We start from the raw sequence: 57206 nt of genomic DNA, 5'->3' as shown, positions 1-57206 counted from the left end.
AATGACCAAAATGCCCTTTTTACGCATAAATTCATTTTAAGCATATGTAACCTAAATTTTGACATCTAAACTGATTAGGCAACATTATTAGACATGTTAAGGCATATATTACTTGTCATAGGACTACTTAGGCGGTCCGAACGCATTTTATGCGAACGATGCGTTAAAGTAGCGTAAGCTACCTAAACGGGTCGTAATGGGTCGTAAGCACTTAGGTTAGGTTTCGTTTTAGTATGTAGGCTTTGTTAAACCATACAACATGAGTCCCATACTCATGTGGTTTATGAAACCTCATTCTATCCGATCTTCCGATTTAGGTCCGGTTTATTAACTTAGTTACCTATATTACGTGCCGTTTGATTCCGTGATCCCTCTAGCTTTGCTTGGTTGTTATTCAAGACTTCTAAGCATCCTCAAGTAAGTACATAGTCCCCTCTTTTACTGTTTTCAACTGTTTTGGGGTAAAAAACATGTGCCTACTTGTTACTTTCGTGCTTTACATGTTTTTATATTATATACTTGCTATGTTCATTATTACGTATATAGTACATGATTTCATTATGTTTTGCTATGTATGTTCTCTTAGCATGCTAGCACATTGATTTTATATATTACATTTTGTTGCATATGTTCACTCAGCATATGGACACATTGTTTTGCATTTTGAATCGTCGTAACTGTTGATTTATGTGAACCGTTAGTAACTGTTTGATTATGTGAACCGTTGTAACTGTTTGATTTATGTGAACCATTTGTAACCGTTTGATTTAGGTGAACCGTTTGTAACTGTTTGATTTATGTGAACCGTTTGTAACCGTTTGATTTATGTGAACCGTCTGTAACTGTTTTATTTATATGAACTGTTGAAAACTGTTTGAACCGTTGGGTTAGGGAAGTGATTAGGTAACGGGGCAGGTGTAATGTGTTAAAAGCATGGTAGATACGCCGCTGGTAGTTCCTATATATAAGTGCTTTTAATACATTATATATCGTTGCGTTATCTAGATCACTTGGGCAAGGTTATCAAAACAAAGTTATATTACAAGGTTTTTCTAATGATATAAACCATACAAGTTTTATTAACGAGTTTTTACGAGATGTTTCACAATTTGATTTAATAAAATAAATGTTTTGGGTTAAGAATCATGGCTACAAGATTTTATAAAGAATAACCAACTTAATTTGAGTTGGTTAGTTATGTCGCAATACTATACTTTTCAAAACAAGGTTTTTAATTAGGTATTGCAACATGTAAACTAGCCATGGATCAGACACTCACATAAAACCTATGTACTCGCCAGCATTTTTATGCTGACGGATTTTCACATGTGTTTCAGGTACCATAGTTGGTGATATTTAATGATGATATTGATGCATGCTCACATAGGAATGGACGAAGCCTTAGTGACTTAATAACAATTAAAGTCTATTTATTCATGTTTTGTTTCTAATTTCAATGTAATGTAATACATTTAATTCAATAAAACAAAACTTCAATCCATGTGTTATGAAACAATGATTCTGTTACAACACTCCCCGACGTTTCCGCCACGATTTGTTGTTTTATCGTGGTCGGGGTGTGACAGAAAAGTTGGTATCAGAGCTCATAGTTATAGGGAATTAGGTTATTAGTAATGCTTTGACCTAGTCTATAACCTTCCTAGGACCCTAACATAAGATTCTTGTGTTTAGATCTTAAAACAATACCGTCACTTATCCTTAGGTGACAACCACAACAAAAACACAAATTTCGAATCTGCTTTGAAAACTAATCATCTGTTCTAGGATGATTTATTATAAGGTTTTGAACCTTCAAAGTTTTCAAGATCCCGTCAAAGTTTGGGTCTTATAATGTGAACACGTGCAATCTGGAAGGGTGGACGCCTGTACTCTGAGTTTTCTATCTAAGGCTAGAGTGTTCGTACAAATCCACATAATCGGAACAGTCATTCTTACCTAGGAACTCTTGGAGTGAGTGTCCACTTATAGGCTAAAGCATGTCTTCGCGATACATTAATATGACCCACTTACTTTGATTAGTCACCATCTCATTTTTTTGCCTTAGGTAACAAACAAATGGTCACAATTTTCATGCGTTGTCATTCTCTTTTGATTATCTTTCACTTGTTTCCTCCTATACCTTCCACTATCTTCAAGATGCCTCTTCATCGCAAAAACACTCAAATGTCCGAACCAGGTGCTGCAATTACCCAGCGAATAGGTGACGTGATGTCGTGGTCACAATCAAATTTAATCCAATTACTACTAAAAAGATAGTGGTAAGTAGAGGGGGCAATCATGACCCAAAAGCTAATATATGGGTCAGTTTGGGTTAAAAAAATTAGACAATGGGTTGTTTTGGGTAAAAGAATTTAGACAAGGGGGTCAAAGTGGGTCATTTAAAAATTAAAAACTTTTATCTACGGGTCATATTGGGTCGATGAAATAGGAATAGCGGGTCACCCGGGTCATTAGGGTTTTAACGGGAGAAACCACACGGGTTAAGACTTCAATAGTTCAATTCACCGTGAAGAAGATTGATTCACTGAACATCATCTTCAGTTCTTCATCATCGATGTTGACCTGTGTGCGTGATCACCTTCAACGAATTAACTCCATGGAAATCGAGCAACAATTCGCTTATCAACTTGGTGAATCTGGTACGCTTTAATGTCTAAGTTCACTGTTAATCTTGTAATCTACAAACCCTAAATTATGAGAAAAATTGTTTATATCATCTATGTAACCTGTAAACCCATAAATGGTATTGTGTCTATCTTTATGTTCTCATGTAATTGCCCTCTATTTGATAATATTGGAAGTTGGTACACCAGGTGTTCGACATAATGCTTAAACTAGCTTTACATATTATTAATGTTGCATTCACTTTTGCAGGCTAAATAAGTGAGTGGTTTTGTCGAATTTGCTACTTTTATTAGCTGCTGAAATGGTTATTATTTGCTACTTTTCATTAAACGGTTTCGATCACAATTGATACCCCGAAATCAAAATGTCTGATCACATACCTTTCGACATTCAAGTGGAAATCATCAAAAGGCTTCCTATAAGATCATTGATTCGGGTCAGATCTGTTTCAAAAGCATAGAAATGTGTTATCGAGTCTTCTGATTTCATTGCTGAGTACACCGTCCATAACCATGATCAACCGCAACATTTGCTTATAAAGTACGACAATGTGTACGCTGAGGAAACATATGATTCGATTGTAGATGATGATACGTTCCCCTAAAACAAGGTTTTTCTTGCTGTTCCTTTGTCGGCTGACCTACTTTGGAATTCATTTGTCGTCGGTGCCTCTTGTGGATTGGTTTGCTTGTTCGGTTTTTATCGGTATGAAGATGATGCTGAATATTATCCTGGAGAGGCAACGGCGGTTCTTTGGAATCCTTCGATTAGAAAATCAGTTGCTATCCCTGTACCTAATGTGGGTGGATATGAGGAAATGACTTTTGGTTTTGGGGTTTGCGGCAACTAGTGACCCTAAGATTGTAAAGATTACCGAAAGGAAGATGAAAGATGTAACTTATAGCAGCCGTTGGCAAGTTAAGGTTTTTAGTTTAAGATTGCGAGTTTGTTGTATTGTTATGGTTTGAAAATTGAAACTGATTGATTTTTTTTTATTTGTGTTGTAATGCAGACTCATATGGTTATACAGTTGAATGCTTAGATGTAACATTTTGAGCTTCTGAGTTTAGCGATTTTTTTAATGCTTTAACAGTTGAATATGGTTATACCTTATATGCCAATGCTGATACCTCCCATCCAAGCTTTTCAAAATTCCACCACTATACTCTTGTAGCTTTCTTTAGATTGTCATTTTCCTCTTTTCAATCCAGGGAACAATCGCGGTCTATTTCTTAGTTATTAAATAATGTTTGTATCTTATTCGGTCAACCTCTGTAAAACATCCATTAAAATTCCTAGAATTATATAACATACTCAAATGGTGTTACTTTATTCCAATATCCTTTATGATTATTTATTAACAATATCGGTTTTGCAATTATAACCGGTTATAACACTACCAAATAAATGAATGACTATTACTGACGTACACAAACCGTTGGAAATCTGTGGGTTAAGTTGTAGTTGTTGGTAGTAATCTTGTCAATACTCAAAAGTTGAAGGATTTAAATGGTTTATATTTTTTTGTATTTTGTTTTAATAGGAACATTTAGGATTTATATACATTAGTTTTATATTATTTGGTTTCCTTATATGAGTAGGTTACTTGTTCTCTAAGGAGGTTGTTCACCTTCAACTTTAATCAAAAAGCTTTTCTTCTTAAATATATTGTTTGATTATATTGAAGAAGACCCGATTTCCAACAATTGGTATCAAAGCGGTTCATCAATTTAGGAGGCTAGTTATCATCAAGCAAGTATGGCTCAACCGAGTAATCAGACATAAAATGTGAATTAATGGGAAGGAAAAAAAGGTTGTTGCAATCAAGAAGGTAGGTGCAAGAGGATTTGTTGATTTAACGACAGCAACAGGTTGTAGTGATAGAGGTTATGATTAACAATAGGAAGACCGTAGCAATCAAGGAGTAGTTATTGCAAACTTGATTAAAGAAGAAAACCCAGGTGTAGTGCAGTGTTATATCGGTTCAAGAGCAAACTTCAAAGGTGGTAAAGCAGCGGGTTTGATCAATGTGAAAGAGAAAGGATCTTACCCTGTTTGTGGTTGATGGTTCAAGTGTACGTACAAAATTTGGATGTCATCCTGAAGGAGTCGGAAAAGAGGGGGTACGGTGATCTGTCGGCTGCAACAAAGGTATTGATGCAAAGCAAACACAAGAGACCGAGTATAAGGTAGTAGAACTTCAGGTCTCACTTGGTATTTAAGACTTAGGAGGAACTTGACAAGATTATGGGGGGTGATTGTGGGAACTAATCTTGTCAATACCTAAAAGTGGGCGGATTTAAACGGTTTATTTTTATTTGTATTTTATTTTAGTAGGAAGATTTAGGATTTATACTGGTTTTATATTATTTAGTTTCCTTATACGAGCATGTTGTTCTCCAATGGGGTTGTTTAGTATTAATAGAGATTATATATGTTTAGGGTTTATGCACCTTCAATTTTAATTAAAGAGTTTTTCTTATTAAATCTATTGTTTGATTATATTGAAAAATGCACCTCCAATGGGGAAGTCACCGAACCTAAAAAATTCTATAAAACTGGGGGGTCGAAAACGTATATACCCAAAATTTCTATATGAAAACTACATACTCTCCACTACTGAGCCAAAAGTTCGGGGGGTCGGCCGCCCCCTCCCGCTCCTTAAAAGCTTTGCCCATGCACACAATAAAAATACAAGATTATTAGAAATGAAAAAATAAGTATTTTCTAAAATTGTTTCTTATGGGCTTTCATCTTTTGAAAACGGGCAATTACATCTTTGATCGAAACGGTCGCAAAAAGCAATTTTTATATTACAAATGCAAGAATCATTTGTATAAGCATCACCTATAAGATGACGATTGGGGAAGTTAGTGGCGACAAAGTTCTTTATTGTCGTGAGTTTTACTTGGCTAACAGGAGGGAGTAAACGTTTTTCCATTCTCTCTCTAAGTCACCCAAAGGTCGCCGGTTCCCCTGACCGCCGGTTGGGCTCGACATCGAGTATCACCTCGGGATAGTGGGTAGGGTTTCTCGGCCGTCTTATTTTCGGCTGCCGGTGGTTACCGTTCTCCCTATCTCATCTGATACTTCTTCCATTCGCCTGCTGGGGTCTTGGGTTCCCGTTCTTTGTCTTCTTCTTTGTTTTCGTCGTCTGGTGTCTGTGTGCCAGGTCTTCTTTTTTCCGCTGGTGAGCTCGACGTTGAGTTTTCAGCTCGGAATAGTCGGCTGGGTTCCTCGACTCCCGGCGAGTTGAGTTGGTCAGTCTTGAGGTTACCCTACTTCCTATTTCGTCTGATTCTTCTTCCATTCGCCTACCTGGGTAGTAGTGTTTCTGTTGTTTGGTGTTGTTGCTGTTATGGAAATGATGGATGACGGAGGCCCTTGGGTCGATCATAATGTCAAAGGGACCAGTTCGAGGAGTGGTTTAAACCCGAAGATTTGCAAATTCTTTGTTTCCAACATTCCGAAGGGTTGTAGGCCATGGGACTTGGCTAACGCTTTTAGAGAGTTTGGTGAGATTGTGGGGGCTTTCATTGCAAAAAAGAAGGATAAAGGAGGGAAGACTTTCGGTTTTGTTAGCTTCAAGGGGGTACAAGACGCTGGGGATATGGAAGCAAGGTTGGGTAACTTGAAATGAGGAGGTAATAAGCTCATCGTCAATATTGCTCGGTTTGCCAAAGAAAATGATGCTACCCACCAGTTCCGTGGTGATGGCAACAGAGGAGTTAATGTTCAGGGTTTCTCTAAGAATCTTCATTCTGTTGGTAAAACTAGTCACTCGGGGAAGGTGTATAAGGAGGTCTCAAATGGTAGATCTTTCATGGATATTTTGTTGAACAAAACCTGCCCGGCCCAGGAGGAAGATGTGGTGGAGGTGGACCCCTCTTTGTCCGCCCTCTCCGAGAAGTTTGGAAGTGCTCTGGTTGGAAGAACTCGGGACTTTTCAACTCTCAGGAAGATCAATGTCTCCTTGAAGGAAGCGGGGTTCCGGGATATTATGATTCAATATCTTAGCGGTTTATCGGTGCTGCTCTCCTTTGCTGGGGAGGTGGAGGCAAAAAATTTCGCGGAAGCTGGGGGTACCTGGTCTCGGTGGTTTGTGTATCTTGACCCCTGGGTTGGTCAAGCTATGCCTTTTGAACGTCTTGCATGGATAAATATCTTCGGAGTGCCTCCTCATATTTTCTCCTCGAAGGTATTTAACTTGATTGGTGGTAGGTTCGGGAGACTGGTGCATGAATCTCAGGTGAAAAGTGACGACGGGGATCTTACTTTTGATTGTGTTGGAGTTTTGACGGATAGTTGATGGAGAGTGTGAAACCCGAGTGTTAATGTGCGTATTTTGTGTGAATTATTGTCGTTTAAGTGATAATGTGCTTTGAATATGTTAACTACGTGTGTTTGTAATGTTACAGATTAATCGCGTAATACGGCGAAGTTAGAGAGTTTAGTAATGAAACGAGACAAGCACGAATGATTATTAAAGAGAAACTATGTTAAACGGGAGTTGTTCGGATCAAAAGATAGCTCAAAGGAACAAGGAATGTGAAATCATGAAGTCTAGGGGCTGTTTGTGTCAATTGATGAAAGATATATTGTGAATGAGAACTCGACGTAGGTTACGTAATGAAACCGTAGCTTACGGTTATAACAGGGAATGCAAAAAATGAACAGAAGGTTAGGATCGTAACTTACGTTTAGTTTCGTAGGTTACGGATTGTTATACAAAAAGGCACACACGTACATAAGGAAACAACAACATGCGCAGACTTGGAGGCACATGGGCCACGAGTTCTTTTGGAAAAAGAAAATGCACTTTTTGGAAATTGTTTTTGAAGACATCATGATTCACCTAGTCACGTGAAACGTTGAGAGGGTCAACATGACATCAATCACATTAATTCTTTAGGGGCTGCCACATATGCACGTAAAATGGACTTGTGAAGATCAATTGGGCCGTGCAATATTGGGCTTCTGGTGGACAAGTCTTGAGACATACACACATCTTTTGGGGCGGACATAGTGGAGGTGATTGGAGGAGTTTTTTGGGTTTAATTACGTTGACTTCTGGGTTTTGACGGAGAGAAGTTAAGGGATCCATCATCAATAAACATCATCATCTCACGCATACAGGGGCGGCCGTACATCGTTTTTTTTATCTCTCAAGTCATCACACATCATCACCATTCATTATACATCGGCTGCAACACTGATTCGATCATGCGATCGTCCTTCTACCAAGCTTTTGATCGGACAACTATCATGAGCGGCTAAATCTCTCGTGGTCACTTCGGGTGAATGATTCTTGTGAGACACTTTTAATTCTAGTTTCTGTTTGGTATTGAGATTTGGATTTGTAGTCGGTTGACAACCGATTATTTGCGTGATTATATAATTTGTGTGACAGACAAATCCTGAGTGACAGTCAGAGTTATAATTACGTTTTGAATCCAATTATGCTTTTGTTGATTGAATGATTCCCATGTATGTTTGTTTTAATATTTATCTGATCAATTAATATTAAGATTTTGAACTGCATAGGTAATTGGTAGATGTGACAGATTTACTATTCAATCAATGGTATCCAATAAAATCAGAACTAGGTTATTGGTAATTACAGAATCTGAATCCCAGAGTGATCACCTTTTCTCATCATTGTTTATTACAACTCAATCTTTTTCTTAATTGCAACTTGTTTCATGTGTTTTTAATTTCATATCAAATTTATGATCATCAGTTAGTTTAGTAAAATTTACAAACAAAACGTGTAACACTAACCACATGCTCCTCGTGGATTCGACACCCGACTTACCCTGTCTATAGGTAAAGTTAGGTTATTATTTTTGATTGACTCTGACGACATTCATCAAAATGGCGCCGCTGCCGGGGAATTCGTGCGCTTAGTGTTAGTTTAGTAGTAGTCATTTCTTTTATTGTTTTTGAAAAAATCATAAAAACCCAAAAATATTTCTTTTTGTTTAGTTTTGTCTTGTTCGGTATTACGCTTTGTTTTCTTGTTTACTTGTGTGTAGGTGATCTTTTTGCATGCATACTCGGTTTTCAGGAAGATCTTCTCCGCTCTTGTTTGATCCCGAAATTGAAAAGACCGCACGCCAAAATCTGCTTCTTCGTTCAGCCTTGAAGGGAAAAGCAGTTCAAACCACCATGAATCCTTCAGAAAACCAATCCACCCCACAACAGCAAACACCAAAACAAACATTAACTACTGAATTGCCACCAATGCCACCGCCTCCATTTACATCTGAACCACAACAACAGACCACACCCATTGCACCATCATCAAGCACAACCACCCAACCAACCTCTGCTCCAACTGGAGAATTTCATTTTATTGGTGGACCACTCTATTCTCTAGAAAGCCGATTACCACCACAGCCCGATCCTTTACGAACCGTGAATCAACCAAATCTAGTGCCACACCCGAACCGGTCGGGTGCTATGTTTGAGCAAGTGGATAATAGGGCAAGAACAGAGACATGGGATGATGGATACGGAGACGAGGAATGGGGGATAAACGATGGGTATATGGGGTATCCAACTGGGTACCAAAATCAGCCAGTTAATCGTAATCAACCGATGTATCAGCAACAGAGACAGCCACGGGGAGTAGATGCTTATCAGACCCCGCCACAGGTTCATAGGGCACCGGTTGTACCTCGACAAAGATAAAGAGATCCTCGCTTCCCGGATCCGAATATTCGAGGAGTTGAAAGCCACTTTAGGCCGCACATTGCTGAGCATGCATCCCCGATAGTGATGCCAGTAGCACCGGGTAATGTGGAACGTTCGTTTGAAGCAAAACCATATATTCTGAACATGCTACCTACCTTTCACGGGAAAGGTACTGAGGAGCCATATGCACACATAGCAGATTTTGAGGCAGTTTGTGGTATGATTGCTGGACACGGTTTCACGCTAGATCAGGTTAAGTTGGTATTGTTTCAGTTTTCATTAAAGGATGCTGCGAGGGATTGGTTTACATCGTTGCCATATGCTAGCATTTATACATGGCAAGAGCTGCAGCAACAATTTTTGGATGAGTACTATACTCCGCAAAGAACTAAAACGGGGAAATTAGCAATTAGAGAGTTCCAACAACTACCGGGTGAGCTTCTTTACGAGGCTTGGAAACAGTTCAATCAATTGATCCGTAACTGTCCTCACCACGGTATTCAAAGATGGGAGTTGATTACTGCATTCCACGATGGGATTTCAAATGAGGACAAACGGGATATTAAGGCTATTACTGGAGGTACCTTTTTGAAAAATCATGTGGATGTAGATTGGGATTACTTGGATATTGTTGCAGCAGATTCAAAGAGGCAAGCACAGTCGGATAGGAATAAAAAGTATCCAATTGTGGCACCATCAAGTGCGGGAGCTTCTAATGCAAGGGTTGCTCAGCTAGAGAGAGAAAAGGAGGCATTGGAACGCCAGTTAGCGAAATTTAGAGGTTTGGGCGAACGGGATGCATTGCATGCGGCGCAAACCTTTCCGGTTTGTGATTCATGTGGAGATTTGGGACATACGTTGGATGCATGCCCGGGTCAGTTTGTAGCGGCTGAGAAGGACGTGAACATGGTTTATGGAGAGCAAAGGAATTATGATATGAATTCAAACACATATCATCCAGGTTTGCGTAATCATCCAAACTTTCGGTACAGTAATACTAATCAATTGAATCCTCATTTTCAGGTACCGAATCAAGGAAGCCAGCCGTATCAGAACCGTCAATCGAATTATAATCAGAATTACCCTCAAGGAAATTACAACAAGGGCAACCAAAGAAGTTATCAGCAACAACAGGAGCAGGGCAAGGCAAATACTTCAAACGAGGAGGTTTCCAATCGGGAGATTATGGAAATGTTGAAGCATATGAAAAAAGACCAAGAAGTGCAAGCTAAATCTCATCAAGCACTGGAAAAGCAAGTCGCCCAACTGGCGACCGAGATGGCACAAGGGAGAAAAGATTCGAGTCGATTGCCTAGTGATACCACGAAGAATCCACAGCATCAAGGGAATTCGTCTAACGCCAGAATTAATCAGGTAAGTATTCTTCGTTATGGGAAAGTTTATGATAATCAAGTTGGGACTCCTCCACAGTTGGTTGAAGGTGTTGTGGAGGAAGTTGATGAGGAAAACGAGTCCGATGCAGAGCCGGGGCCTATTAGCCCTAAAAAGAATAAAAAAGAAAATCTCGAAAATAATAGGGTGATAGATACTGAACCGGGTGACAAAAAGGAGAAGGGTATGGAGGGTAATACCGTACCATTTCCTAAGGCTTTAATTAATCCCGAAACAAAAGTTGTTAATAAACGGGGCCCACAACAGGATGAGATGTGGGAAGTTTTTAAACAGGTGAAAATTAATCTTCCGTTACTAGACGCAATCAAGCAGGTTCCGGCATATGCAAAATATTTGAAAGAGCTTTGCACCCAAAAACGGCACAACAAATTTCCGAAAAAGATAGCTTTAACCGAAAAAGTTAGTGCCGTTCTGTCGGGTGATCTTCCACCAAAGCTCCGAGATCCAGGTGCTCCTCTAATCCCCATTCAAGTGGGTGAATTTAAGATGAGTCGAGCCTTGCTGGATTTGGGAGCAAGTGTCAGCATCTTACCGGGAAGTTTATACGATCAATACGACTTCGGACCATTGAAACAAGCCGACACCACCGTGGTGTTGGCCGACTTGACGTTAAAACTACCCCGGGGATCTTGCGTGATGTCATTGTCAAAGTTGACGAGTTTTATTACCCGGTTGACTTTTTGGTTTTAGACTACGTGCAAATTAAAAATACTAAACAACCTAATGTCATACTTGGTAGACCATTTTTAGCAACCGCTAATGCACTAATCGATTGTAGAAATGGTACGGTTGACATCACGTTTGGAAATTGTAAGGTCCGATTAAATGCTTTTGCCCGTGCATCTGATTCTCTGGTCAATGATGAATGCTTCATGGCAGACATTATTGACGGGTGTTATCCTCACGAAAGTGGGGAATGCACTATAGAGACGTGTTTTGTTTGTGACAGGGATTTGGCAGAAATAGAGGTGGAATTGGAATATGCGGAAGAAGAGTTGGAGGTGATGGCTGCTAAGGAATTGAAGCCGACTTGGACACATCAAGTCGAGAATTTACCGGATCATATTGACACTCAATTGAAGCCATCACTTGAGTCACCTCCACAAGTCGAGTTGAAGACATTGCCAAAGCATTTGAAGTATGCTTTTGTGGGTGACAACAACACCCTACCGGTAATTATTGCTTCCAATTTGTCACTTGAACAGGAAAAAGCTTTGATGGAAGTGTTGATAGCCAACCGGGCTGCAATTGGGTGGACAATCGCTGATCTCAAGGGGATTAGTCCATCCATTGTTATGCACAAGATCATCACTGAAGAGGGAGCAAAACCGGCTCGAGATGCTCAACGAAGATTGAACCCAAACATGCGGGAAATTGTGAAAAAGGAAGTTTTAAAGTGGCTGGATGCAGGGATCATCTATCCCATATCGGACAGTACTTGGGTGAGTCCGACACAGACGGTGCCTAAAAAGGCGGGCATCCAGATTGTTACAGGTGAAGACGGTAAGGAAGTGGCCACCCGGCCGGTAACCGGGTGGAGAATTTGCATAGATTATAGAAAGTTGAATGCTGCAACTTCAAAGGATCACTTCCCACTTCCTGTTATTGATCAGATTGTGGAAAAGCTCGCAGGTCAGAAATTTTACTGTTTTCTTGATGGTTATTCAGGTTATAATCAGATTGCTATTCATCCTGATGATCAACAAAAGACTACGTTTACCTGTCCTTACGGTACGTTTGCGTTTAGGCGAATGCCGTTTGGGCTGTGTAATGCCCCGGCCACCTTCCAAAGGTGTATGATGAGTATCTTTTCAGATATGGTCGGGGAGCCTTTGGATATTTTTATGGATGATTTTTCAATCTTTGGCACATCTTTTGAGGCCTGTTTGGACCAGTTGTCACGAGTGCTAAAAAGATGCGTTGAAACAAACCTGGTATTAAGTTGGGAAAAGAGTCATTTTATGGTTCAGGAAGGCATCGTGTTGGCACACGTTGTCTCGAGTAAGGGGATTGAAGTGGACCACGCAAAAATTCAAGTAATTTCGACCTTACCACCACCCACAAGTGTCAAAGGCGTCCGTTCCTTTCTTGGACACGCTGGTTTTTACAGACGGTTCATTAAAAACTTTTCAGTTATCACTAAACCGTTGTGTAATCTTTTGTTAAAAGATGTCCCATTTGTTTTTGACAAGCATTGTAAAAGATCTTTTGAGACACTAAAACAAAAGTTAGTTGAAGCACCCATCCTACAATCCCCTAATTGGTCACTTCCTTTTGAAATAATGTGCGATGCTAGTGACTATGCAGTAGGTGCAGTTTTGGGACAGAGAGTTGACAAGAAACCGGTGGCAATCTATTATGCGAGCAAGACTCTCGCGGATGCTCAGTTGAATTACACAACCACGGAAAAGGAGCTGCTTGTTGTTGTCTATGCTTTAGACAAGTTTAGACCTTATATTTGTGGTAGTAAAGTAATTGTGTTTTCTGATCACTCTGCAATTAGGTATCTTATGGAGAAAAAGGACGCAAAGCCAAGGCTTATCAGATGGATCCTTTTATTGCAAGAATTCGATTTGGAGATACGAGATAAGAAGGGAAGCGAAAACGTGGTGGCAGACCATCTGTCACGAGTGGTGAATGAGATTGAAGGACCTGAACATGACATTCTGGAAACTTTTCCAGATGAGCATTTACTTACTATTGATACTCAACCATGGTTTGCTAACTTTGCTAATTATGCTCATTCAGGTATCATTCCGGACCATTGGTCGAGATCTAGGAAGGCGCACTTTCTTTCACAAGCAAAGCAGTATATATGGGATGAACCGGATCTGTTTAAAGTTGGAGCTGATCAGATTATCTGAAAGTGTGTTGAGGATGAAGAAATTCCATCAGTTTTGTCATTGGTGCACGAGTCCGCATGTGGTGGACATTTCAGTGGACAGAAAACGGCACGAAAAGTGCTATCGTGTGGGCTATATTGGCCTACGGTGTTTAGGGATTTGTTTGAATACGCTAAGAATTGTTTACGATGTCAACAGATGGGTAGCATTTCGAAACGGGATGAGATGCCCATGCAGCCAATCCTCGTTGTCGATATCTTTGACGTATGGGGAATTGACTTTATGGGCCCATTCCCGAATTCGTTTGGAAATCTTTACATCTTGGTGGCAGTGGATTATGTGTCCAAATGGGTTGAGGCCATTGCCACCAAGACTAATGACCATAAGGTTGTTTGCAAGTTCGTTCAATCGAACATTTTTTCGAGATTTGGTGTCCCTCGTGTGATCATAAGTGATGGGGGGTCTCATTTCAAGAATTTCAACTTTGGCAAACTCCTTAAGAGATATGGTGTTGATCATCAAATTGCCACTCCGTATCATCCTCAAACGAGTGGGCAAGTCGAAGTTTCTAATCGACAAATTAAAGAAATTTTACAAAAAACTGTGCGAGCCGACCGCAAGGATTGGTCCAATAAATTGGACGATGCTTTGTGGGCGTATCGTACAGCGTACAAAACACCGATTGGAACAACACCGTATCGATTGGTCTATGGAAAAGGATGTCACTTACCGGTAGAAATTGCACATCGTGCATTTTGGGCAGTTAAACAGATTAACATTGATTATGATACTGCAGGTAAGGAGAGACAATTGACATTGGGTGAACTGGAAGAGATAAGGAATGAAGCGTACGACTGTGCTGCTGCATACAAGGATAAGATGAAGAAAGTGCACGACGCGAAGATCAATCCGAAAGTGTTTGAAGTTGGCCAGCTTGTTTGGTTGTACAATTCCAGGTTGAAATTGTTCCCTAAAAAGCTGAAGAGTAAATGGACAGGGCCTTATCGTGTGACAAAGGTCGGAAAACACGGTGATTTTGAGATTGAGGACTTTGATGATCATATCCGCCAGATGGTGAACGGCCACAGACTGAAGCCGTACTTCAATGCTCGAGAAATTAACGGTCCTGAGAAGAACGTGGAGGTGCTCTACCTGAGCACAGTCCGCGAGTATGTTGAGTAATCGCATAGGTACGATCTGGCTGAAGATCTAAAACTTAGCGCTCTTAGGAGGCAGCCTAAGGTTCATTTGTAATTATTATTTTTGCTTTCGTAGTTAGTCAGATTGTTTTTAGTGAGTTTTCGAGTATAACCGTGCCGTTAATCAAGTGTGGGGAAGCTCGGGTGGTTTGGTTAAGCTCTAGTTGCAGTGGCGGACAATGCATGGATTAGAGTCAGTCAAAACTGTCCATACTCAATCTCCATTTGGACGGGGATGATCTGAACACTAATCGTAGAGATTGACCCGAGTACTTGTTGGACACGGCCGCGAATGAAATGCTATACGGTCGTGGTGGAACATGACGCATGAGGATTCTATGCTTTAAACCAGGGGAGTCTATTCCACTTTTATTATTGCATTTCTATTCGTGTTTTTGGTGGTGTTAAACTCTATGTGTTAGGGAATGGGTTTTAGTTATTTGTGTTAGGGATTGGCCGCTCATGGGGTTGTTGGTTGGTATTCCCCGGTTTGTTATAAATTGCACCATACATTGGGGACAATGTATCCCAAGTGTGGGGATGCGGTAACTCGAGAGAGGGTTGGTAGGATTGATGATCTTAAATGCTTGAATTGGTTGAAATTGGTAAAAACTGAAAAATTTAAAATTTTTTTGTCTCAAGTATGCTTGAACTACATGAAAACCAATATTTTCAATCGCTAAAAGGTTCCTACTGATATTAAACAAACTTAGATCCCTAGTCATGGTTGTCCCTTTAAGTTTCATGAGAGTATTTCTGACAGGTTTTTAGAAAATAGTTGAGAAGAGATGCCTAACTAGGGGTAACATGCTTTAGGAATTACACATGCTACGTGTCGACAACCCATATTCCTTTTGTTCGGTGAGATATTTGAGCCTACTAGATTGTTAGTTGAAATTGCAATAAATGTTCAATTACTGAGTGTAGACCATATGTTGCTTTGTGTTAGAACTTGTGTGGTTTGATACGTGCCGAGACTGTGGTTTAGCGTATACAAATAGATGATAAAGGCATTAGGATCCATTCATTGTTTTACATGCTGATTGTTTATCCACCCCACCTTAGTTAACAATGTTGAGCCTTATACCTTCGTTTGATACACCTTGTTTGACCTGTTTGATTACCAACCATGAATGACAATTGTGTATTTGTTATGAAAAAAAAGAAAAAAAATTGAAAAGAAAAAAAAAGAGAAAAAAAAGAAAAAGAAAAATCATTGTTATATTCGTGTTTAATAAATGGGTCGAAAATTAACCCAAAGTATTAGTAGTTATTGTGAATAAAGTTGTCATGGTTTGGTATGTTCTTTTGTGTTCGCCATATAAATATAAAAAGCCAAAAATATTCCATACCTTTACCCTTAACCCAAACCCGAAAAGTCCTTTTGATATGTGCTACGTTATTTGATGCAGTGGAGGTTTGATTGCTATACAAGCTTATGATTGCAAAGTAGCATATTTGGTTTTGAGCGAAATATATACTAGCACATTACACGCTAGTCTTGATTAAGCCGAGAGGAGTGATTATTGTGAGGGGCGTGTGGCATGTGTGTAGTATCATAAGCATGTTAGTTTTAGTTAGGCAAGTCTTACGTGTTTTAATTGTGCATCAACTACTTGTCAGATTGTCAACCTTGATTGTGTCAGTCTATGGGACGGGTATGACTTGGGACCTTGAATTGTTAATTCGGTAAGGGATTTAGTGGTGATTTGTTAATAAGGTGAGTAATGTTTGTAATGGTTGCTTGAGGACAATCAACGTTAAGTGTGGGGATGTGATGGAGAGTGTGAAACCCGAGTGTTAACGTGCGTATTTTGTGTGAATTATTGTCGTTTAAGTGATAATGTGCTTTGAATATGTTAACTACGTGTGTTTGTAGTGTTATAGATTAATCGCGTAATACGGCGAAGTTAGAGAGTTTAGTAATGAAACGAGACAAGCACGAATGATTATTAAAGAGAAACTATGTTAAACGGGAGTTGTTCGGATCAAAAGATAGCTCAAAGGAACAAGGAATGTGAAATCATGAAGTCTAGGGGCTGCTTGTGTCAATTGATGAAAGATATATTGTGAATGAGAACTCGACATAGGTTACGTAATGAAACCGTAGCTTACGGTTATAACAGGGAATGCAAAAAATGAACAGAAGGTTAGGATCGTAACTTACGTTTAGTTTCGTAGGTTACGGCTTGTTATACAAAAAGGCACACACGTACATAAGGAAACAACAACATGCGCAGACTTGGAGGCACATGGGCCACGAGTTCTTTTGGAAAAAGAAAATGCACTTTTTGGAAATTGTTTTTGAAGACATCATGATTCACCTAGTCACGTGAAACGTTGAGAGGGTCAACATGACATCAATCACATTAATTCTTTAGGGGCTGCCACATATGCACGTAAAATGGACTTGTGAAGATCAATTGGGCCGTGCAATATTGGGCTTCTGGTGGACAAGTCTTGAGACATACACACATCTTTTGGGGCGGACATAGTGGAGGTGATTGGAGGAGTTTTTTGGGTTTAATTACGTTGACTTCTGGGTTTTGACGGAGAGAAGTTAAGGGATCCATCATCAATAAACATCATCATCTCACGCATACAGGGGCGGCTGTACATCGTTTTTTTATCTCTCAAGTCATCACACATCATCACCATTCATTATACATCGGCTGCAACACTGATTCGATCATGCGATCGTCCTTCTACCAAGCTTTTGATCGGACAACTATCATGAGCGGCTAAATCTCTCGTGGTCACTTTGGGTGAATGATTCTTGTGAGACACTTTTAATTCTAGTTTCTGTTTGGTATTGAGATTTGGATTTGTAGTCGGTTGACAACCGATTATTTGCGTGATTATATAATTTGTGTGACAGACAAATCCTGAGTGACAGTCAGAGTTATAATTACGTTTTGAATCCAATTATGCTTTTGTTGATTGAATGATTCCCATGTATGTTTGTTTTAATATTTATCTGATCAATTAATATTAAGATTTTGAACTGCATAGGTAATTGGTAGATGTGACAGATTTACTATTCAATCAATGGTATCCAATAAAATCAGAACTAGGTTATTGGTAATTACAGAATCTGAATCCCGGAGTGATCACCTTTTCTCATCATTGTTTATTACAACTCAATCTTTTTCTTAATTGCAACTTGTTTCATGTGTTTTTAATTTCATATCAGTTTTATGATCATCAGTTAGTTTAGTAAAATTTACAAACAAAACGTGTAACACTAACCACATGCTCCTCGTGGATTCGACACCCGACTTACCCTGTCTATAGGTAAAGTTAGGTTATTATTTTTGATTGACTCTGACGACAGTCATCAATAGTGGTAATTTAATTTCGGGTTTCCTCAAGCTAAAGTGGCAGGATAAGTCGTACCGGGTTTGGGTGAATGAAGAGCCGAGTGCTTGGGTTCCGGACTGTACTGGTAACATAGATGAGTTGGATGATAGGTCATCGGCATTTTCCTCCGGTAGTCGGTTTCCTGCGTCGCCGGTGGTAGACGGACCGGTGGATAAGGAAGATGATGAGCCCCTTAGTAGTAATGTCCAATCAGTGGATCCTCCTGGGGTTGCGGAATTTGCGGCGCATGGGGTAGTAGGGGAGGGCCCATTGCACGTGGATAAGAGCTCGTGCTTTTCACCCCCTTGGTTTCTGTGCCTGAGAACCGGGGTAATTTATCTTCCAACCCTCCAAATTCCATGGATTTTTTTAATGATGTTTGGGCCAATAATGTGGGCCAGTTAACCGGTAGGCCCAGGAAAAGGAAAAGATCTAAGCATGGTGATTCCAATAATTTTGAGGACCTTATGGGCTGCAGTTTTGGGCCTAAGTTTATGTCAGGTCAGCAGATCAGGGGTGTAGACTCTACTGTAGTTAGTGGTAAGGATTCTTTTCTTGATAAAGGGGACCTAAATCTAAACGCAGTTCCAGAGGGGGCTTCGGAAAATCTAGATCCTGTGGGGGGCGCCGATAAGGAAGGGGTGTCTGTGGTTGATACCGTTATTGTAGAAGATTCTCAGAAGGGCTTAATTGATCAAGAGATCATCGACACCAAAGCATTCGGTAAATTAGTGCGGACAAATCTGGATGGATTCGAGGACAAGGTGGAGAAGATTATCAGGGATGAAGAAGGTATTAATGTGGTTCATCAATGAATATGCTCTCTATCAATATAAGGGGTCTCGGGGTGGATAAGAAAGCTGCTTGGATCAAGGAGATTAAGTTTAAAGAAAAAGTGTCGTTTTTGGCTTTTCAAGAAACCAATCGGTCGGACATCTCTGATGATGTTATTGCCCGTTTCTGGGGTAACTCGGTCTGGGCAAAAGAGGTTGTTGATCCGGTGGGCAGGAGGAATCCTCTGTATTTGGGACCCAGGTATGTTTTGTCTCAATTCTGTGCTTAAAGATCCTAATTTCCTTTTGATGTCCGGGAGGGTTAAAGGTTGTATGGAGGAGGTGAATATTTTGACTGTGTATGCCCCTCAAAGTTCGGTTGGTAAAAGAGCTCTCTGGAGTCGTATTTTGTCCGAAAAGTCGGGTAGGAATGGGTTGTGGATTGTGCTTGGGGATTTCAATGATGTCCGCTATGCTAAGGAACGAAAAAATTCGCGCGTTAAACCTAGATGTGCGAGGGATTTTAATGGCTTTATTCATGATGTTGATTTGTGTGATCTCAATTTAAAAGGAAGTAAGTTCACGTTTATGTTGGATGGAGTTAATGGTAAGAAGTTTAGTAAAATCGACCGGGTGATGGTATGCAAAAGCTTCCAAAATTTATGGCCGGAGGCTTTTGTGAGGGCTCTCCCTAGGGTCCACTCGGATCACAGTCCCCTTCTCTTGGTGGTCAATGACCTAAATTTTGGAGCTAAGCCTTTCCGTTTTTTCAGCTCTTGGTTAGACCGACCGGATTTCGCTCATGTGGTTTCAATCAGCTCTCTCGGATTTTAATTCTGAAGGAGCTCCTGATTTATGTTTTTCCCTTAAGCTGAGGCACCTTCGTAACAAAATCAAGGAGTGGAGGGATGGTCTCCGTAACAAAGAGGTTGCACAGGAAGAAATGGCCAAATCTGAGCTTGAAGAATTGGAAGAGGCGATGGAGGATAGGGATCTTTTGGAGGAGGAAGGTTGGATTTGTTTAGAATGTAAAAAAAAATTATTAGAGATGGAGAATCACAAGGCGAAGGATCTTCGGCAGAGATCTAGAGTTAGGTGGGCCTCGGATGGAGACGATAACTCCAAATTTTTTCATGGTTTCATCAAGAAAAGGAAAGCTACTAACACCATCCCCGGTTTACTGATAAATGGATAATGGATCTCGAAGCCTAAAATGGTTAAGAAGCAAGTGTTCGATTTCTTCCGTCTTAAATTCAAGGAGGATATCCCTTTTAGACCTAAGTTGGAATGTTCTTTAAGCAATCATTTGTCGGAGGAAGATGCAGCTTCCCTTACGAAAGAATTCTCAAAGGAAGAAATTAAAAAGGCGGTTTTTGATTGTGGGAGTGAACGGGCTCCGAGCCCGGATGGCTTTAATATGAAGTTTTTTAAGCGGTTCTGGGATTTATTTGAAGAGGACTTTTGGAAAATTTTTACACATTTTTTTGACTCCGGCTCGTTCTCAAAGGGTTGCTCTTCGGCTTTTATTACGCTTATTCCTAAGGTAAAAGACCCGAGTGACTTAGGTGATTATCGTCCGATTACCCTAGTGGGAATTATCAACAAAGTGGTATCCAAAGTGCTGGCTAATAGGCTCAAAGTGGTTATTGGCTCGGTTATCTCTGAAAATCAATCCGCTTTTCTTAAAGATAGGCTCATTTTGGACGGCCCTCTTATCCTTAATGAAGTGCTCGCTTGGGCTAAGAAGAATGGTTCCGAGTTGTTTATGTTTAAAATTGACTTTGCCAAAGCTTAGGATAATGTGAACTGGAATTTCCTAGCGTCCATTATGCTTCAGCTTGGCTTTCCTCCGAAATGGTGCCTCTGGATTCATGGTATTCTCTCCTCGGCCCGCTCCTCGGTCCTAGTTAATGGCTCGCCCACTTTCGAGTTCCAGTGTCAGAAAGGTATGCGTCAGGTTGACCCTATTTCGCCTTTTCTTTTTTTGCTAGTTATGGAGGCTTTTTCTAGCATGATTAGAAAAGCGTGCGAGGTTGGGGCTTTTAGTGGTTTCCGCTTGCCAAATGGGGGCCCGGTGTTATCTCACCTCCTTTATGCGGACGATTGTGTGCTTGTTGGAGAATGGGCTAGGAACAATATAAAAAAAGTGGCGTTGCTTTTAAGGTGCTTTTATATTTGCTCCAGTTTAAAAATCAATATGAGTAAGTCTTGTCTCTTCGGTGTCGGAGTGGGGGGTTCGGATATTGAAGATATGGCCTCGGTCTTAAGGTGCTCGGTGGGCAATTTCCCTTTCTTTCACCTTGGAATTATGGTGGGTGCGAAAATGAGTAAAGTCGTGAACTGGAATTTCATATTGGACATTTTTGAATCGCGTTTCGCGGGGTGGAAGGCTTCCTTATTGTCTATCGGTGGTCGTGTTACCCTCATAATATCGGTTCTTGAAAATCTAGCCAACTATTATTTTTCGCTGTTTAAAGCTCCCATCTCGATTATTAATAAATTACAGTCTATTATTAAAAAAATTTTATGGGGAGGTGGCTATACGGATAGGAAGCTGTATTGGGTTGCCTGGCCCCGTATCTCGGCTCCGATTGATAGAGGCGGGATTGGGCTCGTTGATCTTAAAGACATTAATACTACTCTATTAAGTAAGTGGGTGTGGAGAAATCAAAATGAAAATAACGCGCTCTGGAAAAAGGTTATTGAGTCTATTCATTGCTCTAAAAGGAATTGGTTATCGGTTCCGTTGAATAAAAAAAATTACGGGGGTGTGGAAAGGTATTATGTCAACGGTTCTACAATCAAGGTGGGAGGAATCAAGCTTTTGCAGAATTTTAAAGGTGTGGCAGGTAACGGAGATTCGATCAGATTTTGGATTGATCCATGGGCCTGCAATGAGCCGTTAAAGGACCGGTTCCCAGCTCTTTTTAGGTTGGAATCGGACAAACGCTGCCGTATTTCCTCTCGTTTTGCCAGATCTTTACTAGCTTTTTATGGGAAGTGGGGATGGTCCCGGAATCCGTCTACGGAGGAAGAATTGAGAGAATGGAATGTTTTTATCGAGCTCCTGGATTCGCTTAACCTTCCGGAGACTGCCGATAGGTGGGGGTGGATCGGTGGTCATGATAATATGTTCTCGGTCAAGGCGGTCAAAAGTTTTTTATTGAGTGCCACCGATTACAGCAACAATTATGTGTTAAAGTGGTCGAAATGGGTCCCGAAAAAGGTTAACATTCTGGTTTGGCGTGCTCAAATGGGCAGGATCGCTACTTTGGATGCTATTTCCAAGCGGAATTGTTTTAACGGAGATGAGAGATGTACCTTGTGCAATGATGGGCTTGAATCTGCTGATCACCTCTTTCGCTCGTGTATTGTAGCCTCTGAGGTTTGGTTTCTCATTAGTAAATGGTGTAACATTAGCCCAATTTATGCTTTTTCTTTAGAAGATTTGCTTGAAGTCCATGAGTTCTCCGGGTTGGCTGCCAAAGCTAAAATAATCCTTAAAGGTATCATTATGGTTGGGTGGTGGTGCATTTGGTTAGCTAGAAATAAGAGAAGATTCTCGAATAAGCTGTGTTCGGCCGCGAGTATTGTTCAATACATCAAATCGCTCGGTTTTCTTTGGTATAAATAGATCTAAATGTAGAGATATCACTTGGAAAGATTGGATGTCGTTTTCTATTTTGTAATCGGTTTTGTTGTGCTTGTTTTGGCTGCCCTTGTTTTTGAGGGTTGGTTTGTGTGAATAATAGTTAACTTTCAAAAAAAAAAAAAAAAAAACAGGAGGGAGTAGAGATGTGCAACTTGCAAGTTTGGTTGATTTGCCAAAAATTAGAAAATTAGATTTAATAATATGGTTTGGTTAATGTTACGAGCATATTTAAGTTGTGGGTAATTAGACCTGGGTTAAGGGTAGTTGTAATTGGACTTGTTTTCTTCAAAGCAATCTCAATAAGAAAACAATGTTTATGCTTACTATGTTGGCAATGCACGGATTGCACAAATCAGGTATTAGGTCAGAACAACCATCACTAGTGCTCTAGTGGTGGTCACGCGTATTTAAGTTCCACCTATGGTGGGTCCGGATGAGTTTTCCCCTCCAGATCTCAAGTTCGAATTTGAGTTATATGAGTTTCTCATTGAGGGGTTTAAATTGGAGATTTATTGTACGAGGGGGCTCTCTAGCACAGACCCGGTTAAGACAACATATGCTAGACCTCCCAAAATTCGTGAATAATTCACACCTTTCAAAAAAAAAAAAGATACTAGGTCAGAACATAATTGGGTAAGGTTCAATCGGGTACAAATGGAACTTGATTTTCCATGGAACCGGGTAGGAATCGGACCTGGCTTCTACATGTATCAATAGGCACCTGATTTGCCCATGTAGGTCAGATCGGGGTCTGGTTCCTACCTGGAAACCAGGTATTCTTTTATAAAAAGGTTTTTAAACATTAGAACTGGTAATATGTACGTTTTTTTCCCGTTGGAACCGTTTTTTAAAAAGTTTTAACCATCCCAATCGGGTATAAATAGGTATTAAGTTTCGTTTTTTATAAAGGAAATATCACGTAATAAAACAAAAAAATCGTTTTCTATTTATTATTAACACTTCACAAACACATGAAAACATTTTCACCATTGTTCAAGGGTTGTCTTGTCTTATATATGATCCACTGCATCCAAATGATCTTTTAGGCAAATGAGTATCGCCATTGATTCGGGAGTGAGTCTTGTTCTTCGTAGCGCCAATACCCTGCCACTAAGAGAAAAAAAACAAATTATGAAACTACCATAGAAGCTTGGACAGTTAGTAAATCACGGGCCATGGAGGATAGAATCGGAAATTCGGTTTCCTTCCCTTTCCACCAAGCCAAAATTTCCAAGTTGTGATAATCTTCGGTAGACATAGTCCATACGAAATCTGATGCACTGTACCTACCAAGATCACTTGTTGGGGTGTCACCCTTTGACGTTTTGCCGACACATCCCAGACAACATTCAACATAGTCATAGTCGGGTGCCGTATCGAGCTACTACTAGTACTTGAGCTTCATTCCTGAAACACGTTTATGTTTATGGTCAACCCATATTTAATATTATTCCAACTTGATTACAAAAGCGGATCAATTTCATATAGGAAAAACTTTTAAAGTCCCAGCTTAGGTTAAAGCACTTTTAAACACATGACAAGTTAAATACCAATGACTAGGTACGTCCCAGTTAGGACCTAAATATTTGGCAACGACATCGTCACAAATTTTTTATACTCTTGATATTTTTGTTTTTCCACTTTTAAAACATCGTTCTAAAAGCTCTTATAAATTCATCAATAAGTTATTTTGTAAATTAAACGATGTTATTGCATTATCTATATTTTTTAAATAAATTTGTGGCGTTTTGTGGAGATGGGAAACTTTCAAACACAATTATACGTTTCATCATTTGCCATGAATTGAGATCTATCCAATGGGAGGTGACACAAATGTATGATTCCGTTGAACTATATGGAGCTGACCAAACATCGCTGGTCTTTAATATTTCAAAAAAATACAATTAAATCATTTTTTGTTTTATTCCACAATTTTAAACAAGGACGTCTAAGTGTTTTACGACTTACGTGAATGTAACGAGGTTGAAGTGCCTCTCTAATCATTGATGTCAACTGAGTGTTTTCTAAGTGGTTGAACGATAAAGCTTCTTGAATCACCAACTTCGTCATTCTATCCCGAAACGCATCGGGGTCGTAACGGAATATAGTACCAATCACCGCCCAATTTAGGTTGTCTGGCATCCGATGTTGAAGTTTCTTTTTATGCCTTACAACATTTGCTATGCTTATTCAAAGTAGTGTTTGAATTACTTTTTAACAAAGAGCCACAAAACTTGCAACGAGCATTCATTTCCATTGAATCCCAGTTGCATCAAATTTCCTTGTTCTGATTATGTGGAATAGTAACGAATGTGGTGGAGGAAGAACCGAAACCAAAGGATGATGTTGATTTGGATGCCATAACAAGTGTAGAAGAAAGTGTAGATGCTAGAAAGTGTAGAACGAGAGTAAACCGAGAGTATTTTTTTACCTTCTTTTAACTATTAATACTCATTGGGGGGGGGGGGGGGTTATATAGGATTCAGAACTGGGTAGGAACTGATTTTTTAAAAAATATGGAGAATCAGGTAGGAAGTATCTCTAGATGCCACCGGGTAGGACCTGAAACTGGTTCCAGGTCGGTCCACTATATCGGATCTGGAACTGGGTATTTTGTTCTATGTACCCAATTAGAATGCATTGGGCCCACACATTGTCGAAGTGATTTCAGTACGTACTTCTCAAAACCTTAATCTATTAATCTATGATTCTCTGGGTTAATTACTTTCATTTTTATCATTCAGTTTGTGAAACATTTAAATAATTACATTAATGTGATCGTATAATTAAACTTATTTACATAATTATAAACATACGGACTCATTCATGTGAACTTGCTTATGTAGACTCATTTACACAAAACAAATTATTATAGACTTATAGTCTGTTCACACAAACCTACTTGTAAATTTGTTTAGTGTGTTTATACCTAACATGCATGCTAATTGATCTGGACCTAATACCTTGGTTGGAAATTTGAATATTCTATGTATCTCTTTCATATCAAGTTAAATACAAACTCAAACGTTTGAAATTTCTTCCATTAAGTATGTATGATACTATTGTTACTTTCTTCTGATTGTCATTTTCCTCGATAAATCCAGTGAACATTCATTACATGGTTTTTGTCTCTGTCCTATCTTTCTTTTTATCTTATTTGGTCAATAGTTTACCATTTCAATAAGTCGTAGAATTAATTAACAATATATTCCAACGGCCTACCTTAAGTTGTTAAGTTATTTTATTAATTATTAAGATGGCCCTATTTTATTTCATTATATTTTCACATTTTTTACGACCAACTTGACACCCTTAGATAAGTTTTAGTTTATTTTTTTTTCTTCAGATTCTTGAAATCGATTTGCAAACGAAATTATAATTCTAGTTTTGGGTAAGGATTAAATAGGAAGTTTATTTTAGCTAGGAATGATAGGAAGCAATAGGATTGGGACATGTGACAAAATTTAAAATAAAGAGGAAAGATATTTTAGTCATTTTATCCTTTTCTTCTTCCTTCTTCTTCCCAGTAACATCAAAATCCACCATTTTCAAAACCTACCATCTTCAACCATTTCTTCACTTTCTATCTCAATAATCACTACATTATATTGCGATTTTCATCACCAATCAATGATTCAAACACCCTATCAACGTGTTCTTCAACATTTTTAAAGAAAACCCAGTTTAATTTCATACAAAATCTCGTTTTTTCTGGTGATTTTGAAGATAATCACTCGATCCGTTCGATTCGATTGCTGATAAGTGTTTCAATCATTCAAATTTCGTCAATCGTTGAAGAAATCGTCTTCGATCCATGTAAGAAATTCTTTAATTTCATTTTTACGATCTGGGTTTTTGATTTAATCATTGCGTTTTACGATCTTGGCGGGGGTCCGGGGGCAGCGCCCCTGGTAGCAGGGTCCAAGGGGCAGAGCCCCTGGCTGGGGTCGACAGTTTTTTTCGATTAAATTGCTTTAATAAAAATGCATCAGAAAAATTAATTTTCCAGAAATTGGCTCATTTCGAAGACAGTAATTCGTAGACAATTCAGACAATTTTTGATTTGCTACTCTCTGGTTCAGACAATTTACAGACAGTTCACAGACAGTTTTATGTGTCCATTGCGTTTTAGAAATAAAAGAGTTTTATGTGTTTTCTAGTCATTGCGTTTTAGAAAAAACACATTTTAACTGTTTTTAGTCATTGTTTTAGGTAAAACACATTTTTGAAGTGTTTTTAGTCATTGCGTTTTAGGTAAAACACATTTTTATGTGTTTTCAGTCCATTGCATTTTAGAGAGAACACTTTCTTTTGTTTTTTTAGGCCATTGCGTTTTAGAAATGAGAGATTTTTAATTGTTTTCTAGCCATTGCGTTTTATAAATAAGACATTTCTTTTGTGTTTTTTGGTGCATTGCGTTTTAGGTAAAACACATTTTTATGTGTTTTAAGTCCATTGCGTTTTAGAAAACATACATTTTAAGTGTTTTCTGGCCATTGCGTTTTAGAAATAAGATATTTCTTTGTGTTTTTGGTGCATTGCGTTTTAGGTAAAACACATTTTTATGTGTTTTCAGTCCATTGCGTTTTAGAAAGTACACTTTCTTTTGTGTTTTTAGCTATTGCGTTTTAGAAATAAGACATTTATTTGTGTTTTCTGACCATTGCGTTTTACAAATAAGACATTTCTTTGTGTTTTTGGTGCATTTCGTTTTAGAAAAATGTCATTTTTAGGTTTTTTTTCATTGCGTTTTACGCAATTGGGTTTTTTCCATTGTGTTTTACGCAACTCGGTTTTAGAAATTTTTTTTTCGAAAATATAGCAATAGTAAACAAACTCACGCGCCTCTTTTCTTCCCTTCAATTTCCCTCATTTAATCTTAGCCCTTGATTAACTAAATGGATGGTCAAGATTACTTCCTAGCCTTCTTAGCCAAATAAACTTCCTATTATATCTAACTCTTCTAGTTTTTAGCTAATTCATTTTGCTTTTCCAAGTTAATTTATTTTTATAGAATCGGGATCAGGAGAAAACGTTCAAAAGTGTGAGAACGGTGAGAACGCTTCCTGGCCTAACACGTGTCACGCCGCTTAGAAAAGGGCGGAGGGGCTTTTTTGTCCTTTCATCTTCTTCTTTTCCAGTTCCGCTTTTCCTAATATTGATGGTTTTTAAGATTTTTGGCATTAACCAAATTCAATATTTAATGGCGTTTAATGGTTTCATCTTATTAACATTTTGGCGTTTATGGCGTTTATTCAAATCGTATACCATTGTAACCCAGGGGTCAGGAAATCTATTTGAATGACGTTTTTCAAGGCGTATTAAACAAGTTGGCCTATTGTTCTATTATTTCTTATAAACATTTTGGCTTTTGGGTTATCTTGGCGTTTTACAATTGTTGGATTATATTTCAGCCAGAGTAGTAAAAAATACAAGCGAAGAAAATAAATTAAAAATCCTAATCGGATCTCACTTCACAATGTTCACTGTCATCAGTCTCTTTGTTATCTAATAGTACAAGAACTAACACCAAAATATAGCGTTTTATGTAAAACTTAACAAAGCCATCGGTTTGATTTTTTTTGCTTGCTCGTCTCTTGAAGTTGCTTTTTTTGTGGATGTTTGGGGACATAGATCTGTGACGTGTGGGTGAGTTTTTCGCTTTTTCTTCATGTTGATCTTCATCTTTATAATCATCCCACTTTTCAGTGTCATTGATCTCTTCTCCTCATCCAAGCCTTCTTCAAGAACAAAAAATATAAAATGCCATATGACTAGCATTACTATCTTTTTCTTGAATTTTTGTCCATCTCATGCAGCAAAATCTTTCTGAGTTACTCGCCTCCGCTGACAATTCATTCAGTGAATCTTGACGAATAACAATACTGAATATCCAAGAAAGCATATTAGCCATCTTTATTTTTTTGGCGTTTACAGTGAGTGGTATTTAATAGTATTGGCGTTTGTTTATTTTTTTTTTGTTTGATCAAATGGAAGTTGCTGAGATGTATCATTTTATAGGATCTCTTTTTGGCGCCAAAGTTAGGCGGTGCGTTATTATAATAAAGTATTCGTCTTTTCAGTTACTGTTTGTAATTATTGTTTTTGACAAGCTTTATCTCTGAAGTCTGTAACACGTCCCATCTTTTAATTTGGCGTTTTAGATTCTAATATAATAAATTTTACCTATCTTCAGTTTTTCTGATTTGAAGTTACTGTTTCTAGTTACATTTTAAAGTTTGTTTTTTAGTTTTTATTTTTTTTATTTTCTTTTTTTTTTTGGTTTTTTATAATACTTTTTCAAACTAATTTTATTATAGTTTGGGAGTTTTGGGGGGCGTTTAACGGGATGATATCGTTTAAACAAGCATTTTGGTTGTTTTGGCGTTTTTATTATATATGGCGTTTTTATTATACAACAATCAACTGAAAAGAAAAATAAAAAAAGAATACATAAAAAGAGTTTTTTTATAATACTTCTCCAAAGTAATTTTATGATGGTTTGATAAACGCCAAAGGTGTAAGACATTTACCTTTTTGGCGTTTTTATTAGACATGGCGTTGTTAATTAAATAACAATCAACTGAAAAAGAAAATTAAACAAAATAAATATTGATCTTCAAATCTTCACTGTCACCAGTCTCTTTCTTCTTTTGAAGCATCTTCACTGGCTGTTTCGACTTTCGTATGAAATCAGCCTATTTTTCTATAATTTTTGTCCATCTCATGCAGCAAAATGTTATTGAGTTACACCCTTTCAGCCAAAATGTTATCTTTTTTGGCGTTTTACCGAGAAAAAGAACGCCCCAAAATAAACCATCTTAAAACTGTAAATTTGATTATGCTAAAATCAATAAAGTGTTGTTGTATGGTGTTGGATAACATTGTTAATCCTCTGTTAAGAAAGATAACTGACAATGTTTGTCCACAATATACAACGACACTTTATTGACAGCAATATATTTGATGTTTGGGTTTTCTGGCGTTTATCAGTCGAATGTTATATATTAAATATGGTGTTTGGGGTTTTTGTTTGTTTTTTTTAATTGAAGGTCTGAGTTGTATACATAGGATCTTTTTAGCAGTTTTTTTAGGCGGGATTTTACTCTAATTAAGTTCGGCGTTTTATATCTAATGGCGTTTTTAGCAGAATGCTGTGTGATTTTTGTTTTGGTGTTTTATTCTCATGATATGGCGTTTTGTTTGGAGTAGTCAAAAGACGCTTTTACCCTTATTGAAACGCGTCCACGTAATAAAATTGATGTTATTTACGAAAATGCCACCGCGCCAATCTAGTCCATAGATTGTTTTGATCGGACGATTGATAAGCGTTCTCACCGTTCTCACACTTTCTATCATTTTCTCTAAATCCCGACCCTATTTTTATATACACTAGTAATATTTCCCGCGCGTTGCGGCGGGTCTACGGTTAGTATCGGTTCGATTTATGGCAAGATCGGTATGGTTTCAGCACTCGGTATAGTAACTAAAAGATACAACCAAAAAATAAAAGTAATGATATGACCAAAATGATGTTCACATGTGTTTTACAATGCTTGAAAACCATAAAAACAAATACTGGTTCCAATAATAACGATACAGTACCAATGTTGTTCGGTCGAAATCGACAGGGCATTGATGTTGCTAAGACGGTGTCAGTTTAGTTAGCCATGGTAGGGATATGGTATCAACACTCGCTATAGCTTACAATATATAAAATATGCTCTATACTACTACCGAAGTTGTGCACACGGTATTGGTTCATTACGTCACAATAAAAAACAAAAAAATCAATTATATTTTACCTGTTCGATTCAAACAAAACTTATATTGAAATATAAATAAAAATAAGCATGCCACATCAAAATTTTTAAGGCATTACTTATATTATTAAAATAATGTAAAGGATAAATGGCGTCGACATATAAAAAATACAAATAAAAATAAGCATGTCGCATCAAAATTTATAAGACATTACTTATATTATTAAAATAATGTAAATGGTGTCGACATATAAGAAAATACTAAATGTTGATAAAAAATAGACACGTCGTAACTGTATACTAAAAAAATTAAAAAATATGGTTTTGATAAAAGTTATAATAGAAAAACAAAACATGTTTAATTAATATAATTAAATAAAAGGTAAAAGAAATAAAAAAAAATAAAAGGTAGAAAAAATATATTAGCAAATAATTTTTTACTGTTGATCACTAGTTTGTTTTAATAGTTATAAAATATAAAATATAATTATAATATAATATAATTTTTTTTGTGAGCAACATGCACATGACATTTATTTTTAACTTCTTTTTACATTTTTACGACTAATTTGCGACGTGGATGTTATTTTAAAGTTTTAAGTTCTTTGTTTTTGTTTTTCTTTTCATATTTTTTGCGATGGCTAATTAAATAATATATGATAGCCCTTGAAAGATCGCAACTATATAGACTGATTTGGAACATTGTTATATTACTATTTTTTTATTTTTAACATATTTGATACCACTTTGCACCCAATATTTATAATTTTGATATTGATTAATTAGTTTTAATGTTTTCCCGACATTCATTTCTAACTGATTTGAGTTGAAATATCTATTGAAATTGTTTTGAATGAAGTTCTAAACTGCAATTGTGAAATATTGAAAATATGATGATTTTGACTCACATGTGTTACTTTGGTGAATTCATTAACCGATTGAACCAAAAATGGTTTTGAATGATCAAATACAGAATGATTCTACAATCAAGCACTCATATTCCATTTCTCATCTCCAACCATATAATTTTCTTTTTATTTTTTTCTAATTAAACTTTTTTTTTATTCTATAAATAATTTTCATTCATACTTCCCGTTACATTTTATTTAAATTCATATTTTTGTAAATTTATTTCACTTTTAATAAACCTCCGACACCTCCCTCCCCATGTTTTATTATATTCAATTGAATAATGCTTCTTTATATTATTTTAATCTTTCTTTCACTTACATCCATGCATAAAATATATTAAAAAATATGGGGATGGATAGTGAGAAACAAATTTGAGGGGTTGCTTTCCCTTAAATTATGTGGGGGGGGGGGGGGGGGGGGGATTAAGATAGGGATGGGGGATCAGATGTAGATGTGTTTATTATGATTTTAGCAAATTTCTCTCAAAATGAAGAATGGGAGATGAGATGGGGATGGGATAGGAATGTTTTTATATTAGAGTATTAGAGCATTCACAATGGTTTCCCTATGTATTTGTGAATGTGTTACTTATATTATAAGAAATGATTGTGAGTAGAGAAAAGAGAAAAAATGTTACTATTAATCAGTAAATCTATAAGAAACACTGTTCATCCTTATAGATTTGTTAATATTTTTTAAAGTGGTTATGAATGAAGGAAAGAGAAAAGGTAATGATAAAAGTATAAATAATATTATTTAATTGAAAATCTACATATAATCTAAAATTTAGTTACATCTTCTATTTTAAAGCCTAATTTATGATGTTTTAAATGCAATTTTTAAAATAAATTTGATTAAAATAATATAATACAAAATCAATATCAACCTCCATCCCCGTTATCCCTTTTAATTAGGGTTCTCTGAATCTCTGAAGATGGAGAATCCATCTTCCACAACCAAATCCCTCCTCGACGAATTTTAAGGGAAATCCCCAAACTGGCATCACAAACTTCGACTTTTGAAGATGGAGAATCCATCTTCCGCAACCAAACCCCTCCTCGACGAATTCTAAGGGAAATCCCCAATCTGGCATCATCTGTCTTTCTCACGGTTCGAGTTTTTGAAACCCTAATCTCCGTTTGCCTCAATCACTACCGCGATATGCCTTAATCTCCGACGGCAATGAAGTCGCTGATGTGTGCGAAGGCGGTACTCGACGGCAGTGATGGACGCTTGAATGTGGCGACACTGAGCCCTAAACCACTGACGATGGTGCGTTTCCTTTAAAAATGGTACTTTCTGAATTCGTTTGATCTTACATGTTCACTTCAAATTTCAGTTTTGGTCTTTTGAATATGTAGTGAAGAAATTAGTTGGGTTAATTTGAGGGTTTTATATTTGGTTTGATTTGATGATTTAAGTTTTCATATTATAAATTAATTCGTTGTGGTTTTTTGTTTATTGTTCATCTGTAAGTTGATTAGGTGTTTTTGTGTTCAACATCCGTAAACCAGGTTGCTAATTTCTTTATTTACCCTTGGTGTCTTGGTTTCTAATTATTAATCGGTTATTTACCCTTCGTGTTTTGGTTTCTAATTATTAGTCGGTTTTCAGACGGAAATCAGGCTCCAAAACCAGTAGTAACAACACATTGTATGGAATTGTTCTTTTATTTATTTTCTAAAATGCTAGGCCTCTTATTTATGTATAATTAGTAGGTTGAAGGTAGTGTCTCACTGCGTAACACAGTTTAAATGATCTGATATTTGTTAATTGGTGTTAGTTTTAATAATGAAGCAGCCTAATATAGTATGATGTTGATCAGGTTGGGGATTTCCGCCTTTCAAAATTGAAGCATTCAACCTTTTTGTCTGCTATATCCGGGGGATGGACGGTAAGAACATTCTCTTTGGGTATTTTCATGAAGTGTGAAGACTGGGCAAAAAAAAAAAATTGATTGTAGTTATGTCTTTTGCAGCCTCAATGGATAGCACATGAAGTGCTTCGTAACGAACCTTCAAACGAACTGTAAGATTCAGTTAGCATCTTGAAATTAGTCAATTCAGAATATGAGTTCCAAGATAATATAAACTTTCACTGCATACACTGTTTAAATGATCTGATATTTGTTAATTGGTGTTAGTTTTATTAAAGAATCAGCCGAATATAGTATGATGTTGATCAGGTTGGGGATTTCGGCCTTTCAAAATTGAAGCATTCAACCTTTTTGTCTGCTATATCCGGGGGATGGACGGTAAGAACATTCTCTTTGGATATTTTCATGAAGTGTGAAAACTGGACGGTAAGAACATTCTCTTTCGCTATTTCCATGAAGTGTGAAAACTGGGGAAAAAAAATATTGATTGTAGTTATGTCTTTTGCAGCCTCAATGGATAGCACATGAAGTGCTTCGTACCGAACCTTCAAACGAGCTGTAAGATTCAATTAGCATCTTGAAATTAGTCAATTGAGAATATGAGTTTCAAGATAATATAAACTTTTACTGCATACAACATTTTAATCGTTTTATTTGACAAAAAATTTATTTTTGAGAAAGGAGACTATTTCACACCCCAAAAAACCTGCTAAGAAACGAATTATTGGTTCATGGCAGAAAGTCATTCGGGTCATCCCAGCCCGAAATATTTGAGAATATGGTTGTCTTTAAAGGCAAATAGTGTTGTTGTTACAAAAAAATTATTTTTGAGAAAGCAGGCTATTTCACACACCAAAAAACCTACTAAGAAACGAATTATTGGTTCATGACGGAAATTCCTTCGGGTTGTCCCAACCCGAAACATTTGAGAATATGGTTGTCTTTAAAGGCAAATAGTGTTGTTGTTATTATTTTTATTATTTTGTTTTGATTATTTTTGGGTGAGCTAGGATTGAAGTTTGGGGATTTCGATTCATCTTATTCATGAGATGAATCTGATGGTGAAGTATATGTATATCTTCTTGGTGTTGCAAGCGTACGGCATTGTTGGATATTTGATTGTTCGACAATCTTCGGGTGATCATTTCCATTTTTACCCTTCTCAAAGTTTTTTTTTTGGCTTATCATTTAAATCTGCCATGATATTCACTAGGTTGGGTGCTTCGGTGTTTTAAAGTTGAAGCATGCAGCCCTTTTATCTGCTGCCTTCGGCGAGGGATAGTAAGAACATTTTCTTTCGTTATTTCCTTGGTTAAGTGTCAAAACTGGCAAAAAAAATATTGGTTATGGTTATGCCTTTCACACCCTCAATAGATGGCACTTGAAGTTCTTCGTAAGGAACCTTCAAACGAGACGTAAGATTCAGTTAGTATCTTCAAGTTAGACATTTGAGAATATGAGTTGTCTTTAATGACAAATAGTGTTTTTGATTCAGTTCCCAGCCCAAAACATTTGAGAATATGGTTGCCTTTAGAGACAAATCGTGTTGTTATTGTTTTTTTGTTATTTTGTTTTGATAGTTTTTGGGTAAATAGGGTTTGGAGTTTGGGGATTATTGATGCATCTTCTTCAATGAGATGAATCTAATGGTCAAGTATATGTATATCTTCTTCCTGTTATGGGTCTACCCCATTGTTGGTTGTTTGGTTGTTCAAGAAACTTCAGGTGATATTAATTTTAGGAATTGTTGTGGTCACCTAATGATTCTTCATACAATTAAAATTGTGGCATTATACCATGTTATTATTTAAGAATAAATTATGTATAGATTTTAGAGTTTTAGCTAGGGATATTGATTAATGAGGCCTTTTATATACCACAGTTGCATGAACATTCAATGGGGCGACTTACCGTAGGTTTTAATTGCATTGATAATAATTACCCAATTTCTTCCTAGGAAGGTGAATGGTCTTACTTTCTATTATATGACCTCCACCCTCCCTATTGTTGTTCACCCATATTCAGAGTTCTTAAACTACTGTCATGTCTAGCTCTCTTAGTGTTAATACATCAGGAATTGGTGTTGGCAACGAATTGGTCCTTGCTGACCTCCGTGAAGGGAGTACCGGCCCCATCACGGTGATGGTTTGTAGAAAGTGGGACGTCACAAGTGTCAATGGCCGCTTCATGAGCACTGATTATGTCGTCAGTGATATAAAGGTAACTATCACCCTTTTACCCCCCATACCCTTTCCCTTTTACGAGTTTCATCGTTATTGAAAGTCTACTGTTTGGTTTAAGCAGGGAGGTGTCATGCATTGTACCGCCCGGAATAACATTGCACATTACTTCTTTGACAAGCTAAAAGAGGGTGGGGTATATTTACTCAAGGGTTTTGTAGTCCAACGCACCGATCAATACCGGATTCTGAAAGACAACCCCTTTGTTATCGGGTTAAATGGCTCCACGGTAGTTAAAAAGGTTGACGATGCCGGTAGTTCATTTACGCGCTACCCGTTCTTACTTACGCCGTTTGAGGAACTCGAACCAACAGAGGGCAAGTACTTTGTAGGTATGTTTACTCTCCTGATGCTGGTGTAACGTTTTTGCGGGGGAAATCAGCCTCGAAAACCAGTACTAAACCCACATAGTATGAAACTGATCTTTTATTTAGTTTGTAGACTGCTATAACGGGCTAAGAGAAATAAAAAGGGAATCCACATAGAGTGTATAACATTGAAAAATAGTAAAAGTCGGGTGTTCCATTGGTGTTAGTGAGGCTTTGATGTCTGTCCACATAAACTGGTAGGAACCAGCTGTTTCTACTTCTAGATTATCCTTCGACCCATCCGATAGGGCTCACCTGGGTAGAAAAACATTTTACTCTTAAAATCTACAAAACCTACTACTTCAATGTAAAACATGCGCATGGTAAACGGGCCAAGTAATGGGTCAAACTGGTTGGAAATTTAAACGTAAGAACCATTTTGCTTTACGAATCTACAAAGAGTAACGACTATCTGGTGTAGAATACCATCTACTCTGTCGTGTACGTACGAGAAATAACTGAACGAATGGTGAATCCGGTTTTCAGTTCAGCCCCTAGCCGTGTTTCAGTATAAATTCAGAATCTGGGCTCCGCAAATATGACCAATATAGCGATAAATATGTCCTCTGTTGGTTCGAGTTCCTAAAAAGCCGTAAACTAATTTATTCGGATTTGGTTAAATATACATGTAAAATATACATACTAAACCGAATAAATTAGTTAACTCAGCCGAATTTATATGTATAGTATATCAAAAATACCCTGTTATATATGCTATTTTACATGTATATTTAACCAACTGAGTAAACTAATTGGTTAGCTACACCGAATAAATGCTGGATTTTAGGTTTTGGTTAAATATACATGTAAGATAGCATATAAATTCAGAATCCGGGTACCCCGAATGGTTCGATCAGCTACGTAAAACGAATAAATTAGTTTACTCAGAAGAATTTGGCTCCACATTGGCTTAGTTAGGCTATTGGACATATTTATAATTCAGGCTAATTTTCGTTACACTGCAGATGTTATCGGATATGTTACTGAGGTGGGGTCGCAGTCTGTAAAATCATCGGGTGCTCGCGCGGTTGAGTTCAATCTAACCAACGAACGGTATGTACCTAATCCTTATCCCCTGTTTGTTCTTTCTTTTTCCCTAACCTAACCCTTTAACTTTTTGACATTTTCAAAATTCTCCCAGCAATCGCCGAGTTAGAGTGACACTGTGGGGTGATCTCGGTGATGTTATGCTTAAGAAGAAGGACGAAAACCCGGCTGTCTACTGCCTAATCCTGACTTCCATGAGCGCAGAGTTTTACCTGGGTACGATTGTTTTCCGACACGTAAATTATGATGCGCACTACTTAAAAAAACTTCACCTACCTTAAGATATTGCAGGTGTCCTTGGTTTGTCCAGTTCATCGTCAACTATTCTCATTGATTCCTCCGAGGTTCCCGCACTGCAGACTTTTAAGTCGTCTGTCAGGTACTGTTACAGCCTTTGTCGCACACACTTTAATTATCTATTTTTTCCCGTTTATTGCTCTTGCTGAATATGAAGCTATGCTTCCCAGTTGTGTTCCTATTGGAGATGCTAGCGATCCAGTCACCGAGGAAGTTGTAAGTGTTGGAACTCTACAAGAGCTTGTGGACAGAGTTCGTGCTGACAAATCCAAAAAAAAGGTATTACTCCAACTGACTGTTTGCATGCGACTCTCCCCTTATACCGCTTCACCCAGTAACCCAGTACTTTACCCAACGCACTCCTCAAACCCTTTTCTAAAAAAAATGCCTTCGGCAGCTACCAAGAAACTAAAAGAAATGATTAACCGACTTTATGAGCTTTAACCCACCCTAATGATTGGTTGAAAGTTACAAATTAAATTAAACAAGACGTTTGAGGAAGGGTACGTTGATGTTATGGTAACGACAAACTGGTGGTCCTCGCTTTGGTTGTTCGGGGGAATGATTACTGAACTACTACACACACTCTGCATTAAAACCATTCATGCATAGTAGATTTTATTGAATGTAATTTAATAAACACCCATATCCTGCTTTGTTTTTTAAAATCTTTTACTGTTTTAAAAGTTAGTATAAGATAATGAATAAATCATTCTACGTTCGCCATTCTTAGATTAAAACATCAGAAAATGACCAGTGCCCAGAGTATGAGTATGTGCAGGCAACCATTATTCTGTTTAAAATAAAAAAAACATAATTAACGTACGCTTTAAACTCCGAGAATTACCACCACCGCTACCGCTGGCGCCACCCCACCACCATTGTGACCCACCACCGTTGGGATCATACCGATCTCATTTCTTCAGCTTTTTATCACAAAAAAAATTAAAAAAAAAAAACACCTAGGGTTCTTATTTTTTTTACTAATCTCCTACTAAACAGAACTGCCTAATCTATCAATTGTATGGAAATAGGGATTACCCTCTCCGACACAACCTGTCCATCTGCCTACTTGTGTTTTTGTTCGTTGTAGGCCATCCTTTTCCGGAACGTTGTAGAGATTACGTCTATTAGAACCAAGAACAGCTGGTATCTTTTCGCGTGTTCCGGTAGCCAATGTCGTAGGGGACTAACAAGAGAGGGCGGTTACTTCGTTTGCAAAGCGTGCAAATCGAAGGTTGACTATCCAAGGACGAGGTATACACTTCAACATCTCATGCCTAACTTCATAACTTTGTTCCCCTACCAATATGATGCGATGATTCTTTGTTGTCCAGGGTGATTTGATACCCTTCTACCTTCGCCACCAAACAATTTTGTCCCCGTGCTACCATTATTATTGATCTACTTTAACCTGCTAGGTTTCGGATTCAAGCGGATGTAACTGATGGAACGATGAGCACCGTTGTCACCCTCTTTGATGAGGTTGCTGAGCAGTTGGTCAAGAGGACCGCAAAATCCTTAGTAGAAGAGCAGCTAAATGTATGCGCACTCCTCATTACAAGATGATTTTGAAGCATGTGGGAAATTGTTGCGATAACTTTTCTGGTTTGTATTTGGTATGCAGGATACTTCTCTAGATGCTCCCATATTACCCTCCGCCCTCGAATCCCTTATTGGAACAAAACACACTTTTGAGATAAAGAGCCACACATACTACCGTTATGGAGAATATGAGAGCTTCAATTGTGCGAAGATTGTCGGCCCTGGTTTGGATGATACAGATGGGAACGTTAAGTGTGTCACGTCGGATTTGGGTACCATACCATCTGACTCCCCAAAGCGTGGTTCGAGCCTCCCGCCTCCCGCCTCCGACACCCGGAACTGGACGCAAACTTAGAAAACTGTAAATTACACCTGCCAATTGTCCCTTGTTTCGAATGTTTACGTGTTGGAACTTTGCGCCAATACATACGTTTCCATCTTTCTTTGCAGCTACCTTCAAGAATCGGATGACGATGATGAGGGGGTGTCCGTTGATCGTGCACATGGTACCGGTGTGGTTGACAATAGTGGGGATGCTAAGAAGGGCTCTCACTGATATGGCGGTGGTCATTTCTCATTTTCTTCAATTGTTTGCGCTCTTGTGACTTTTCCTTTTATGGATTCAAATAATGTGGCAAGATATATGCCTTTTGCCCACGCGAAAACTGTGCTGCTTTACTATTGTGCAATATATGTAATTTTCACGCCTTACCAGCCTCTCTGAAATTCTTAAAACAATACAACCACGCATTTACATCGCATCAAAATACTCCGCTTAAAAAGGGATGGTATAGTCCAAATAGGATCATAATATGCCACCTCGGAACACACGCTCCCAAATACGTTTACCCAACCCTTTTGTTACATCTTTAAATTCACATATAACTTCCAACCACTGTAAAAGGGTTCTATAAATGTTTGTTCGGAATCATGCATATTCCAGTAGAATAATACCAATGAACAATGTAAAATAAGTTTTTGAATCATATAAGACTTACATGAATTTTTATCTAAGATGTTGAATAACCCATATAGATAAATGCAAATATACAAGCGATGACCGTGTCACTATACAACCTTCGTGAGCACTTACATAGAAGACTGCATTACAAACAACAACGAAATAATCAAATCATGACTTGAGCTACACAAAGACCTAACCACATATGACCTTTTCTGACCGACTGTGGCTGCATACGTTATTTTGGGAAAAAAACCAGGCGCGCGGCCAACAATAAATATGATATTTACACAAGCTTTAGCATGCATTCTTTAATAATTATTTTGTTGTAGATACTATGCCTTTTCCTTGCCAGCAATTTACTTTGTTTTACCCCCCCCCCCCTCGGGCGGGGACGTATATGAATGCTTCATTTTGGATGATGTGTTATGTAACATTGTATGCAAAATACAGATGGCTGTGCGCCCTTTTGTGATGCTCGAAGCCTCTTTCGCCTTTCATGAATATTCACGTCGTTTGCCTAACGGGTTGGTCCAATACGTTTGTGGGCTAAAACTGATTGAACAGGCTGGAACAAACAGAGGTATGAGACTTTTAATTGCAGTGTTATCCCCGACCCCGCATATGGGGTTTTAAATACTAAATTCTAACCCTTCCTGTTCCCTCATAAAAGACGAGGTTTGCAGGTTATGGCCTACTGCTCCTGATGTGGTTAGTAATTCGATACAGGCCCGTCGTTGTTCCCATACGTTGCCTGATGGAAAGATTCAAACATATTTTGGCCTTGCATTGATTAACAGCTGCAACGATTCTAGCATCGTGGGTAGCAAACATTCTATCCATATACAAAATCGTAATTATGTGGGTCTTAGTGGGAAGGTCGTGACATACTGTGGGCCTACCCTAACTACCATAGATGCAACTACTTCCTCTGCTGACCCCAACGCAGGTTAGTTATACTCTTCATAAAAACGGAACCTTTTAGCCAAATGTCCACTTACCGACATGCGTGCCCGCTCAAATTACAACTCTAACTAGGCTGCAAACAGTTTAACCACTCCAATTTTGATGACGCCGCTGTAAAGCCGCACGCAATGGAGTGGAATTTACTTTCTTAGTCAGTTATTTATAAGTTTCCTACCTACTATGTTGCGTTTATCCTATCTGCATGTTTTGTACCTCTTGCAGGTTGTACTCAAATACAACCGCCAACTGTTACAGTGACCACTGGGCCTGGCGCTAAAGTGTGTTCAAGAGAATCAATTAAAGGTCGTCCCCATATTTCCTCATGAACGTCCCTCTGGTGCGCAGTACGCCTATTCATACTTTCTGGATTGCACGCTTACATCATCCCTCAGCCCACTCCGAGCACTACATAATAGTTGTTTTAAAACATATGTTGCAGGTAAAAACGCCATGCGGAGCGATGCAGTGCAGATGCAGCCTGCTTTATGTCCACCAACAACATATTCTCCCTCCGTATCTGCCCAAGGTCTGCAACGTTATCTATGATGTTTAGTACTATCCTTTTATCAATCCCGTAACTATTACGTTTTTCCAGACAATATTTCCTGCACTACACGGCATTCTCATCAAAGCGTAGCGGGCCCATCACGCCTGCGCTCTTCTCGGCCTAAAAAAACAGAAGGTAAACCACCATAACTGCCCTGTACCTGACTAACCTTTGCCCTGCCTATCATGCAACGTAGGAATAACATTGCCATATTTTAATATGTTACCAGGTATTCGTGTTCGCACCCCACGAAGGGCAGCGTTTGCATCAACAGGTATTTCCCGACCCTGTTTCTTGCCATGCATGTTTTGCTCCCTTTTGCATCTGGCTTCACTATGCTGTTTGAAACGCTTCTCCAAATCGTGCGTTGAGCTAAGCTTTCCTGTTACAAATATCATAGGTGTGCATGTTAGGTACCAGAACCTTGGTCGTCCAACCTTCACGTGCCATAATTGTGCGGCGATCATGTGGTATGAAGAGAGGAATAAAAATGCGAAGTCGTCTGATGGGACGACTTTCTCTTCGTGCTGCCAGGATGGCAAGGTTTTGCTTGCTCGCCTTCTTGATCCGCCTGAACCATTAAGATCATTACTTGATTATAACGACCCGTCGACACTTAGATTCAGAGAACATATTAGAGTTTACAATAGCATGTTCTGCTTCACATCATTTGGGGGAAAGATTGATCATGCTATAAACAGTGGTCGAAGCCTATACACCTTCCGAATAAGTGGGCAGAACTACCATCGAATAGGCTCCCTGTTGCCAGTTGAAGGTGAGCAACCAAGATATGCTCAGTTGTATTTCTACGACACGCAAAACGAAGTTAAAAACCGTATAACTGCTTTGTTTGGGCAGACCCATTGTCACGACACATGTGATGAAGCAATTGTTGCGTCCCTCATCAGAATGTTAGACACCCACAGTCCTTTGGCTAACGCCTTCCGCATGGCACGTGACTGGTGCACTCAAAATGAAAGAAACAATTGTCAACTACGCTTACTTGGCCAAATAATAAACAATCCACAATACAACCGCCCTAATGTGTCTGAAGTTGCTGTTCTTATCACAAACGACTTTGGGGACAACACTGAACCACGTGATGTTATCGTTAGCACAAAGCACGGCGCGCTTCAACGCATATCAGAATTACATCAGCTTTACATGGCTTTGCAATATCTGTTGTTGTTTCCGTACGGAGAGACCGGGTTCCACGAACGAATACACTACCATGACAACACCGGACATCGGGCGACTAAACGACAATGTGTCACAATGCGGGAATACTACTGCTACAGAATCCATTATCGCAATACCGAAGGCACCACCCTGTTAAGAGGCGGTCGTTTATTCCAACAGTATTTAGTTGACTCATACGCAGCTATCGAAGAACAAAGATTGCGCTGGATGAGGAATAACCAAAATGAACTGCGGGTTGAACTCTATCATAATGTTTGTGACGCTGTGACGCGTGGGGATACAAATGCCGAGGCTATCGGGCAACGTATAGTTTTACCGGCAACCTTTACGGGCAGTCCAAGATATATGATCCAAAATTACCAAGACGCCATGGCTCTGTGCCGCACTTTTGGGAACCCCGACCTGTTTGTAACGTTTACAGCTAACCCAAAATGGCCTGAAATCGAAGACATGGTGTCTCTCATACCCGGCCAAAAGTCTCATGACCGTGCAGATGTTGTATCACGAGTTTTTAAGCTAAAGCTGACCTCCTTGATTGAAGATATTATGAAGAAACAAATCTTTGGTAGCTGCCAAGCAGGTACAGTTTGTAATAACTCGCCTCTTTCTTTTGGTATCAATTCTGCCACAAATACTAACCTTTTTAAACTTTCTAATTTTCCCCTTTTCCCCTTGCTGACTTCAATCTTTGTTCCCTTGGTTCTATACAGCTGTTTATACAATTGAGTTTCAAAAACGAGGCCTACCGCACGCACACCTTTTGTTGTGGCTTGAACATTCTACCGAGTCTCGCACACCGGCTGGCATAGATGATTTGATTTCTGCAGAGATCCCATCGGAAATTGACGATCCATCCGGCTATAAGGCCGTAACAGATTACATGTTGCACGGCCCATATGGAAACGATGCGCGCAGTGCTCCGTGTACAACAGATGGAAAATGCATGAAACACTTTCCGAAACCATTTTACCGAGAAACAACAATTGACGAAGACGGTTACCCGGTTTATCGCCGACGAGATACCAAGATCTTCTTTAAGAAGGGTAAAACGAAGCTTGACAACCGCTTTGTCGTCCCATACAACCGCTACCTCCTCTTAAAGTACAAATCTCACATCAATGTTGAATGGTGCAACCAATCCCGAGCAATAAAATACCTGTTTAAATACTTAAACAAGGGGCCAGACAGGGCTACAATGGTTGTTCAGGAAAACATTGGCAATAACGGTGAAAAGCGTACACAACAGATTGTTAAGGTTGATGAGATTAAAAACTATCTGGATTGCCGGTACTTATCACCATGTGAAGCTGTGTGGAGAATGCTTGCATTCCCTATACATTACTCATTCCCATCCGTCATGAAACTAACGTTCCATACACCTGACCAACATCTGCTCACGTTACGTGATTCAGACAACTTACCGGCCCTGTTAAACCGGGACGGGATACGAGACACGATGTTCACCCAATGGTTTGCGCTAAACAACAGAGATGAAGCGGCAAGAGAGTTAACGTACGCCGAGATACCAACAAGGTATGTGTGGCAAGAGGATAACAAGGTATGGAAAACGCGGTTGGAACGGACAGCCATTGGGCGGATTGTGTATTGCAATCCAGCAGTTGGGCCAAAGTATTATCTAAGAATGTTGTTGGGAATTGTGAGAGGGCCTCGAAGTTTTGAAGAAATAAAAACGGTCGACGGAGTCGTATATGCAACGTTCAAAGAAGCCTGCTATGCGTATGGCTTGCTTAATGATGACAAGGAGTGGAATGACGCCCTGTCAGAGGCTAAATTATGGGCGTCCGGTTCCCAACTACGGGAATTGTTTGTTACCATGTTGTTGTTTTGCGAAGTGAATCGCCCGGCGCAACTCTGGGCAGAAAATTGGGAGATACTATCTGATGATATTTTGTACATGAAACGTAGGCTCTTCATGTTCCCAGGGTTACATTTATCTGACGACCAGCTTAAGAACTACTGCCTGATCGAACTAAATGAACTATTGGAGAAAAATGGAAAATCGTTATCGGATTTCACAGATATGCCCCAGCCGGATACGTCGCTCCTCGATAAGATGGATAATCGTCTAATTAGGGAAGAGTTGAGTTACAATAAAAAAAAGATAACAGACGAACACGATCGATTATATGCATCACTGAACACGAAACAAACGGCCATATACGACACAGTCATTGAATCTGTTACCACCCGAAAAGGCGGGTTCTATTTCGTGTATGGTCCGGGTGGGACAGGCAAGACGTTCCTGTACAAAGCCATTCTATCACGCTTAAGATCTATGGGCATGATTGCCCTTGCGGTTGCATCTTCAGGTAAAAAAATAATTCTGGAATGTTGTATTATTATTCTTGTGCAACATAATGTATGTGGTCGCGTACGCAACTCCATTTTTTTACTCACTTTACCTATCTCTGCACATCAGGTATCGCGTCCCTTCTATTACCCGGTGGTCGGACAGCTCATAGCCGCTTCGCTATCCCTTTAGAATTACTTCAAAATAGCACGTGTGCCATCAAACAAAATACCCAGTTGGCACACCTGTTACAAGAGGTGAGGTTAATCATCTGGGACGAAGCACCAATGATGCAAAAATATGCTTTTGAAGCGCTTGATAAAACACTTAGAGATATCTTGGGGTTTCCTGCCTACGCAAACAGGGAACGCGTGTTTGGTGGCATGCCTGTTTTACTTGGTGGTGATTTCAGACAAATCCTGCCCGTCATCCCAAAAGGAAAAAGAGAAGATGTTGTTCAGGCATGCATAAATAAATCGTATCTGTGGAAAAGTTGTAAACTCTTCAGACCCCACCGTAGTATGCGTGTCAACGAATACAGCTCAGCAGGTGTGCTAGACATGGATAGGCAACTTTTCAACAAATGGTTGTTAGAAATCGGCGATGGAATTGTTCCTTCAAAGACCAAAGAAGGTGAGGATGAGCCAACCTGGATCGAGATACCCACCAGATTCATCGTAGATGGTTGTGGCCTTCCTGTGGAATCGATTGTTAACGCTGTCTTCCTGTCGTTTACAGAAAGGCAGGTTGATGACGATTATTTATGTGAAAGAGCAATACTAACCCCGCGCAATATAGATGCGGACGAAATCAATGATTACATGTTTGCACAACTGAGACGAACCGCAAAGACCTACAAGAGTTCTGATGAGATATGTCACGCGTCCACGGATGTATTAGAACAGGAACAACTCTATCCGTCTGAATTTCTAAACTCTTTGACATTCCCAGGTAACCCCCCCTCCCCCTCACCCGGCACAAAAATATTAGTTACAGACAAAAAAAATGTGGCCAGTTAAATTCTTTAATTATTTGACATTGTCAGGTATGCCGCCACACGCTTTGCATTTAAAAGAAGGCCTCCCTATCATGCTTTTAAGAAATGTGAACCCCTCGCAAGGATTATGTAATGGCACCCGCCTTATTATAACAGACCTTGGGAAATTTGTTATCAAGGCTAGAATACTTACTGGGTCTAATCGTGGAGATACTGCATTAATACCGAGAATAACCCTTTCATCGACGAAATCAAAATGGCCATTTATTATGAAAAGACGCCAGTTCCCAGTAAAACCATGCTATGCGATGACCATTAATAAAAGTCAAGGCCAATCATTAAAAGTCGTTGGTCTGTATTTGCCCCGGCCTGTGTTTAGCCATGGTCAGCTATATGTCGCGCTTTCAAGGGTTACGACACCTGAAGGTTTAAAGATTGTCATCGTCGGGGATGGCAACGGTAGCATGAAAAACCATACCAGAAACATCGTTTATAAAGAGACGTTTAACAATTTGGCGACATCAGATGAGACACAATAAACAATACTTGCCATACCGTAATTTTTTAGACTACCAAAAAACTTTTATCGCCTTTATTGCTGTTAATCCAACATAATAACTTACGCACACCCTAAACCCATATTTTCTGTTTGTTCTGTCCCAGACACAACAACTATGTACGTACCACGTTGAGTATTATGCATCTGCCCTCCAACGACCAACTACCCCCGTATTCTGCCAGTAACGCCACCGCAACAACTATTCATGCGCCACAGGTGGTGGGAATGTAATTCTTTATAGCTTCCATTAAATTTTGAAAACTAATAGTCTTTTTAATTTCTTAGTTTTTTGTTTGTTGATTTTATTCCGATACATGTGCTGATTGGGTTTTTTGTATATTTTAGGGAGAAGAGGCACCGATGATTCAAAAACTGTTGTTTGTTGCTGGTTTGGACACATTTACACAAACGCATATTGGGCCACGGTTGCCAGCTGTCATTGAAGGGGGGGGCATACGCTTTCGTGCGCGCAACTATTTCAATCATTTTGGCTGGTCAATATAGCGACATCGTTGACCCTCAAGGTTGCTAAATGTGTTGAGGTTGGGTTGTATGAGCTTGATTTGCCCTTGATATGCATATATAAATATGTGCGTCTATATATATATATTATCTGCATATAGGGGATATGTATATAGATTGCTGCTAATTATGCCTAAAAAGATTTGTTTTATATGCTTCCTTAAGATTCTGCAGGGTACTAAATGTGTTGACATTGGCTTGCCTCAGATTATGGCAAGCAGCTTTTATCATCTGTATTGCCGTTAATCCAACATAATAAGTAATGCATGTCCTAAACACTTTTTTTTGGTCCGCTCCAAACACACCAGCTGACAACTAGCTATCTACCTAGCCTGCCAATAACGATAGCGCGCCAGCTACTTTTGTGCCACAAGTGGTGGGAATGTAAGTGTTTACAACTTCCACTAAATTTTGAAAACTCATATTCTTTGATATTTCTTAGCTTATCTTAATTTTATTCAGGGACATGGGATGGTTGGTTTATTTGTCTATTTTAGGCTGGAAAAACAACGCTGATTCAAAAACTGTTGTTTGTAGCTGGTTTGAACACATTGACACAAACACGTATTTCGAGACGCTTGCCATCTGTCGTTTTGTGGATGGGGGGCGTCATAGTCTTTCGTGCCTACTACTGTTTAAATCATTATGACTGGTCAATATAGCGACACCGTGGAACCTCAAGAAGTGGTTACACCCTTGCACATCAACCTTTTATAAAACTTATAGTGTTTCGCTCAATATTACATCCAATTGACTCCCACATGTTGATGCTTATATAGAAAATTTAGAGGATTATGAGAGGGGCTTAAGGAACTACTGTTATTGTTGCTTCAACTCTACAAATTGTGCTTCGTTTTACTTGGCTTTGGCGTAACGACACACGGTTAGTTTTGAATCATCTTACATATTCTATCTTTTACAATTAAGAATTTAATTGGCTGGAAATGTTTTTTTTTTTTTTTTTTTTTTTTGAATTCAGATTCATGCGACCACTACCTGCAGTTTCATTGGCAGCTCTAAACGGTTATACATCATAAGAGCTTGGTTTTACCTTGGTATGCATATCTAAATATGTGCGTGTATGTATATATATTATCTTCATACAGGGGATATGTATATACATTGATATAAATTTATAGCTTTATATAGATTTAATAATGTTCATTTATAAATGTATACACTCCTCATACTCAATGTGACAACTCGTATTTCGAAACCGTTTGTATTATGTGCAACGTATATGAACTTGATGTAATTATTGAATGCCATGACATTATGATGTGCAATTATGTGAACATTCGTGAATGATAAATATTATGTGCTAATGTGTTACATGTATGTATGTTAAGCACACGACCCGAACCGCACAACCCACACACACAACACAACCGCACAAGCCTCTTTGGGCCGTGTGGTTTGTAAGCGGGCACATAGGTTGCCGAGTTGGGCTCGGCCCACTCCCTTCAAACGTGTAAACACCCCTATGGGGTTTACGATTTCATTTGTTACAAACACATAACTCACGCAAGAACCCTAGTTCCTACTTTTCTCTCTCGCTTACTTGGAACCCGACGGCACAAGGATTCTATTCGGATCACCCTTGTTTCTTTTCCAATCCGGTTAGTGGTTATGTATTGATTGATTGTGTGTTATGATTTGTATGTTGATGATTGCTTGATACCGAAACTTGTTGTGTATGATATTATTAGATTGGGTCGATGATAGATAATGTCCATGTAATTGGCTTACTCATGAAATCGGATATATGTGTTTTGTATGATGTTAATCGGCTCATGTGTATAGTCAAGGGTCACAAGAAATCGGATGGTATGATATAAGTTAAACGGTAATCGGAATGCTTGTAAGCAGTCGATGTGCTAGACGATTCGGATTAAATGTTATGATATATGTTCATGCGAATTGTTAAAAATTGTTCATATGATTGTTAGGGTTCATGAGAAGTTCTTGATAAAATACCTTGTTTGATCGATATCATGCTAAACGAATTGTTAGAAATCGGTTAATTGAGTTGAGTATAATTGGAAACTATTATGTGATTGTAACCGATCTGCATGAAATCAGGAAAACCAGTTACACACACGGTTGCGACTCGGTATCACTCGTTGCGAGTCGGAACCCCACTCGAGACCACAAACAGCACCAGCCGAGACCACGGTTGCGAGTCCCGTTGCGACTCGTAACCAGACCATGATGAACCGAGATCACCATTGCGACTCGCAACCAGCTGTTGCGACTCGTAAACTCCGGTTGCGACTCGAGATCCCCGTTGCGACTCGAGACCGGCTATGCACGTACACTGTTGGGCCTTCATTGTTACGGGCCCAAACTTATGACTGCTATTCTATTGGACTGCTTATCTGTTTGGGCCGAACACTTGGATTCTGTTTAACTGATTGTTATTGGACTGCTTATATTTATTGGGCCGATTACTTGGACTCGTTACACGATATGAACTGCTGATACGTTATGTGATTTGCCATGATCATACTTGATACCATAAGTGATACAAACGTGCTATATACGAACCTAACTTGCATAAATAACCATGATAGGACGTGGTTGACCATTTACTTGCTACCTGTACTTTTTGTGTATCTGCCGAGCAAACCAAGGTGAGTTCACACAGCCAAGGCATGGGATTCCCGGGTTGGGAATTGGGTTGGATATGTTGAATATGGAATGATTACTTGTACTTACGCATTCTCTAGACTATAGACCATCGTCCACAGGTTAGTCAGGACACGTTACGTAAAGCCTACGTAACCCAGTATTTGCCATATGTCTCCCGGGTCGGGAGGACACGTTACGTAAAGCCTACGTAACCCAATACCATCTACTGGCTTCCAGGTCGGAAGGCCACGCTGCGTAAAGCCTACGTAGCCCCCACGCGTACCACTGTCCTCGGGGAAGGGCACGTCACGTAAAGCCTACATGACCCTGTACGTTTTCCTGTTCTCGGTTAAGAAGAACACATGGTCGGAAGTTAGTCTAGTAAGTACCGTTAATGAGAAGCCCTCATTAGCCAGGATAAACATGGGAAGCCCCCACCAGTATTATGAACATAAGGTTTGGGAAGCCCCCACCTTTAGTACACACTAGTATGGGAAGCCCCCACTAGCTAAACTTATGCACTAGATTATGAACTTACTTTCTGTGAACTCGCTCAACTAGTTTGTTGATTATTTGCTGCATGCCTTGCAGGACCTTAGGTACTTTATGGAGCTTGCACAGGGAGGAGCAGGTCGTTGTGGGATTTGGATTCATGAACGTTATTCGAACTTATAATTATTTTGAGATTACATACTATGCTTCCGCTATTTAAACGATGTTTGGTTTTGGAACATCAATCATGTCATGATGATTTACATTGATTACTTTTATTATTAAATGCTATGTTTGATATGATTGATGGCTTGATCCTGGTCAGTCACGCTCCCAAGCGGTGGTACTCCGCGGGTGGATTTTGGGGGTGTGACAGATTGGTATCAGAGCCATTGGTTATAGAGAACTTGGTTTTAATATGGGAAAACATTTTTATTAAAACCGGACTATAACCAGAACAGTGCTCTCAACGATCCACAACGACGCTTTGCTCCACGTGCAAGACTCGACATCCTAGGTAATAAGGTTATGTTTATTGCCTGTTTGCTAGAATTGCTTAGAACTTTGCTCGCATTACGTTTAGATACACGTGATACTATAGCATGAGAAACCCCACGTGCTTACACTTTTCTGTCATCGCCCTACTTGCGAACCACTCTCATTTACGTTACTTTTACTATGAAGATCATGTCTGGACGAATCAACATGACACAAGCCCAGCTAGAGGCTCTCGTTCAAGCTCAAGTTGCTGCGGCAGTTGCAGCAGCTCAAGCAGGTAGTAAATCCTGCAGTATAGGCACACACTAGGATCTTGAGATCCTACACTAACTCTCGTATTTAACTCTCGTCCTATTCGTACACAATAGGTCAACACGCGCAGCAGCCTGTCTGCACTTTCAAGAACTTCATGGACTGTCGTCCAAACTCTTTCAGCGGCACAGAGGGGGCAGTGGGACTCCTCCATTGGTTTGAAAAGTTAGAATCAGTATTCGAAATGTGCGAGTGCCCTGAAGCTCGCAAGGTCAAGTTTGCCACCGGCACTTTAGAAGGAATAGCACTAACTTGGTGGAACGCCCAAGTTCAGATCTTAGGGTTGGCAGCTGCTAACGCCACCCCATGGAACGATTTTAAGGAACTCATCAAGCGTGAGTATTGCACGCGTGAAGACATACACAAGCTGGAAGACGAGCTGTATAATCTGAAAATGGTTGGATCAGAGATCGAAGTGTATACTAAACGGTCGAATGAGCTGGCCGTTCTGTGTCCAACTATGGTGGACCCTCCATACAAGCGCATTGAATTGTATCTCAAGGGATTGGCGCCAGAAATTCAGAGCCACGTGACGTCGGCTAACCTCGAAAACATCCAGGAAATCCAGCGTCTCGCTCACCGTATCACCGATCAGGCAGTGGATCAGAATAAACTGCCCAAGCGTGTTAATGCTACTGCTAACGTCACCACCTCAGTTACTCCTGCTACATCTGGTGACAGTAAAAGAAAATGGGATGGAGATTCTAGTAAAGGTTCAGCATCTGTTCAGCCACAATCTCAGCAGCAGAAGATTGACCACTATCAGAGTCCCAGTCAGCAATCTTCTAGTGGTCACAGACAGAGGAGATATCAGGGTAGTCAACCTAGGTGCCACAACTGCAACAGGCATCACCATGGCCCGTGTAACAAGGGTCGTTGTCAAAGGTGTCTAAAGATGGGTCACGAGGCCAAAGACTGTAGGAGTCCGCGGCCTGCGAATCAGAATCAGCAACCTCAACAACCCGCTCCACAGAACCAGCAGCAGCAGCAGCCACAGCGTGGAAACCGGGGATGTTTCCAGTGTGGGGCTGAAGGTCACTTCAAGCGTGATTGCCCTCAATTGAACCAGAACCAGAACCGCAACAACAACCAGGGCAATGGCAACAACAACGGCGGGCACAACAACAATAATGGCAACGAGGCGAGAGGTCGAGCTTTCGTTTTGGGAAGAGGAGACGCAGTGAACGATCCCAACGTTGTCATGGGTAAGTTTCTCCTCGACAATATTTACGTTACTGTTTTATTTGATTCGGGTGCGGATACAAGCTATATGTCTGTGAAAATGTGTCAACTGCTAAAACGTGCACCAACACTTTTACCCACCAAACATGTAGTAGAGTTAGCTAACGGTAAAAGTCTAGAAGCCACGCACGTAGTTCAGGGTTGTAATCTTATCCTAGCTGGCCAAGCTTTCTCTATCGACCTCATTCCCATAGTTTTGGGTAGTTTCGACGTCGTGATTGGGATGGATTGGTTATCCCAACACCAGGCAGAAATCTTATGCAGCGAGAAGGTTATTCGCATTCCTCGTTCGGGTCAGGAACCCCTAAAAGTTCAAGGCGACAAGAGTGGTGCTGTGGTTGGCATCATCTCTTTCTTGAAGGCTCAGAAATGCTTACGTAAAGGTCACACTGCTATTCTGGCACTCGTTACAGACGCATCAGCAAAAGAAAAGAAATTGGAGGATATTCCAATTGTACGTGACTTCCCTCAGGTGTTTCCTGAAGACTTACCTGGTTTACCGCCTCATCGTCAGGTCGAATTTCAGATCGAGCTCGCTCCAGGAGCAGCACCCATAGCTCGCGCACCATATCGTCTAGCTCCATCAGAATTGGAGGAACTGTCAAAGCAACTGCAAGAGCTCTTGGAAAAGGGCTTTATACGTCCAAGCTCTTCGCCTTGGGGAGCTCCAGTACTTTTCGTGAAAAAGAAGGACGGTACGTTCAGAATGTGTATCGACTACCGTGAACTCAACAAGGTGACGGTGAAGAACCGTTATCCTCTTCCGCGCATCGACGACTTATTCGACCAGTTGCAAGGGTCGTGCTACTATTCGAAGATAAATTTGAGGTCGGGGTACCATCAGCTGAGAGTCCGGGATGAGGACGTCTCCAAGACAGCCTTCAGAACTCGTTACGGTCACTACGAGTTTCTTGTCATGCCGTTCGGGTTAACGAACGCGCCTGCTGTATTTATGGACCTTATGAACAGGGTGTGCAAACCCTATCTTGACAAGTTCGTCATAGTATTCATCGACGACATTCTGATTTACTCCAAGAGCCAGGAGGAACACGAGCAACATCTTCGCCTGATATTGGAACTCCTTCGGAAGGAACAGTTGTACGCCAAGCTTTCTAAATGCGACTTCTGGCTTCGTGAAGTCCACTTCTTAGGCCACGTGGTAAACAAGGATGGGATCCATGTCGATCCATCCAAGGTAGATTCGATTAGAAACTGGCTTGCACCGCGTACACCGACAGAGATACGTCAATTCTTGGGTCTGGCAGGTTACTACAGACGGTTTATTAGAGACTTTTCGAAGATTGCTCAGCCGCTTACGCTACTGACACAGAAGGGTGTTACCTATCGCTGGGGAGAGCCCCAGGAGACTGCTTTTCAGCACCTAAAGGATAGACTTTGCAGTGCACCTATCCTCTCATTGCCAGAGGGCACAGATGACTTCGTGGTTTATTGTGATGCATCCATTCGGGGACTTGGATGTGTGTTAATGCAGCGCGACAAGGTTATCGCTTACGCCTCTCGTCAACTCAAGGTTCATGAACGGAACTACACGACGCACGATTTAGAGCTGGGAGCTGTCGTTTTCGCGCTTAAGATATGGCGACACTACCTGTACGGTACCAGGTGCACGATTTACACCGATCACAGGAGTCTCGAGCATATCCTTAAGCAGAAGGATTTGAATATGCGTCAACGACGATGGATCGAGTTACTGAACGATTACGAATGTGCCATCAAGTACCATCCAGGCAAAGCCAATGTTGTGGCTGATGCCCTTAGTAGAAAAGACACTCTACCACGGCACGTGCGAGCGCTACAGCTTACGATTCAGTCTAACCTTCCAGCACAGATACGAAATGCTCAGGTAGAAGCATTGAAGCCCGAAAACGTCAAGGCTGAAGCCTTACGCGGCTCACGACAACAAATGGAACAGAAGGCAGACGGCGCCTACTATGTAACGGGCCGGATTTGGGTCCCTCTCTATGGCGGTCTACGCGAACTTGTAATGGATGAAGCTCACAAGTCTCGCTACTCGGTACATCCAGGGTCGGATAAAATGTACCACGATATCAGCACTACTTATTGGTGGCCTAGTATGAAGGCCCACATCGCTGCGTATGTTGGAAAATGCTTGACCTGTGCGAGGGTCAAGGTTGAATATCAGAAACCAGCTGGCCTACTTCAGCAGCCTAAGATACCTCAATGGAAATGGGAAGAAATTTCCATGGATTTCGTTACAGGCCTACCTAGATCCCAGCGTGGGAACGATACCATATGGGTCATAGTTGATCGACTCACCAAGTCTGCACACTTCCTACCTATAAAGGAAACGGATAAGTTCTCCACTCTCGCAGACGTATACCTCAAAGAAGTTGTCTCGAGGCACGGGGTGCCCATATCTATCATTTCGGATCGCGATGCACGATTCACGTCAGAACTTTGGCAAGCGATGCACAAATCTTTCGGCTCACGGTTAGACATGAGCACAACATATCATCCTCAGACGGATGGGCAGTCTGAGCGTACGATCCAAACGCTAGAAGACATGCTTCGGGCATGCGTTATCGATTTCGGCAACGGCTGGGAAAAGCATCTCCCTTTGGTGGAGTTCTCGTATAATAATAGTTATCACACCAGCATTCAAGCCGCTCCATTTGAGGCATTGTACGGGCGTAAATGTCGGTCACCCCTCTGCTGGGCAGAGGTGGGGGATAGTCAGATCACGGGTCCAGAGATTGTAGTGGACGCCACAGAAAAGATTGCACAGATACGACAACGCATGGCGGCAGCACGCGACCGTCAGAAAGCCTACGCGGACAAGCGTAGAAAGCCATTGGAATTTGAGGTCGGGGACCGGGTTTTATTGAAAGTTTCACCCTGGAAGGGTGTGGTTCGTTTTGGCAAACGGGGCAAACTGAATCCGCGATACGTCGGACCATTCGAAATTATAGAAAAGATTGGCAAGGTAGCCTACAAGTTGAATTTACCAGCTGAACTCGGGGCAGTTCACAATGTCTTTCATGTATCAAACTTAAAGAAGTGCCTATCAGATGAAAACCTCATCATTCCTTTTAAGGAACTTACTATCGACGAGCGGTTGCAGTTCGTCGAGGAACCAGTGGAAATCACGGACCGGGATGTGAAGGTCCTCAAACACAAGAGAATCCCTCTTGTCCGAGTTCGTTGGAACTCCAAACGTGGCCCAGAATACACCTGGGAACGCGAAGACAGGATGACAGAAAAGTACCCCCAGTTATTCGAAACCCATGCTACCACTACTGAGGCTGAAGCTACTACTTCGGAATTTCGGGACGAAATTCCAGATCAACGGGGGAAGGATGTGACACCCCAGGAAAATCAGTGAACAGTACGGTTTACCTAGCTTCCTCAGTGAGTGCATACCAAATTTCGGGACGAAATTTCCAATTAGTTGGGGATAATGTGACAACTCGTATTTCGAAACCGTTTGTATTATGTGCAACGTATATGAACTTGATGTAATTATTGAATGCCATGACATTATGATGTGCAATTATGTGAACATTCGTGAATGATAAATATTATGTGCTAATGTGTTACATGTATGTATGTTAAGCACACGACCCGAACCGCACAACCCACACACACAACACAACCGCACAAGCCTCTTTGGGCCGTGTGGTTTGTAAGCGGGCACATAGGTTGCCGAGTTGGGCTCGGCCCACTCCCTTCAAACGTGTAAACACCCCTATGGGGTTTACGATTTCATTTGTTACAAACACATAACTCACGCAAGAACCCTAGTTGCTACTTTTCTCTCTCGCTTACTTGGAACCCGACGGCACAAGGATTCTATTCGGATCACCCTTGTTTCTTCTCCAATCCGGTTAGTGGTTATGTATTGATTGATTGTGTGTTATGATTTGTATGTTGATGATTGCTTGATACCGAAACTTGTTGTGTATGATATTATTAGATTGGGTCGATGATAGATAATGTCCATGTAATTGGCTTACTCATGAAATCGGATATGTGTGTTTTGTATGATGTTAATCGGCTCATGTGTATAGTCAAGGGTCACAAGAAATCGGATGGTATGATATAAGTTAAACGGTAATCGGAATGCTTGTAAGCAGTCGATGTGCTAGACGATTCGGATTAAATGTTATGATATATGTTCATGCGAATTGTTAAAAATTGTTCATATGATTGTTAGGGTTCATGAGAAGTTCTTGATAAAATACCTTGTTTGATCGATATCATGCTAAACGAATTGTTAGAAATCTGTTAATTGAGTTGAGTATAATTGGAAACTATTATGTGATTGTAACCGATCTGCATGAAATCAGGAAAACCAGTTACACACACGGTTGCGACTCGGTATCACTCGTTGCGAGTCGGAACCCCACTCGAGACCACAAACAGCACCAGCCGAGACCACGGTTGCGAGTCCCGTTGCGACTCGTAACCAGACCATGATGAACCGAGATCACCATTGCGACTCGCAACCAGCTGTTGCGACTCGTAAACTCCGGTTGCGACTCGAGATCCCCGTTGCGACTCGAGACCGGCTATGCACGTACACTGTTGGGCCTTCATTGTTACGGGCCCAAACTTATGACTGCTATTCTATTGGACTGCTTATCTGTTTGGGCCGAACACTTGGATTCTGTTTAACTGATTGTTATTGGACTGCTTATATTTATTGGGCCGATTACTTGGACTCGTTACACGATATGAACTGCTGATACGTTATGTGATTTGCCATGATCATACTTGATACCATAAGTGATACAAACGTGCTATATACGAACCTAACTTGCATAAATAACCATGATAGGACGTGGTTGACCATTTACTTGCTACCTGTACTTTTTGTGTATCTGCCGAGCAAACCAAGGTGAGTTCACACAGCCAAGGCATGGGATTCCCGGGTTGGGAATTGGGTTGGATATGTTGAATATGGAATGATTACTTGTACTTACGCATTCTCTAGACTATAGACCATCGTCCACAGGTTAGTCAGGACACGTTACGTAAAGCCTACGTAACCCAGTATTTGCCATATGTCTCCCGGGTCGGGAGGACACGTTACGTAAAGCCTACGTAACCCAATACCATCTACTGGCTTCCAGGTCGGAAGGCCACGCTGCGTAAAGCCTACGTAGCCCCCACGCGTACCACCGTCCTCGGGGAAGGGCACGTCACGTAAAGCCTACGTGACCCTGTACGTTTTCCTGTTCTCGGTTAAGAAGAACACATGGTCGGAAGTTAGTCTAGTAAGTACCGTTAATGAGAAGCCCTCATTAGCCAGGATAAACATGGGAAGCCCCCACCAGTATTATGAACATAAGGTTTG

At 39.9% G+C, this 57206-nt stretch overlaps 3 protein-coding genes and 1 long non-coding RNA gene across 8 annotated transcripts; 3 read left to right on the top strand and 1 right to left on the bottom strand.

Moving 5' to 3' along the window:
* The first annotated feature begins 18968 nt into the window (after nt 1–18968).
* On the top strand, nt 18969–20125 carry LOC110893049. Its single transcript, XM_022140173.1, has 3 exons — nt 18969–19192; nt 19251–19569; nt 19802–20125. Exons 1-3 carry the CDS (start codon nt 18969–18971, stop codon nt 20123–20125), a joined length of 867 nt encoding a protein of 288 aa, XP_021995865.1.
* A 3380-nt stretch (nt 20126–23505) lies between these two features.
* LOC110904407 lies at nt 23506–25002 on the bottom strand. The gene is made up of 2 exons (XR_002572513.1): nt 24551–25002; nt 23506–23989 (listed from the first exon to the last, which is right to left on the bottom strand). It is a non-coding gene; the product is annotated as an uncharacterized LOC110904407 (long non-coding RNA).
* Nucleotides 25003–32109: 7107 nt separating this feature from the next.
* LOC110918015 (replication factor A protein 1-like) lies at nt 32110–46979 on the top strand. 5 transcript variants are annotated; one of them, XR_002581038.1, is made up of 20 exons: nt 32110–32549; nt 33083–33151; nt 33236–33285; nt 33401–33559; nt 33642–33691; nt 34144–34414; nt 35208–35353; nt 35438–35705; nt 36707–36794; nt 36883–37004; nt 37080–37167; nt 37256–37364; nt 40045–40174; nt 40265–40540; nt 40780–40894; nt 40997–41083; nt 41153–41239; nt 41334–41378; nt 46276–46387; nt 46517–46979. XR_002581038.1 is itself a non-coding variant. In XM_022162418.1 (16 exons), the coding sequence occupies exons 6-15, from the start codon at nt 34378–34380 to the stop codon at nt 38983–38985; spliced, it is 1416 nt and encodes a 471-aa protein (XP_022018110.1). In that variant the 5' UTR covers nt 32111–32549; nt 33083–33151; nt 33236–33285; nt 33401–33559; nt 33642–33691; nt 34144–34377; the 3' UTR covers nt 38986–38991; nt 39081–39321. The 5 variants fall into 5 exon arrangements, 3 of the variants coding, with proteins under 3 accessions (XP_022018110.1, XP_022018117.1, XP_022018104.1); XR_002581041.1 differs by lacking the exon at nt 46276–46387; XM_022162418.1 differs by lacking the exons at nt 40045–40174; nt 40265–40540; nt 40780–40894; ... (3 more) ...; nt 46276–46387; nt 46517–46979 and adding exons at nt 38179–38342; nt 38507–38627; nt 38713–38991; nt 39081–39321 and having other exon boundaries at nt 32111–32549.
* Nucleotides 41570–46151, top strand: LOC110893035. Its single transcript, XM_035981719.1, has 4 exons — nt 41570–42884; nt 43015–44634; nt 44745–45566; nt 45661–46151. The coding sequence occupies exons 1-4, from the start codon at nt 41570–41572 to the stop codon at nt 46149–46151; spliced, it is 4248 nt and encodes a 1415-aa protein (XP_035837612.1).
* Nucleotides 46980–57206: the final 10227 nt, after the last annotated feature.

Source organism: Helianthus annuus, chromosome 2 (assembly GCF_002127325.2).
Source record: "Helianthus annuus cultivar XRQ/B chromosome 2, HanXRQr2.0-SUNRISE, whole genome shotgun sequence".
In the NCBI taxonomy this organism is placed as follows: Eukaryota; Viridiplantae; Streptophyta; class Magnoliopsida; order Asterales; family Asteraceae; genus Helianthus; species Helianthus annuus.
This window is presented reverse-complemented; position numbering and strand designations above follow the sequence as displayed.

Excerpts from the sequence above, each read along its gene's own strand:
- LOC110893049 (XM_022140173.1), top strand. The coding sequence starts at position 18,969 with ATGAATATGCTCTCTATCAATATAAGGGGTCTCGGGGTGGATAAGAAA. Across the intron at positions 19,193-19,250 it reads CCTCTGTATTTGGGACCCAG|GGTTAAAGGTTGTATGGAGG; the intron begins GTATGTTTTGTC and ends GATGTCCGGGAG. Across the intron at positions 19,570-19,801 it reads GTAAAATCGACCGGGTGATG|CTGAGGCACCTTCGTAACAA; the intron begins GTATGCAAAAGC and ends TTTTCCCTTAAG.
- LOC110918015 (XM_022162425.1), top strand. The coding sequence starts at position 34,378 with ATGCAGCCCTTTTATCTGCTGCCTTCGGCGAGGGATA. Across the intron at positions 37,005-37,079 it reads GAGCGCAGAGTTTTACCTGG|GTGTCCTTGGTTTGTCCAGT; the intron begins GTACGATTGTTT and ends AAGATATTGCAG. Across the intron at positions 37,168-37,255 it reads ACTTTTAAGTCGTCTGTCAG|TTGTGTTCCTATTGGAGATG; the intron begins GTACTGTTACAG and ends TATGCTTCCCAG.
- LOC110893035 (XM_035981719.1), top strand. The coding sequence starts at position 41,570 with ATGTGGTATGAAGAGAGGAATAAAAATGCGAAGTCGTCTGATGGGACG. Across the intron at positions 44,635-44,744 it reads CCTTGCGGTTGCATCTTCAG|GTATCGCGTCCCTTCTATTA; the intron begins GTAAAAAAATAA and ends TCTGCACATCAG. Across the intron at positions 45,567-45,660 it reads AAACTCTTTGACATTCCCAG|GTATGCCGCCACACGCTTTG; the intron begins GTAACCCCCCCT and ends TGACATTGTCAG.